The sequence below is a fragment of the Gymnoscopelus braueri genome (genome assembly GCF_963280865.1).
Source record: "Gymnoscopelus braueri genome assembly, chromosome: 5".
Classification (NCBI taxonomy): domain Eukaryota; kingdom Metazoa; phylum Chordata; class Actinopteri; order Myctophiformes; family Myctophidae; genus Gymnoscopelus; species Gymnoscopelus braueri.
Window position 1 is genome coordinate 7,742,370 of NC_137606.1, and position 72,089 is coordinate 7,814,458.

The window sequence follows — 72,089 nt, forward strand, 5'->3', positions numbered from 1 at the left end:
TGGTGGACCAAGGAAAATTTTGGCGTGACCCATTTAGCATGTGACGGTTTTGGCCCGCCACAAAGCCTTTGTTCTGTCCGGAGACCACCATGTACCCCTCCGTCGTGGTCGCCGGCTCATTTTCCTTTCGGCTGTTTTTTGTTGCAATTTTTTGTTGTTTTTTAATACACAAACACTTGGTAATAGTACAACATTGGCAACAGTAACAGCAGGAGACACAGTAGCATGCACATTCAGGTATTCTACTCTGACATGTGTGTGTGTGTGTGTGTGTGTGTGTGTGTGTGTGTGTGTGTGTGTGTGTGTGTGTGTGTGTGTGTGTGTCGCATCTTCTTTTCAGTGCTCGGGGAGCGATCCTCCGTCGCCTCCGCCAGCTCCTCCTCTTCCTCGGTGACCCGTAAATGAGGCCCGCGGCCTCTAGATTCAGGTGCGAATCCCCCGTCTGGGGGGAGAGGGAACCGGGGGAGAAAACTTCCCTGCTCTCCATGCAGGGAGTGACAGTGTCATTTACCCCGCCTGGCACCGCGACCCTTGTTGGAGCCTCTCTGGCTGGGCCTGTTTTGCGGGGGGCGTGGGCGGTCGTTCTCCCTCCGGTCTCGCTGTTCTCTGGCAGCAGGTGGAGCGGAGGAAGAGTGGGCCTGGCGAGCTGGGCCCTCCTGCCGGTTCAACGGCCTGCCTCTGTCTGGCTTTTGTGCAGGACGGGACTGGGGTCTGGGGGGAGGCGCCCTGGATGGAGCTTGGATGCAGGACAAGGCAGCCTCATCCTGAGCTTTCCGTGCCGCGTGGCTGTCCTGCAGGTATCCCATGGCGCCCTGGAAAAGGTTTCCTGGGGTGACATTGAGGTTTAACAGGTTCTTTTTATCGTCAGGGCCGCGAAAGGTGACGTGGTCGAGCCATCGTGCTCTCTCGTGGGTAACGCAGAGCCCCAGCACTCTGCCAGTCCACTCTGTGGAGTTTATTCAGGCTGATCATTTCCTGAGTAAGGCGCCGCATCTCGGCCAGCTGCTCGGGTGTGGCGGCGTCTCCCGCCTCGCTCAGAAGCACCTTCAGGGAGCCCTGCAGAAGAGCGGCGGCGTTGAGAGCCCTGGCGCCCGACGTCGATGCCTTGTAGACGGCTTTAGTGGCCGCGGAGCCGGCAATGTCCTTCTCGTTGATGAAGATAGGCGGGTCTTTCACCGTGGAGAAAGGTGGCCACGAGGCTGGCTGTGGAGAAGGGAGAGGGCCAAGGTACGATCCATGGGTGGGGGGGGGCGAGGCCCAGTTTGCCCGCACCTACACAGTCGATGTCGAACCATAGCCTTTTGGGATCAGCGTCGGGGGCTGTAGGAGCGTCCCATGACGAGGAGAGGGCCGCACCAAAACCCTTCGCCAGGGGAAGCTTGCTTTTCCTGGCGACTTTTTCCTCCACTGAGTCGAGTCCCTGAAACTCTGAGGTGTTAGCGGGGATCTCGTTGATCTCATCGTCCGGCCACTTGAGGCCACACCTGACGGTGGCTGTTTTATAAAGCTCCAGTAGGGAGAGCTCACCTCTTTCGGCCGGTGGGGGGGCACTGTTGTAGGCTGTAATCGCCTCAGCGTGAACAACGGCAATGTGGGGGGTCCCCGCTGGGGTTGGGCCGGGGGCCGGGGGGCCGCTGTTCGCGACATGGGCGTCATGCAGGACGACCTCCACGTCCCCTTCGACTTCGTCGACGACCAGGTAGTCCTGTTCGTCGTCGTGGTGCCGGTTTTTTTTTTAAGAAGGGCTGTGCTTTCCTCGTCCGGAAAAAACACAGCAGGGATAGGAGGGAGAGAAGGAGGTCTGGGGAACTCAGTGGACCGAGAATCCTACCCGTCGCTTTTGAGTTTTGATAACCCGCAGATCTCGTTCTTTGTTTGTTGATTTGTAGATTGCGTGAAGCTCCTTCACCGTAGGCAGGAGGAAGCCAAGAGAACGAACATCCGCTTTCCGGGTCCTTTTGTTACCTCTGGGGGAGGGACTCCGGAAATGCGTCAGATGGCCCACCGGACCAATGGGATTAGTCAGAGGGAGTTAATGAGGGCGCTGTTCCCATATGTGAACAACGAGAGAGCAATGTAGCAAAACTTTAGTTACTAGTTACTTTGCACTTTTGCAGATATAGATTATTACATTATAAAACATACATTAACCACCTTAGCCCTATTTTATAATTAGGCTACCGACGACGCTATTGCCATGGCTCTCCACACCGTCCTCTCGCACATGGACAACAAGCTGCTGAAGGACAAATATGTACGTATGCTGTTCGTGGACTACAGCTCAGCATTCAACACCATTGTCCCAGCAATACTTGACAAAAAGCTCAGAGACCTAGGGCTACACCCAAGCATGTGCGACTGGATACAGGACTTCTTGTCCAACCGACATCAGGTGGTGAGAATGGGCAGCATCACATCCGACCCCCTGACCCTCAACACCGGAGCACCCCAGGGATGCGTGCTGAGCCCTCTCCTCTACTCCCTGTACACGTATGACTGCATAGCCACACATGTCTCCAACACCATCATAAAGTACGCGGACGACACGACAGTGATAGGCCGAATCGTCAACAACGACGAGTCTGACTATAGAGAGGAGATCAACTCACTGGCACTCTGGTGCCGGGAGAACAACCTCTCTCTTAACGTCGACAAGACCAAAGAACTGATCGTGGACTTCAGGAGGCCGCGGAGAGACCATGCGCCCATCCTCATCGACGGTGCTGCAGTGGAAAGGGTCAGCGAGTTCAAGTTCCTCGGAGTACACATCGAGGAGGACCTCAAATGGGAGACGCACACCACACACGTGAGGAAAAAGGCTCAGCAGTGACTGTACTGGCTCCGCCGCCTGAAGAAGCTCGGAGTAGGACATCGCATCCTCAGGCTGTATTACAACAGTTCTGTTGAAGGCATCCTAACAGGCTGTGTCACGGCCTGGTACGGGAACTGCACTGCCCGAGAAAAGATCAGCCTACAGCGAGTAGTGCGATCGGCAGAGCGGATAATGGGAATCGAGCTCCCAGCGCTCCAGGAACTGTACAAAAAGCAGTGCGTGGTCAAAGCCAAGCGCATCATCAAGGACAAGCACCACCCAAGTCACAGACTGTTCAAACCCCTACAACGACCGCGACCGGGCAAGGGGCTCTACCGCAGTATCAAGAGTTCCACCACCAGGTACTGGTGCAGTTTTAATCCGGCTGCTGTCAGAATGCTGAATGGGGCATAAGCCTGAATGAGGCATAGGCCTTGTTCAGCAGCCTGACAACAGGCGGTGCAGACTTTTCTGGCTCCTCCTGAACACACCTGTGGATTATACCAGGGACAATGACTTGGACTTAGCTCCCCCTCGGACACACCTGTGGACTACACCAGGTACAAATGACTTTTTGTTGCACTCCCTCATGGAGCTACTTGCGGATTATACTAGGGTCAGTCCACCCTAGGTGGACACGCACTGACCTTTTGCACCTTAATCCCATGTATAACGCACTGACTTTTTTTGTCTTTTTTATTGTGCTCTTTTCCTCTAAGCACCTTAACGTCCATATGTATATCATGCACAGTATAAGTATAACATGCACAGTATACATACATTGCTGCTATGCTCAGGCACCTTAGTTTTTTTTTGTTTTTTATTATCTCAGGTACTTTGTAAATATGTAGATAACTTGTCTGGCCTTCTGTTGCTCTCTTGTTTTGATCTCCTTCCCACTTGACCCCCACCCCCTCTTCTTCTCCCCCCCCCCCCCTCTTCTTTCTATGGAAACTAACGTTGCGATGGGAACGATGTACAAAAACGAATTTCACCCACTTTTTTACCTTGTAAACCTGTGATGTGACAATAAAACTGATTCTGATTCTGATTCTGGCTATTTAAAAATAGCCGATCTACAAGCTCACAACGTGTTGCATCGCGACGCGTTGTGAGCTTGTAGATCAGCTATTTTCAAACATTTTAGTACTTTTACTTTTGGTACTTTAAGTACCTTTTGATACCAATACTTTTGCACTTTTACTCAAGTACATTTTGAATTCCGGACTTTTACTTGTAACGGAGTAGGCCTACTTCTGCATTGCAGTATTGATGCTTTTACTAAAATAAAAAATCACACCCTGTGTGAAGTGGGCGGTGTCTTGCTAGCTAATCACAATACTGAATGGAGTCGATCAATCATGTACAAAGGATAAATACATTTATTGAAACACTCTTTATGATGGACAAAACCATAACTTGAAAAAAACCAAATTTTGGTTTTTTTCAAGTTATGGTTGCTTATATAGGGCTATGCACATGTGTCATGTGACACTGGCCAATCACAGTCCTGAATAGGCTGTGATTGGCCAATCACAGCGCAGGATAATTCTACTAATTTCCTGGGCCCAGATCACAGCGCAGGAAAATGTACATTTTTCCAAATCTCACTTATAGGGGCGGTTTCACCGCCCAAAAATCACACCCAGTGTGAAGTGGGCGGTGTGGTCACAGTGGTCATCACAGTGATGGAAGAAGTGATGGAAGAAGTGATGGAAGAAACCATAACTTAAAAAAAACTAAATTATGTTTTTTTTTTAGTTATGGTCCTATTTATAGGGCTATGCACATGTGTCATGTTTCCCTAGCCAATCACAGTCCTGAATAGACTGTGATTGGCCAATCACAGTGCAGGGTTAGGGGGGTACATTTGTGGCCAATCACAGCGCAGGATTTGGTGCGCAAATATCCAAACCTCACATATAGGGGCGGTTTCACCGCCCAAAAACATTTGAGTACTTTTTCCACCACGGGCCGTGGCACCCTAGGGTGCCGTGACACAAGTCCAGGGGTGCCACAGCAGGATGCTTCATCAATAGCACTTCAGTTTAACCACTTATAATTCTTTGATAATAAATGTATGTTTAGATTTTTTGTTTTTACCTTAAAGTGTCTGAACAGACAGGCTGTTTCTTTTTTTTTATTATCTGTCTGTCTGTCGGTTGATCTACATCATACATGGGCAACTGGTGGCCCGGGGGCCATATGCGGCCCCCAACTTCGCTTGATGCGGCCCGCAGGTTAATATCAGAATACTGATATATTATTGATTCCCTCTGTTCCAATTCCAAACATGCAAACATGACCCGCTTTAATTACTTCAGTCTATATTATAACTTAATGACTAGTATAAAAATTCTATTGTCTTTTTTACATCCAATGTATTTGTATTTAAGTTCATAAAGTTAACATAAGTATAACTAAATGCATTTGAAATTTAATCAAAATTAAAAAATAAATTAAAAAAAAGCTCAAAACGCGTCGCACTGGGACGCGTTTTGAGCTTGTAGATCGGCTACTTTTGCTACTTTAGTGTGACATAGAATGGCGAAGTACGGCATTAATTTAAGAAAAAAGTTAAATTACGGAGATAAGAGGTGTCTGCCCGACAGTATATGCAATGTGGCTCTCTGGAGTGAGTGTGGAAATATAGTGGCCCTCTCCATCATCAAAGTCGCCCACCCCTGATCTACATGTATCTATTTACGTACCTGTCTGTCTGTCTGTCAACCCGTCTGTCTGTATGACTTGCTGGGCTTTATAAGCAGCTGTAAGAGCTGAGAGCTGTGTTACTCCTGCCAGCTTCTGGATCATGATGAGACACACAGACACACACACACACACACACACACACACACACACACACACACACACACACACACACACACACACACACACACACACACACACACACACACTGCATTTGTTCTAGATGGGGCTCGACTGTTTGCTGTGTAAGGGTTCTTTGTAATTTCTCTCTAAATGCATTTAATTAACATTTGTATGTGTTTGTACGATCAAGTGTTCAAAGTTCAAAGTTAGATTTCTAATATTTTGAATTATACTTTTTAATACAATGTTTCTGTGACTGCAGTGTACATAGCATATAAAACAGATATGGTAAAGATAAAGAACGCTAATTTATGCCTTTATGTCATTTTATTTAATTAACATTTGTACGATTTTTTTGGTTCAAGGTTTTATTTCTACAGACATACTTATACGTTTTAATACAATGTGCAGTGACATGCTCCTGTGGCTGCAGCGTGCATAGCATTAAAAAACATAAGATAAAGTTCAAGAAATTGAAGTATGAGCAATAAATAGAAGTTATTTTTAGATGTGAACATTATAAGTGGTTGATGTTCATATTTGTGTTGGTTGTTTAGTGATGATCAGGCTGAGGTCTCCTGTATGACCTGTGTCCTCTGTACTAGTGTTCATGTAATCAAAAATACTTTCTATTCTTATTCTGTGGTTATTCTTCTGAGCCTCTGAGAAAAGAGTTGTTTTCTGTCCTCTGCACACACAGCACTGTGGGCAGCAGAGAGCTGTGGACATACAGTAACATGATTCTATTAATGAAGTAAATATAAATTTTTATTATATAGCAAAGTACAGTTCAGCACTTGAAATGCCTTCCACTTGAGCTATTGAAAGAATCCCTAGTTATAAATACAGTAACTGGTCATATGGATCAATGATTAATTGACTTTTAAGTTATTGGAAACTTGTCTTTCTGTATAGAAACAGAATGCTGTGCTATGTTTAGAAGGTACATTTGTAGAATGTATAACAGTGAAAATGGTCTTCATTCTGTGGTGTACTATGATGATAATCTATATTAATCTGCGTTACAGACAGGCAGCTGCTGCCATCCTTTGACCTTGGCTACTATATTCAATTCTTCTCTTAGTTTTATTACTGGTTAGTAATAATTGTACTCTTGAGTATGGAAACAGTGGATGACCTTTCTGACGACATGTATTTTGATTTGTGAAGCACTTCTTTCAGAGCTGCAGATTCACTTCCCATTTTCTGCCACAGTTTCAAAACCCATCTCTTCAGATGTCACCTCACAGCCTAACACTTCTCTCTCCTTATATCCTTTCTTGTCACTTTTTGTTATATACTTGCTAGTTATACTGAGCAGATATACTCTATGTTGGTTACTTATGTTCCTATTTAGATTTGTTGTTGCCTGCCCACAAAATGTTAAATGTTATTTACATTATACTTTTTAATACAATGTGCAGTGAAATGCTTCTGTGACTACAGTGTACATAGCATATAAAACAGATATGGTAAAGATAAAGAATGCTAATTTATGACTTTATGTCTAATTTTATTGAATTAATATTTGTATGATTTTTTGGGTTCAAGGTTTTATTTCTACAGACATACTTTTACGTTTGAATACAATGTGCAGTGACATGCTCCTGTGGCTGCAGTGTACATAGCATAAAAAACATAAGATAAAGTTAAAGAAATTGAAGTATGAGCAATAAATAGAACTTATATTTAGATGTGAACATTTTAAGTGGTTGATGTTCATATTTTTGTTGGTTGTTTAGTGATGATCAGGCTGAGGTCAAAAATACTTTCTATTCTTATTCTGTGGTTATTCTTCTGAGCCTCTGAGAAAATAGTTGTTTTCTGTTCTCTGCACAGCACTGTGGGCAGCAGAGAGCTGTGGACATACAGTAACATGATTCTATTAATGAAGTAAATATTCATTTTTATTATATAGCAAAGTACAGTTCAGCACTTGAAATGCCTTCCACTTGAGCTATTGAAAGAATCCCTAGTTATAAATACAGTAACTGGTCATATGGATCGATGATACATTGACTTTTAAGTTATTGGAAACGTGTCTTTCTGTATAGAAACAGAATGCTGTGCTATGTTTAGAAGGTACATTTGTAGAATGTATAACAGTGAAAATGGTCTTCATTCCGTGGTGTACTATGATGATAATCTATATTAATCTGCGTTACAGACAGGCAGCTGCTGCCATCCTTTGACCTTGGATACTGTATTCAATTCTGCTCTTAGTTTTATTACTGGTTAGTAATAATTGTACTCTTGATTATGGAAACAGTGGATGACTTTTCTGACAACGTGTATTTTGATTTGTGAAGCACTTCTTTCAGAGCTGCAGATTCACTTCCCATTTTCTGCCACAGTTTGAAAACTCATCTCTTCAGATGTCACCTCACAGCCTAACACTTCTCTCTCCTTATATCCCTTCTTTTAACTTTTTGTTATATACATGCTAGTTATACTAAGCAGATATACTCTATGTTGGTTACTTATTTTCCTATTTAGATTTGTTGTTGCCTGCCCACAAAAGGTTAAATGTTATTCAGAAAGCATGTTGTTTAAAACAATGCTAGGTTTGATGTTTACCCTGGTATCCTAGGCACTTTCTCTTTTCGCTCTATTTATGTGACTATTTCTCCTGTTATTTGTTGGCCAGTGTTCATGCTTAACTCTGCTTTACTCTGATCAGGAATCACAAATCAAATGTATTGTCACATCACTGGTTTGCAGGTGTAAAGAAGTGGTTGAAATTCGTTTTTTTTGCGCAAGCTCCATCATTTTGTTGTTTTTCATGAAGATAGAAGAAGAAAAAGGAGTGGGGACAGGGAGAGGTAGAGCAGGGAGAAAAATCTAACATCAAAGAAGCATATCAAAGAGGTCAAAGAGAACAAAGAAATCAAGATATCTACGTATCGTTGTTGTCAGGCAGAAACCTCATATCTCCATATTTATATTTTGCTCACGCTCTACTGTTCCTCTTTTCTTCATGCTTTTGGATTGTATACCCCTATACATGGAGTAAGTTACACATTTAGAATCGCCCCCAGGCCTGAAAATGAACAACAACACGGACATTGTGTTTGTTCTTCAGGGACTTAACGAAACACAGACGAACAGACAAATATACTTTGTGTTCGCTCTTGTCTCGTATCTCTTCACCATCTTCGCCAATCTCACCCTCATCATCACCATTTTTCTGGAGAAAATGTTCCACGAGCCCATGTACCTGTTTCTGTGTACCCTGTGTGTAAACGGTCTCTACGGAGCATCCAGCTTCTACCCAAAGCTCCTCCACGACCTCCTGTCTGACGTTCAAGTCATCTCCTACAGCGGCTGCATCACTCAGATTTTTGTTGTCTACTCCTACATCTTCTATGAGTTCAGCACCTTGACAGTCATGGCATACGACCGCTACGTAGCCATCTGCAAGCCTCTGCATTACCACTCCATCATGACACATCGGACCGCCACACGGCTGCTGATGCTGGCCTGGGGCCTCATTCTGATGGAGACGTTAGTGGGAGTATTGCTCACTACCCGGCTGCCGCTCTGTGGCACCCACCTCCAGGCGCTCTACTGCACCAACTGGGAGGTGGTCAAACTGTCGTGCATCGACACCACGATTAACAACTCATATGGCTTCATTCTTATCGTGTCTCATGTCAGCCAGGTGCTGCTCATCATTGTGTCCTACGTGCGCATTGTGCGCGCCGCTCTGCGCTCGCGTGACGACCGCAGGAAGTTCACGCAGACCTGTCTCCCTCACCTGGTGACGCTGGTGTACTTTATCTTGTCCTTGTTGTTTGATGTGTTGAACAGTCGCTTCGGGAGCAAGGCCCAAAGCCTGAGGCCGCTCAGGAACATCATGGCAGCCGAGTTCCTGGTGGTTCCTCCTCTCATCAACCCCATTATTTACGGGATGAACCTCCAGCAGATCAGACGCAGGGTGGCGCACATGTTTACACGCAAGATCCACATGCTAGTGAGTGAGTGAATGAGTGAGTGTGCGTGCATGCGTGCATGCGTGTGCATGCGCACGAGTATGTGCGTGAGTGTGTGTGTGTGTGTGTGTGTGTGTGTGTGTGTGTCAGTGTTAATTTCGACTTAAAACGATGATGAAAAATCGTTCGTTCTTCGGCTATAGCCTACCTTTTTCACTGAAGAAATCTAAATAAAAACTAAATAGAACTAAGCTATGATGACTGAAACTATGACTAAATATATTGACGATATTAAAACTAACTGCAGTTGATCAAGATCTTTTGGCCTTTGATTCTGTTCCTGCTCAGATGTTCTGATTTACAGAGGTGGTAAATTTACTTGAGTACTGTATTTAAGTATTAGATTTATTTGATACTTATTACTCTTACTCGAGTACATTTCCAAGACGTTAGATGTAAATTTCAAAGAAGGCTAAAAAGTACTGAGTACTTTTAGGTTCGCTGGTTGTTGTTTTTTTCCCCTAAAATGCAATTGGCCACACGTTGTATTCGTCAAAGAAGGAACCCTATCCAATGTTCCCTGTAGCGTGCGCCCGTGCATCCACGCGCACACGGCCGAACGTTGACGCGCACACGGCCGAACAATGAAAAAAAAACCCAGCTGAAATCTGTCGCGCACAGAAAAAAACATGTGCTCCACTCTGTGTCAGTCCAGGCTACAGGCAGGACGGCTGCCTGCAGCCTGTGTGTGTGTGTGTAATATATATTTATCTCTGATTGCATTTAATTAACATTTGTCTGATTTGTTTGTATGTCAAGTGTTCAACGTTTTATTCTTAACATACTGTACATACTCATATGTTTAATATACTGTAACATACAGATATACTACTGGGTCTGCCTAACCAATCTAAAGGGTAAGCCAGGGGGGAAACACATAGGGAAGTTTAAATAACGATGCAAACTGTACATAAATATAGTTTATAAGTGGTTGGTGTTCATATTCCTGATGATCATGGTGAGATCTCCTGTATAGTGTGTCCTCTGTACTTATGACTGTTGGTTGATTGTAATATTCATGTAATCAAAAATACTTTCTATTCTTATTCTCTGCTTGTTCTCCTGAAGCTCTGTATGAGAGCTTCTGACTACAGAGGGGTGTTTTTTTTCTGTTCTCTGCACAGCACTGAGGACAGCAGAGAGCTGTGAACATGAACACACAGCACCATAGGGATACAAATTCTATAATATGCTGACTAAACTAAATATATTTGGTCACAAGCTGAGAAAATTGATAATAGCACCGTACAGATCGGCACTTTAAGTGGTACGGTTATTGAAAGAGTCCCTCTTATAAATATTTTGTCATATTGGTTGTTGATGAATACACCTTTTAAAGTGAATCTGGTTGAAAATATATAAGTGTATAAAATATTTTCTGTTTGGAAATGGGACTGCTGTCCCATGTTTAGATGGGAAAGTAAATCATTGAACATGTTCTGCATTCTGTAGTGTACTTTTATGATAATCTACGTTATACTCTGTATTATATAGACAGGCAGCTTCTGTACCCTTCTAGTCCTTGGATACTGTATTTCATTCTGTTTATAGATGTATCACTGGTGATTGTATTCTCTATGAAAACAGTGGCTGGCTTTACTGGTAAAACTATATGTGTAACAGGGTTGTTATTGTGTTTGAAGTCCGTAAAAGTGCATGTGTATTTTGGCTTTATCTATGCAGGGCTCCCTTTTATTAGGGGTTACATGTGTTGATTTTCAAAGCACTGCTAAAGAAATTGTATCGGGACTCTAGGTGCTGGCTCACACACCTTGTTTGTTCCTAAGGTTACATGTGAATTAGGCATGACAGCTGTACAGGTTGTAATCATCCAGGATAATTGCATGTGTCTTATCACTCGCTTGGTACATTTTGTTCCATAGTTGTGTTCACTTACCCATATGAACACCAACCTACTTCAGAAACTGAATGGACATAATAAAAAAAAGTTCTCAAAACAAAAGGGCAATAATTACAAAAAAGTCACTGTTACTTACATTGTTCACTTGTCTGTCAGCACTTGTTAATTTGCTTGACATGCAGTGGCTATGTGGTACTTTTCTTAAAGCATTAAGAGCACCCCATTACTAATGCTAGTAAATGGAATTAACCGCTATTCCATAAATTTACAAATGATTTGTCCTCTTAATATAACGTTTTATTTCCATTGTTTATCTTTTTAATGATTTCAATATCAAGTTAACTGTCCAATTCTTTTTTTAATATTTATTATTAAAGATGTTTAATATCTTTGATAATGTTTACATCATAGCTGTGTTTTGGCCTCCACAATAATTGCCTTTGGATTGTGTGCCCCTATACATGGAGTAATAGTGCACATCACATGCCATGGGGCTATTGAAATACTGTGTTTTAGGATAAGTGTTTGAATTGCTTGCCTGCTTTTTGTAACCGAGCGCTGTTAGAAATTAGTTTTACCCCTCAAATGTGCATGGGACTGAGAATTAAATGAAGTAAAGTAAATGCTTGTTTGTAAACGAATGCTAAAATGAGGAGTTTGGCAGACATTTAGCACAGGCCTGAAGATGAACAACAACACAGACATTGTGTTTGTTCTTCAGGGACTTAACGAAACACAGACGAACAGACAAATCTACTTTGTGTTCGCTCTCGTCTCGTATCCAGGGGCGTCGTTACGTGGGGGCTTCGGTGTCTATAGCCACCTATGTTTTATCCAAATACCACCAATAAAAATGTAAAAGAAATAAAAATAGTTTTTAATTTTAATTTTAATTTTATTATATATCTATAACCCTAACTTAACCCTACCCCTAACCCTAAAACCGAAATAAAGTAACAAAAAACGGGGGGGAAAGTACCCAAATCCGCCGAAATCCGCGACCTAGACACACCTAGAGACCTAGCTAGCAACGCGTCTGCTCGTATCTCTTCACCGTCTTCGTCAATCTCACCCTCATCATCACCATTTTCCTGGAGAAAATGTTCCATGAGCCCATGTAACTGTTTCTGTGTAACCTGTGTGTAAACGGTCTCTACGGAGCATCCAGCTTCTACCCAAAGCTCCTCCACGACCTCCTATCTGACGTTCCAGTCATCTCCTACAACGGCTGCATCACTCAGCTCTTCGTTGTCTACGTTTTCTATGCGTTCAGCACCTTGACGGTCATGGCATACGACCGCTACGTAGCCATCTGCAAGCCTCTGCATTACCACTCCATCATGACGCATCGGACCGCCACACGGCTGCTGATGCTTGCCTGGGGCCTCACTCTATTGGAGACAGCCATCGGGACACTGTTCACAACCCGGTTACCGCTCTGTGGCACCCACCCTCAGAAGCTCTACTGCACCAACTGGGAGGTGGTCAAACTGTCGTGGCTCTGGTGTTTGACGCGTTGAACACTCGGTTCGGGAGCAAGGCCCAAAGCCTGAGGCCGCTCAGGAACATCATGGCAGCCGAGTTCCTGGTGGTTACTCCTCTCATCAACCCCATTATCTACGGCATGAACCTCCACCAGATCAGACGCAGGGTGGCGCACATGTTTTCATGCAAGATCCATGCGCTAAACTGAGTGAGTGAGTGAATGAGGGAGAGGGGGAGATCGAGAGAGAGAGATCAGCTAACACAGGGACGATGTCAGAACCTTCCCTAAAACATCCGCTCCACATGTCTCAGGCTCTTCTCCCTTCTAGCTCCCAAACTGTAGAACGAACTCCCCTTTGCAGTTAGAACTGCAGTGCAGACTCACTCCCAATTTTATGCCTTAATCTGAAGACTCACCTCTTCAGACTCCACCTTAGCCCGTAGCACTTGCCCTAGCCTTGACAACCTTGCAGTCTTATGAAAAGGTCAAAATGTAATTTAGATAGCATGTTATTTAGACAGATGGTTAATTTATTGCCCTGGCATCCTATAGTTTGTATAGTGTCAATGCAGATTATTTATTTTTTGATATTATAATGTTTAGACTGATGATAAGTTCTTGGTTACCTACAGATTACTGAGGCACTACACTGTCTATATGCATTTGATGTATTACCTTGTGTTTACCTTGCTTACTTTTAAGTAGCTCTGGATTAAGAGCATCTGCTAAATGCCTAAATTGGAGAGGGAGAGAGAGAGAGAGATTGAAAGAGAGAGAGGGAGATAGAGGGGGGGGTAGGGATATAGCCGGCAATGTCACAGAGAATGTCTTTGTCATGAAATCTGACAGTAACATGGTAACTTTTGTGTTTTGTCTCTTTAGTAATGTGTGTGTGGTCAGGAATTACTTTTGTTGCAGGAATGACCCAAATCTTTAAATGAAGGACATTTGAAAAGGGGAAAAGGAGAAACAGATATATTTGTTAAAAAATCTATAAACATCTATGCATTGTGTGCATTATGTTTGTGTCAGTGCTGCTCATTTTAAACCTAAATGTGCAGTTGCTGATCAGCATTTTCTTTTTGTTCCTGTTCTGATGACCAAATAACTTCATCTTTACATATAAAGTCATTTGATCACATTTGATCTTTCTTAACTTGCTTTCCTTCCATATAATTGTTTGAGCCATAAGTAGCCTACACATTTAATTGTGCGGTGTATAATATACTGTAGGCCTATACTGTGGTGGAAAAAGTACATTTCTTTACTTAAGTAAAAGTATCAATACTGCAATGTACAAACACTCTGTTATAAGTAAAAGTTCCGGTAATCAAAATTGACTTGAGTAAAAGTACAAAAGTATTGGCATCAAAATATACTTAAAGTACCAAAAGTAAAATTACTCATTATGTTTCACAAGGTAGCCTATCGTATCAAATGTATTCAAATCTTTTGAAAATAGCCCAAGTTCAAATAGGGCTGAAGTGGTTCATGTATGTTTTGTAATAATAATTCAAACCTACAAAGTAGGCTAACTACAGTAGTAACTTAAGTTTTCAAATAATTGTAATGGAGTAAAAATGACAATATTTGCCTCTGAGATGTAATGGAGTAGAAGTAAAAGTATTGAAAATTGGAAATACTCAAGTAAAGTACCTCAAAATTGTACTTCAGTACAGTACTTGAGTAAATGTAATTAGTTACTTTCCACCACTGCTGTCAACTTTATTTGATTAATACAACTGCTAGACATTGAATGGATCCTGGCTGGTTCGGCCTGACCTGTACAGACACAGGGAGTCGACTTGAAAGTAGTTCTGGTCCAATACGTTAGAATGAGTTCTCTCCTTATAGTCCATGAGCCATGATTATCAAATAGGTGGGCAAAACCGTACCTGTATATAATTGTTTATAGGGTCAATATATATATTTTTCATATTTATCACACATTTTGTAATTTTCACCATACGTACATGACAGGTGAAAAAATTACAACATTTAAAAAATAGTTATCATAATGAAACTTCCCCAGTTGAATACTTACATGAAGACAATGATTTATCGTATTACAAGTTTTATGAAATTGTATATTTAAATATGCAAATTAGGCATTATATAGGAAAATATGCCCGATTTTGCATAACTTTCCAGAATCAACATTGGAACATTGGACAAAGCCAGAGTCAACATTCTTGTTTCATTTTGTTAAGATGTTAGAGTCAAAGGTTTTTAACGAGGGAATATTCAATATCTATATGTATCACTCCATAAATAAGAAAATACTGTGAGCAGGCATAAAAAAGAACATGTTTTGGTGGCCAAATTCTAGTTTTTTGTTTGTTTCTTTTACCTTCATATACATCAAGTCAAAATTAACTAATGAGTTTGTTTCATATGACACAGAGAGTTTGAAGGACCAAATGATCACTTTATCAAGTAAGATGAGTTAGTTATGTGGAAATATATACGGAGAGTGGGGACCCAGAAGGCAGACGGAGGCTGTTGTATGGTGAACATATCAGTTTTACTTTTAAAAAATATATAGAGATACAAAGGAGGATTGTATGACAAGGCCAAGGGAGGGATATGGCAGGGAGAAGGTTCAGGGGTTCTGGTACACATCAGGGGCAAGGCACAGTCAGGTCCTCTTTTTTTATAGACATTAGGAACATTGGTTCTCAGCACATACTTTCAAATTGGGGATATTTACAAGACTTATTTTCAAATTATCCGATTTGTGTGCAAAATCTTGCATTAAAAAGCCATGTAAGCATATATGGAAGTTTTGAAGAAGTAAAATAACCTTTCCAATCAATTCCCTATACTTGAATTATGCAGGAAAGTGGGTTCGTCTCTACACAAAATAAGGTTCAAAAGTTGTTCATACAATTTGCATGTGACAATATAGGGGTCCACATATTCAACGCATGATAACTACCACTAAGCTACTAGTCTGCAATGGTTATCATGCCAAATTGTAAACTAGAGATGAACAGCTAGTCAAAAAATCAAACCTGGATTTGCCCACCCATTTGATAATCATGGCTCAATTTTGGGGCTCATGGTCTAAATGCCTAATTTGCATATTTAAATATACAATTTCAGAAAACTTGTAATACGATAAATCATTGTCTTCATGTAAGTAATCAACTGGGGAAGTTTCATTATGATAACTATTTTTGTAATTTTGTAATTTTTTTCACCTGTCATGTTTGTATGGTGAAAATAACAAAAAGTGTGATAAATATGAAAAAGCTGCTCCTGTGGAAAGGTTATCATATATTTATTTACTTATATTGACCCTATAAACAATTTAATACAGGTACGGTTTTGCCCACTCATTTGATAATCAAATCTTGTCTGGCTCATGGACAATTAACGCTGTTACTTTTCAGCCGTTGCCCGGACACCCCGGCAGCGCTCTCGTCTGTAGTGAAAATAAAGAACACACTTCTGCTTCTCACCACAACAAAGACTGTTTTAATGTGTTGATTGTTGAAAGCCTACTTTCCTTAGTGGGAACATTCTGAGCCCCCCATCTTCTCACGTCTAAAATACACGTTTTGACCAGAAAAAAATATATTTCACCGGATGGAAAAATCTGGTCAATAGAAATATTCCATTGACCAGATCTGTAGGGGGCGCAGTCACAGGAGTTGGCCTAACTACAGCATACATTTTTTCCTTCAGGTGAAATATTTTCTTTTCTGTCCAAAAAGTGTATTTTAGAGGTGAGGTGGAGGGCTCCTGTTGCCACTAAGGAAAGTAGGCTTTCACCATCTTAAACCCGTCTTTGTTTTGGTGAGTATATCAAAAGTGTGTTCTTATTTTTTTTACTACAGACGAGAGGATGCGTTACTGGGGGTGTTCGGGCAACGGCTGGAAAGTAATAAGATGAAAGCGTTAGAACACTTTCAAATATGACAAGCATACACTGCCACCTGGTGTACCCTTCATCACACCAACAAAACCTATTGTTGAAACGTGATCAAATCACGCTTCAATGAGTCCTACCTTACAATGTATGTTAATAGGCTACTTGTAAACTCATAGGAAATTGATAGTAAGAAAGTACTACATGATTGTCTACTACAGTGGTTCTCAACCTGTGGGTTGGGAGCCCCAGGGGGTCCCCACATGATTTTGGGGGGGTGTCCCCAGATGACAGTGAAGGGACAATGTAAGGACTTATAAGACAAACTATACTATAAAAACTGGTCAAACATTGGCAAAATTGTGTAGATCTGCTATTTTCACAATATTTATCTGGGGGGTCCCCAGTTCAAATATGATTATTTTGGGGGGTCACGGCCTGAAAAGTAAGTACTAAGTACATGGAAATACTGTTAAAAACCACCAAGCACAGAAACCTACAAGGAACTAGTTGGACAATATTAGGATCTATTAAAAAAATCCATAGTAATAGTGTGGTATGGTAGGCTATATATTCTCTTAGGAAGTTTTTTTTTGTTGCCAAACTGTCAGAAAATTACAGGGTTCAAAATTTCAGACCCTTCCCTCACTTTCTGGGGGGTCACTTCAGTTTTGACCCTCTCAACTATTCTTGCAACTATATTTCTGCGATTTGAATTCAGTGAGTGACTCAAGCATTCAACCAAGCCGTGTAATAAGACTGAATAATAATGAACAGAACAAATGATAATTAATAAAGGACCACAATGATTTTTATTGTTTTATAAATATGAATTATGTCAATCAATCAATCAATCAATCAAAATCAAAGTAATTCATATTTTTGGGGTATTCTCTCCATAGAGTACAAGTCATTCAGCACTGCTCTATAGTGCAGGGGCAGAAGTACTTTGACCGCACTAAATTATGCAGTCTGAATAGAATAAATAGAATCAGGAACATATAATATACAAAAATAAGAATAAGCTAAACCTGTATTGGTCCCGTGGCAAAATTCAGGTGTCATAACAGCAAATGACAGCAGTGAGAATGAAACATACAGAAGTGCAGGTAAGAGTCGAGAACCAAACCAAGTTGAATTCAAAAAATTGTGATATCGCTCACACACACACACACACACACACACACACACACACACACACACACACACACACACACACACACACACACACACACACACACACACACACACACACACACACACACACACACACACACACACACACACACACACACACACACACACACACACACAAATTCACAAAACAAGAAGGAAAAAAACATTTGAGATGGTGGTATGATGACAACAAGCTGTAGTTTATAATGTGAGCTTGTAGAATGAGCAGAAGGATTCTGCTTTGTTGTATCTTTGTTTGTCTCATCTTTCAGTTGGACTTTGTAATACTTTGAGGACTTTCATCATAAATACAACAGATCATCATAATTGTATTAAACCTCTCTTCTCCCTCCAACATTTATGTCAGTAAAACCCTGAACAGTAACAGTTGAATAATGAACTGAATAAGAGACTTGAGTAGAGTAGTGGAGCTTGTAGCCTCCATGCTAGTTTTGAAACACATTTTTGAAAGTGTGTTTTCTCCCCAATTTTAGTCATTGTGCCAATTGATTCCTCCCCACACACACACATTTCTGTGTTGTCACTGCTGTTGCACCCTACTGACTCACCTGCCAGTGAGGAGCCCCCACCGGGAGGATGTAGAACCTTCATCCTACTCCTCCCGCCAAACACTCCCTGCTGACAGATGCCGCCCCCAGCCCGTAGGAGTATACACGCAGTGACCAGTATCACTCTCCCCGCCCGGCTCCCCCTCCCCCCCCCCCCCCGAACACGTGCCAATTGTGTACGACGTGTAGACGCTCGTCAAAGCGGGATGCACCACGGTGGATTCGAACCCGCAACCTCCGTGGTGGTGGACAGGCACTTTACCACTGCGCCACCCGAGCGCCTGTGTTTGAGAATGTTTGAACATTTTTAGTTTTTCAACACAAATCTTCTCTTCTGGGGGTCCCTGGCACAAAACATTTTCAGATGGAGGGTCCACGGGAAAATATATATCATTTTAGGGGTGTCCTCCTTGGCACGACAAAGTTTGAGAACCACTGATTTAGAAGGCATTTGTGGAATCGGCCTGAGGTCTTAATGGGTTAACCCATTCAATCCGGTCATTTTAGATTTGATCTATAACCATTATTTTATACTTTGGGCAATTCAAAAATAGCAGATCTACAAGCTCATAGCATGGGACAGAGTGTCGCGCTACGAGCTTGTAGATCTGCTATTTTTGAAAATTTGCGCAAATCTTTGAATATATATATTTTTAGAGCGAACATCTGTAACTGAAATCTTTGCTTCTGAGAGGTCCCTGGAACAAAACATTTTACAAATGTTCGCTTTAAATATATATATTCAAAGATTTGCACACATTTTCATGATTTTTCAAAAATAGCAGATCTACATGCTCATAGCGCGGCACAGAGTGCCGTGCTATGAGCTTGTAGATCTGCTAGTTTTGAACAGCGAAAGAAATAAAAGAATGACACAGATGCGTTCCCAGATTGAATGGGGCTAAACGTACAGATCAGGAGCTGCTCTGTAGAAGACGTGGTGGTGGGTGGTGTTGTACGTTGCTGGGGGTCTCGTTGCTGGGGGTCTCGTTGCTGGGGGTCTCGGAGGGTCACAGCAACAACACAGCATGGACACACACAGCAGGGAGCCACCCAGGATGGCCAGAGCAGAGGCTGCCCATCCTACATACAAACCTGATCCCAAGTTAAACCTACAAAATATACACAAAATATACTTTATTAGTCTTTATTAGTATTCTTAGGGTTGAATTTGCTGCGGGGGGGGTCCTGTTTTTGATATCCTTCGACTTCACCCATTTTCAACCTATTGTCATATAATTGGTCCTCACTAATGCTCATGATAAAATGTTTTTTTTAATATATTTATATATAGCTTGCAGTTTCTATTGGCTTGGATTCACCATCGATGATGTCACTGGTAGGCGGGTTTCTGAACTGTCTGAGATACAGACACGGTAAATGGTGCCATATTATAATGAGCATTAGTGAGGACCAATTATATGAAGATATGGCTGAAGTTGTCCTTTAAATATGCATTTCAAGTTTGATATTTATGTTGTGATAAGTTTTTTTTTTTTATATTTGTTTTATAAATGGAATCCTGAGTATTATTATATAAAGTAGATTGAGCTGAATATTATCCAAATACTTACTTCACTCCTCCATAGAAGGGATCGTGGAACTCCTGGACAACTCTAGAGGCATACCAGGACACAGCTATCAAGGTGCACACACCTGTTGTAAAAAAACAACTGTCAGTAAAAATTAAGGAACAACGTAAGACAGCTTTAAAAATATATATAATTCTGAGATAGGTGACTGTACAAAATATTAAAGGACCATTTTCAACCTATCTTCATATAATTGGTCCACTCCTCACTACTGCTCATTCATATTATGGTAGGCCTGCAATTATTTTCTACCCTGTCTGTGTCTCAGAAGAGGGCTGTGGACAGTTCAGAAACCCCCCTACCAGTGACATCATCGATGGGGAATCCAAGCTATTAGAAACGGCAGGCTTTCTATTCATGGATAGTTAGCATGATATAATGGAAGCCATTGTTCTCACGTTAATACAATTCCAAATAAAAAAGGTGAAATCTTGTTTTTAAAAAAAGAAACCTGCCTAAAGATGATGTCACTGGTGGGTGGGTTTCTGAAGTGTCCACAGCATCCTAGACACAGACCGAGTAGAATAGTTTTTTTTACCATTTAGATTTTTTTCAGTGAGGACCAATTATATGAAGATTGGGTGGAAAATGGGTGAAGTCGTCCTTTAACAGTTATAAAATAAAGTGCAAAACTAGCCTGGCTCCAGACCATAGACTCCGCCCCCTCCACTGTGCTTCAGTCTGAGAAATCAGGCTAATAAGGTTCTGTATTTGTTTCCATAATTATGCTATGGCTCTGTTTTCAGATAAAGTTCTGAATTTGTTTCCATACGATTTAAAGTAGCAATACCACAATGCAGAAATACTCTGTTGTTACAAAGTAAAAGGCCTGTATTTAAAATTGTACACTGTCAAAGTGCTTAAGGATTGGAGAGACAGCGGGATCCCTGGAGGATTGGCATCAAAATATACTTTAGTCAAACTTTTTTTAAACTATACCAGAAAGAGTCGAGCAATTTTCGAACATCCAAAGTATAAAATAGGGATCCATAATGGAAACAAGCCCCTGGGGCTTTTAGCATAACCTGTGCCTGTAGCCTACTACCTGTAGGCCTACTGTAAATAGTCTTTTTAATCCATTCAATCCGCCATTTTAGATTTCTTTGGATATTCAAAAATAGCAGATATACAAGCTCATAGCTTGTAGATCTGATATTTTGGAATAATCTTGAAAATATTTGCAATTCTTTGAATTTATATTTTTTAAAGCGAACATATGTCAAATATTTTGTTCCAGGAACCCCCCAGAAGCAAAGATTTGAGTTACAATGTTCACTTTAAAAATATATATATTCAAAGATTTATAAATATATTCATAGCACGGATTTAGAATTTTATTCATAGCTCAGTGCTATGAGCTTGTAGATCTGCTATTTTTGAATAGCCAAAGTTGAAAGTATGAAATTATGGTTACAGCTCAAATCTAAAATGACACAGATACGTTTCCGGGTTAATAAAGTATTCAATCAATCAATCAAAGTCTTTACCGGAGAGGATGAACAGACCACCTCCAGTGACAGCTATCTTGACCTTGTGTTCCGACATCCTGCCAATCTTGAGTCCAAGAGCCAGCACCCCGATGGAAGCCACGCCCCCCAGCAGGATAGCCACAACCATCAGAGTTCGGCAGACATGGATGTAAGCTGTCCAACAAAAAATATTAAACAGGGAGTGAGTTATTGACAAAATTCTAAATGGCCACCTAAATTCATTAGAATGGGCTCAGTGAAAAGAAAAGTAAAAACAAATACAAACAGCTGATTAGTACAGCTGAATAATAAAAAATTATAATAATATGCTTGCTAGCTGGTGTTGGCAATAGTCTAAATCTGCTGTCTCTCTGTCTGTCTGTCTGTCTGTCTGTCTGTCTCTCTGTCTGTCTGTCTGTCTGTCTATGTTGCCTCTTTCTATATACTGTAGTTTCTCTATGTTCAATTGCTGAGTGTTGTAGTAATAATTCAAGATCACTCTAGGATATTCACAGATTTTTGTATTACAAAGTCTAGCTGTCCCAATCTTATATCTAATATAATGTGAAATCACCCTGGTATTGGGGGGGGGGGCATAAAAGGCTATAGCCCTTGTTTGATTACTTATTTAATGCATGGACTTTTGAACAGGACAATGAAAGGAAAATAACCCCAGAAGTGTTTTAAGGTGAAATGACCCTTTAATGAGTGCCGGAATCCCTCCCTTTGGAACAGAGCTCTTTCATATGAGCCCAAGGTCTCTTAGATATGAAACTGCTTGTCATTCACTCTCGACGTCGACGTAGATTCTATATTTGGACATTATAGGCAAAATGTGGGCAACGTGAGTTGGGACAGATATTTTAAATTAGTTAATTATGTAATAATTACATTAGAAAGTGGTTCTAATGTAGGCTATATACATACAATACATTAGATTAGACTTCTATAAATACAAATACAGAAGAATTGTTAACTACGGCCACAGGTGCACTGTTATTCTGTTAGGAATAACAGTGTGCCACTGTTATTCCTATCTGCACCAAATGTAGCACAAACACTGTTCAGGGGTCTGCCATGACAATAGTCATACCAGGGGCCACTTGTGGGCCCCGTTAGGACCCCCGGGGCATGTGTGGCCCCAGGACCACACATGGCCACGTACATGTTATGTAATTTCCATATACTTATATAACAATTCAACTAATATTGTTGTATAGAACTTCTGAAGTTGTCCCTCATCTGTTTCCCTGAACTATTTCTCTCCCATTAAGTCACATATAGCCTACCTGGTAAGCTCAGAAGGGTTCCAATGGTGAGACATTGCTTTACATTGTAGTGCTCGACACAGACGCTCCAAAGGTTCTCGTGCTTTTCCATGAAAGAGGAGGATATTTTCCAGTTGTGAAACAGAGTCACCCACGTTAAGACCCAGCCAGCGACGCCAAACAGAAACCATGTTACATCCAGCGTGGCTCTCATGGTTACAGCACAGATGGTTTTAGGTCTCCTACTGTACTAAACTAAAGTGTCGGTCTAACTTCCATCCGGCCTGCTAAGACACACCCTGCCTGGCTCGCTCTGATTGGCCAGTCTACTCGTTGCCTTGACAACGAAGATAACGGAGTGGAGGAAAGTAGCGAGTGCATGCTTAAGCTACTTTTGTATTTCTTTTCCTTTGGCTGCTGGCTTTGCTGTTGGTACACCACTTAACCCTCTATTCTTAGATAAATTGGCTTAAGTTACAACTGTACTTGGATCGCTTTTTCAGTCTCTTTTTTGATAAGAGACTGTCCCTTTTTATTTAGGTATTTAGAAGGGTATAAACGATGCTTCCTTGTTCATACTTATAGCTTATTTGCACCGAAAATAGCCAATCTACAAGCTTACAATGTATAGAGTGCCCAGTCTTCCCGAATAAGTTGTCCAGTCTTCCAGAAGACTTGGTATTTATATGGAAATAGAAGCCCCCCCACCCCCTGGATTCCTTCGACCATGACCCAACTCCCAATATGTGCCATGCCCATTTTCACCTGACTAGATTTTTCACAATTTTCTTCAAAAACACTTATTGCTAATACTCCTACAGATTGAGTCCAAAACTCACAAATCGCTACACATAATCTCTGGAGTTATGCGATAAAATCCTGTGTGTGTGTGTGTGTGTGTGTGTGTGTGTGTGTGAGTGTGAGTGTGAGTGTGTGTGTGTGTGTGTGTGTCCATTGATTTGATACAAAACTGTTCACATGCAGACAGTGACTAAGTTGTGAAGCTTAGGGCTGTGCTCAAGTATACTTTGCCTGCAACAGGAATTTAAGCTGCAACCTTTCTGCTACCTTCTGACCTTGGTTCCTAAAACTCCAAATCCCAGGTGTGTGTTTTATTCACTGCCTGTTAGTTGTGACTACAACCAGTGGTGAGCTGTGGATTTTTGAACTATGGGGGCTATATTTTATGACGTCACGTGCGCGGGCACGTGCACACACACGCGTGCGGGCACATGCGTGCGCACTGGCACGCATGTGCACATAGCCACTCAGCTCAGTGCTAGTTGAAATACTGTATTCAACATGTGATTATTAATGTATTTCTTATTATTTTGTTGCATTGTTAATTTGTTGTTTTTATTTTTGTTTCAATTAATTAATTATTTTATTTTCCTTTTAGTTTTATATAAAAGCCCTTTACATAGATTCACCCACACATAAGTACTTAAAATAATCAGTCAACTTGTCTTTACTTGAATTACTTTTTTTTAAAGACTTACATTGCTTTCAAAACAGTGGTTTTGAAAGCAAATTAAAAAAATACCCTTTTGCTACTCACCAAAACAAAGACGGTTTTGTGGAGTTGAAAGCCTACTTTACTAAATGGGAACACTGTGAGCCCCCACCTCACGTCTAAAATACACTTTTTGGCCAGAAAATAAAATATTTCACCAGAATTAAAACCTGTTTTTGATTACTCCACAGTGCCCTCTACAGATCTGGTCAATGGAATGTTCCTATTGACCAGATTCTTCCTTCCGGTGAAATATTTTATTTTCTGGCCAAAAGGTGTATTTTAGACGTGAGGTGGGGGCTCAGAGTGTTCCCACTTAGTAGAATAGGCTTTCAACTCCATTAAACCGTCTTTGTTTTGGTGAGTACCAAAAGTGACATTTTTTATTTTACTACAGACGAGAGGCTGCGCTACCGCGGTGCGAGGGGAAAGAATGGAAAGTACCATAACGTTAAGGAGAACTCCTTCTAACGCCATGGACCAGAGCTAGACAGGGATAACTTTGCAGCCAGGTTGAGGCCATTGTTTAAGGTGTTAAAGACGGCTCGCCCCTAACGGTGCGTTGTTGTGCTAATGATTGACGGCTCGCGGGCGGCTGACGGTGTGTGCTCGCGCGTGCATGTGGAGCACGCGCGAGCCCCCAGCCCCCATAGTGTCAGAAGAACTAAGGGGTCGCCCCCTTCAGCTCACCCCTGACTACAACCAACTGTAATCTTAATAACAATAATAAAGACTCACAAACAGAAGGACAGAACCAGAAGTGTTTATTCCCTCCTTCAGAATACTTGACAGGAAGCAGAATGTCTACATTAAATACAGTGCTGTACTGTTTTGATTCTTTTCGACGACAGTAACTAAGCCAAACCGTGCTGTGCCGTGAAACGTATAATTTCACAGGTTCTGGTAATGTTTCCAATCGCAATGGTTCAGGTTTCAGATAAAAGGTTCTCAGAACCTAATTTGGGCCGTGCTCAGGAGGTTCAGTACTAAACCCCTGAGTACTGGGAACCCAGAACTGAGATCTTATACTTTCAACGTTCGAAAATATCAGATCTACAAGCTCAAAACGCGCCACGTTGTGACGCGTTTTGAGCTTGTAGATCGGCTATTTTCAGTTTTTTTTTACGAGTTTTCTTTTGTATAACGTACTTCCCCTTCAGGGGTGGTTGAGGTTATAATGGAAACGTAAAGCAAAAGAGCTCATCACAGAACTTCAGGGGTTCTTGAAAGGTTCTGGTTCTGGAAGGTTCGGGGGTTAACCCTTCATAGTTGAAAAGAGACATGTTTATGTCAACTTTATCCTTTCACCCCTAACCAACCAACATTATCAAAAACGAGCAAAGGAAGGACGGGAAAAAGGAGAGGATATTTCAGTCATTAATCAGAACGGTGAGTCAGTGCGTTGCTTTCTCAGGGGCACTTTGACAGGACAGATGGTTATTGGGGCAGACAACCCTGTGCGTTTGACAACCGTTTCGCTTTCAAACTCCCAACATGTAGAGCTGAATCACACCTTTTTTTAAAGGATCAATATCGGCTGATCAATCACCAATCCAGTCATTTATACGTACAGTACGTGTCCCTGTCCCACTTTATTCACACAACTTTTTGACTTAAAGCAAACATTGAGCAACGTGAGCTAATGTTGTGAGGTGCTGGTCATCACGTCCACACAGTGACAGCACAGCAGAGCGGGTGTGATGGATAAATACCATAATTATTATAAAAGGCGGGCAGCAACACTACATGACGCGGCGGATAAGGTTGTTTTTGTCGGGCTCAAGGAAGTCCTCCACCAGAGTCTCTGTTACTCGGACGAGTTCCTCCTGTAGGCTGGATATGTCACTGCAACACACAAAACAACAACAGTATAAAAAAACACAAAAACACTTGACATCACAGACCGCACATGAAAGGGGACCCCCAACCCTGGCGGCGTTTAGTGCCTGGCTCTCCTACCTTTGTCCCGGTGCGGCGCAGTATTCTGTGTAGTATTTGATCTTGGGTTCCGTGCCGCTCGTCCTCAGCGTGGCCACGATGCCGTTTTGCAGGGTGAAGGTGATCATCTGACTGCTCTTAATCACTGGGAGAACCTTGAGAAAACACAACAGCACTCACTGAAAAAACGTCACAACCAAACAGAAGAACCTTCACAAACACAACTCCAGTGGCGTAAAGTAACGAAGTACATTTACTCAAGTACTGTACTTAAGTTCAATTTTGAGGTATTTCTACTTCTAATCTTCAATACTTTTACCTCTACTCCACTACATCTCAGAGGCAAATATTGTACTTTTACTCTACTACAATTATTATTTTAGTTACTAGTTACTTTGTAGATTTTGATTATTATTACAAAACATACATTAAACCCTCTATACATTTCGGCCATTTGAAAATAGCCGATCTACAAGCTCACAATGCGTCGCAGATCTGCTATTTTCAAAAGATTTTTATACAATTCATACATTTGAAAACGTGTGAAAATGAGTACTTTCTACTTTTGGTACTTTAAGTACATTTTGATACCAATACTTTTGTACTTTTACTCAAATACATTTTTAATTCCCAACTTTTACTTGTAATAGAGTATTTCTACATTGCAGTATTGATACTTTTACTAAAGTAAAGCATTTGAGTACTTTTTCCACCACTGCACAACTCCACTGTGTGAGAGGCTTCGTCATGCATGTTTTCACAGTGTCTTACCGAGCGCTGGTCTGGCTGGCTGCTGTCGTATCCTGTAGTAACATCTCTGACATGGCTGATACTGTAGCCAGCACAGCTCTGCGGATACGAGCCCTGCTCATTGTAGTTACGGATGCGGCCGAAGATGGCTTTAACTTTGGTAGGGTCATGGCATCCCACGTACGACGTCCTGGAGATATGGTAACCATACCTGAAAACATGAAAACACATTTTCAGTTTTAAACCTGAGGCCAGTGACGTCTTTATTTCAATACACTTCTTATCTGTCCCCATGACTAAGTATAAATACCAAGTATTTCAGGTTTTGTGATGCGGCTGTTGTGTACATGTGTTGCCAGAGTTACGTTACTTTTGCTGAATGTACACATAAATAAAACTGTATATGTTTAGGAATCAAGCGCTCTGACAGAATGTGTTTGCCATGACACCTACAGAGCTGAGGTTCTTTAATATTGTCTCAGCGAAATGACAGTCAAGGACGTTGTACTAACACTGAACAAAGCATTTGAAAGCAAATACTCAGTTCCCGAACTTCGCCACGTTTACTGCAACGTTTGTCATACCTACTTGCTATAAAGCTTGTTAATATAACAAGCTTGTTCTATTACTATGGCAGCCACTCAGATAGTTGGTTTACATTATATGTAAATAAAACATATAATGTAAACCAACTATCTAGGGGTGTGCCGATATATCGTCCCGCAATATATCGCGATACGTTTTCGTGACGATATGTATCTTTTTTTTTGTTTTTACAATAATAGTAATCAGGCATGCAAACAGCCCCGAGCTGAAAAGGGTGACAACATGTTGTTTTTTTTCGGGTCAGGTGTCACACTATTGCCCTATTTGGATTCAAAACGGCTATTGTAGCTGAAAAGCTACAAGTTTGCATGTCTGAATAATGCAAAAACAGAAGTATTTGTTTGCATTTGCTTTTTTTCCACCCCATATATTTTCATAATAAAAAAGTGCCATATATCGTATCGATGTCGTGAGCCCAATATCGTATCGTATCGTTTCATGAAATTAGTGTATCGGCACACCCCTACAACTATCTACTACTATAAAAGGAAGAAATCAAGCTACTTTACTGTAGGTTGGTAGGAATGGATCTTTTTTGGTACACATTGTGGTGTTTATTATATTGATATATTGATTTATCATTAATTAATTATTAATTTAATTAGTAGATGTAGTGTTTATTATGCTAGTAGAAGATGTAGATTTTATTATGCGAGTATAGAATATGATGAAGTTTTTAGGTTGGATGATGATGTAGTGTTTGTTATTATAGATTATGTAGTTTTTGACTGGGAGACCAGCCCAGTCCTACATCTACACATCGGTATGTGGGCGTTTCGCGATGGTTCGAATGGTTGAAGGACAGCCAATGACATGACAGTGTCATAGGCGTTTTGTCCCCGTTTTGTCCCATGGCTGGGAGGGCAAGCGTCACATATCCCACAATCCAGTAGATGGCAGTATAATGCTGCTACAAAGTATTGCTACAACAAAGGGTTCATGCATTATATAATACACAGGTCTCCCAGTATAGACATAATGAATTATGTCAATCTTGTTTTCTATTATGTTGGTAGATGTTGAGGTGTTGGTTCTTACGTTTGGTAGATGTTGTGCAGCTGTTGAGACAGACTGAGGTTGTTCTTGTGGAGGTAGGCGGACATCTCAGCAACGACCACAGCTGCACTGACGCCATCTTTATCAGGAACTATATCACCACACAGAAAACCTGCACAAACACACATGCAAAATATATATTCAATGCCGTTTGTGATTGTTGACATGAAAGGTCAAAACCCTAGTCATGAACTGTGACCTTCAACACAAACATTAAACCGTATTTTAAATGAAACTACTAACCACACAAAAACAAGACTAGCGTCTAAAAGCCCAGCTAGCCTCCACTAAGGTCTGTGTGTTTCCTTAAAGCCAGCTTGCAGAAAATAGGCGATCTACAAGCTCAACAAGTGTTGAGCTTGTAGATCTGCTATTTTTGGCAGAGTGTGGTCATTTACTCATAGCTGACTTGCTCACATTGCATTATCACGTTACACCACAGCTAGTCTCATGAGCCAGGCTGTTGCCTCCCACAATGTTCAAATGCTCCCGTCATACAGTCTGGAGCAACGGAAGCTCTGAAAATGATCAAGCGATAAAGCGGATGTGACGCCTCCTCCCCGCTCCCGTTTTGTCTTTACAGTTGCGCAAATTTATCAGAATATAAATCGAAATCCTCTAAGCATATATAGCTTGCTGCTTAGCAGAAATGGAAGTAAAATTTTTTTATGTAAAGATATTTTAAGATATATTTTCGTGAGCGGAAATCACAAACAGATGACAGCTTCCTGTCTCGGCTTACGGGAGGTGTAGTTCCAGACTCTATATAGCATTCGGAGATTGTAGAATAGTTGTCTGGCTACGCGAGACTACGCGGCAACTCTCCTACCGGATCAAGTCCGCCAGGAGAAGGCGCGCTCAACTCAAGGGGATTCTTGAGGTGTAGTCTCTTACAATTTACCTGGGTGCAGTTCAGCGCGTCGGCCTTCCTCAGCATGAAGGCCGACGTGCTGAAAGTGAAACGCGTCTGTTTCTCTAGGTAGAACTGCTGCTGCTGTGCAAACCTCCAATAAAAAGAACATAAGAAACTACTCAAGAGAGTGCGGATAATCCTTCCACTGTACGCGAGACTACACCACAGCTAACTGCAAAGTAACTCTTCAATAATTTCCACTATTGTGTCACTGACCAATGGACTCCTCGAAGGCGAAGAGGACGTGTTTCCCGGTCTTGGCCAGCTCATGCATTCTCTTTCCGATCCATTTGAACCCGGGCAGAGTTTCCTGTTCACAGACAATGTGATGACACACTTCGTCACCGTCAGTGACTTTGTTCAAGGACACTACAGCTGGGGAAAAAGTACTCACATTTTTTACTTAAAGGAGTAGTTCACCCCCAAAATGACTTTTTTTCTATTGATTACTCACCCCATGGAGCCTTGAATTCATGGATTTATTTTTGTTTTTGTCGCATTCCTTCCTTTATTATTTGATTATAATAAATTTAGCCCCATTGATTCCGGTAGGAGACACAAATGCATTTGTGTCTCCTACCGGAATCAATGGGGACAAATTTATTATAATCAAATTATTGTCTTAGGAATGCCACAAAAACAAAAATAAATCCATGAAATCAAGGCTTCATGGGGTGTGTAATTGATAGAAAATAAGTCATTTTTTGGGTGAACTCCTCCTTTAAGTAAAATTATCAATACTGCAATGTAGAAATACTCTGATACAAGTACAAGTCCGTAATTAAATTTTTACTTGCGTAAAAGTACAAAAGTATTGGCATCAAAATGTATTTAAAGTGCCAAAAGTAGAAAGTACTCATTACGCAGAATGTCCCGTTTCACAAGTTTTCAAATGTAAAAATTGTATAAAAATCTTTCGAAATTAGCAGATCTACAAGCTCACAATGCGTCGCATTGTGAGCTTGTAGATAGTCTATTTTCAAATGGCCGAAATATATATGGGGCTGAAGTGGTTAATGTATGTTTTGTAATAATAATCAAAATCTACAAAATAACTAGTAACTAAAGTTTTCAAATAATTGTAGTGGAGTAATAATACAATATTTGCCTCTGGGATGTAGTGGAGTAGAAGTAAAAGTACTGAAAACTGGAAATACTCCAGTAAAGTAAAAAATACCTCAAAATTGTACTTAAGTACAGTACTTGAGTAAATGTACTTATAACTGTACATCACTGATGACACTACTAAAGCTGGTAGAGCAATGTCTCTCTGTACCTCCACCAAGTGTGGCTATTTCATTGTATAGTTTGTGAAGTCTTCATAATTGCCTACAATTTTAAACGTCACTTTAGAAAAAACTATTTTTCATTCACTCAATGTGGATGCAGTGTGGCACTTTTGTCACCAGGTGTCACTACTTACTTACCGTGACTATGTCCTTGAATTATAAGTGCATTGTACAGTATGGTGCATGGAACAAATTGTGTGTTTCATTCGAGCTTGTTGGCGATGTTATAGAGGATTCATATACAACCCCCCCCCCTTGTCACGCATCTCCAGTTGCTGAATTTGCAGATAAAAATGTTCACACTTTTAACATGTTGTCAAGCCTCTGTTTTGTTCCCATGTTCCTCTATAAATGTCTAATGTATTCCTCTCTACACCATGCTACTCTAATCTACTCTATTGTAGACAGAGTCCGACCGATATATCTGTTTGGCCTTTTATACAATGTTAATTTTGATTTCATTGATTGTCATAGTCTTTTGAATAACATTCCATTTAGTCATATATTAGTCATCTGAAATGTTTTACTTTTAGTCGAATAAATCTACAGTTGTATAAAAAAAAGAATGGGAGATCCAGGCACTCGAGGTTAAAGAGGGAACAGCCTTTATTTAATACAACCCCAACATGTTTCTTCATCAGGGCTAAATGAAGGCCGCTTCAGGTCGAAACATGTTGGCATTGTGAGGTTATTCTTCTGTACCTACTGTACTGTAACTTCTATGCCCTGTATCTGTAACCTTTACTGCTGTGCCGTCTCTGGCGCCGCGGGATCAATAAAGGCATCTTATCGGTCAGGCTCTAGAAACAACCACTCTACATTGTTCCATGCTAACTCTACTCTGTCGTACACCATCTCATCATCCAAGGTACCTCGAAGTGGAAGCCCTCTATGCGAGCGAAGGCTTGCAATATCTTGGAGGAGACGGTGGTGGCCATCATGTAGACGTCCTGGGTGTCACTGGGGTCTGGGTGTCTCTCCTTCCAGTTGAACAGCATCCACCAGCCCAGTAGAGCCGCTAACTCGTTACCGGTAAACACCTTCCAAACACACCTAAAAACACACACAATGATTAAAGCAAAAATTCAATCTCACGACTGAAATTTTTTTGCATGACCAAGTTCTAATGTGCGATTTGTAAAACCGTTTGAAGGGACACTAGTGCTGATTGCTAAACAACCAACACAATACAGTATGTAAAATTATGATGTCGCTGGGTTGCAATGGACAAGGAAAAGTATTCAACATGCATCCACGTGTAACATCACAGGTTGCAATCATGTTTATATATAGGATGAATTAACATTCATTTGAATGAATTTTAAAAAGGTGAAAATGGCAGAGTATATCTACACTGATCGTTTGTAAGTGAACTGATATGATAGTGCTGACGTCAAAACCAGAGCTCTCTCTGAAATTGGATCCTCAGAGCAATCTCAGATTGTATTTCCGAACGCACCCTTAATGCATCAGTACAATCAACTCTATCCCTGTAACTGTTACATCTGAGTAGTAAGTGAAATACGATGTGTACAGAACAGATTCTGTAAGGGACAGGTCGATTTTTAAAGAAGGGTACCCCTGGAGAAAATGTATGTGCCCTGATCTAAAATACCATGACCCTCCCCAAGTGATTAAAAAAAAAAAACTCCCTGCCTATAGGATTGTCACAATATATTGTCCCACAATATAGCCTATCGTGGTATTAAAATGTGACGATAGGTATTGTCAAGATGTCATACTGTATCGTAATATTTTTTTAATTATTATTTTTTGCCGGTGAAAGTTATAGGAGTTCTTACTGTATGGTGCTTGCACAAATGTATTTATTTGTGTGTACAAAGCACTTTGTAATTGTTTTTTTAAAGTGCTTTATAATTGTTATTTTAAAACTAAAGATGATGGCCAATGTTGATGATACATGAGAAAAGAACATTAATAATGCATCATATCGATATCATATGCCCAACATCATGTATGTATCGTGAAATTAGTGTTATCTTGACACCCCTAACCCTCCCCATCAAATACAACAACATGACATTTCAAACTGATAATATGTACGAGATGTTTTGTTTTCCACATTGATTAGAACATTACTGTAGTCAGTCTTGCTAAATGCACAGTGTAGTGTCTGTAGTGGTAGCAGAATGGACAATGTTCTAAACTTACATGTGGGAAACCCATTGAATCCCATAATTATTAACTACAGTGACGACACTGTAGCCTACATCATGGGTTTTCAACTAGTGGTCCGTGGAGGTATTGCATGTGGTCCCTGACCATGCATTTAGTAATGTAGGAAAGTGAAGATTTGTATTATAATAATGAATTTAATTGCATTTTATAGCGCTTTTCCAAGTGCTCAAAGCGCTTTACAATGGTTCATTCATTCATACAGGTGGGGGACATTGGGAGGTGGAGCGGCGAACAGTCGACGCCAGCGTCCCCACTTTTCCCACACCAATGGTGGCAAGCGAGCGCCGACCGAACCATTGGAGGCAATGTAGGGTTCAGTGTCTTGCCCAGGGACACTTCGACATGTGGTCAGGAGGAGCCGGGATTCGAACCGCAGACCCCCGGATCATTGGACGACCTGCTCTACCTCCTGAGCCATTATATTACCTTATCGATGGTGGATACTGTTAATGTGCATGACAACAGAAATGAAATTCAACTCAAGGATGACAGTTTTACACACGCACACAGTGCAAAGTATTTAAGGGAGGTTTTAGTTCATCAAGGTAAATACAGGCTTTTATTTGATGTATGATGATGACGCATCAATGTTGTCAGTTACTTGGAAGTCGGATGTCAAGAACTTCCACAGAAATGGGAGTTAGAATTTCAAGGGAAACTGAACCGGTTTACCTGGTTGAGTCATCATTAGTAGGAAATGTGCCCATATCAATCGCATTGCAAAAAAAAATCTGATCTACAGTACAAGATCACAATGCATCATGGCATGTTGTGGGCTTTTAGATTAGCTATTCTCGCTATGAATACCCATTGGTGAACAAAATGTTTGCAAACCACTGCTGTATAAAACACTTTGTGACGTGAACCCTGGCTCAGTTAGTGCCTTGCACTACGCACTGAGCTCCACAGGGAATGGAACACCTAACCCCAGGGAGAGTTACTGAGCTACAGAGGACCGTTGTGCCTTTGAGCAATGACAGCTGTTACCCGTTTGATTGTTCAGCGACAGCCAGGCGGTCCGCATCGGGATCTGTTGCCAAGACGACCCTGGCTTTCTCTTTCTCTGCCAGCCGAAGAGAGAGTTCCTGAAAAACACAATACAAAGTCATGACGTAAACACTAACCTATCAATACAGACAAACTGATCTTCTAGAATCAGCAGTATAACTGTCATACACACTTTCATAATGTAAACACCTACCTGTCAATACAGACAAACTGATCTAGAATCAGCAGTATAACTGTCATACACACTTTCATAATGTAAACACCTACCTGTCAATACAGACAAACTGATATGGGATCAGCAGTATCGCCATGCACACTAACTTGCTCTGAAAGACGCGTCAATACTTTACGCCTGCAACGTGACTACAGCCATTAAAAACAATGGGTGCATTTCTTGACACAAGCCTTTGACGCTGTCTGTGTGTCAGGGCCTTCAGGCTTGGTGCACACTAGAGGAATTTAGTAATCATAAGGGATATTGAAGGTTAGAGGAGCGAGTTTGTAACCGAAGGTTCCCGGTTCTATTCCCCGGACAGGCAGAAAAACATCTGGGTGGGGAAGTGAATGGCCACCACTTATCCCTCCCTCAACACCGCAGTGTCCTTGAGCAAGGCACTGAACCCCCAGAAAGCTCCAGTGGAGCTACTCAGTGACCAGCAGTATAAGACTGTGGTTACTGGTCAGCTCCCAGGTTTTAATGTGTGTATGTGTGTGTGTGTGTGTGTGTGTGTGTGTGTGTGTGTGTGTGTGTGTGTGTGTGTGTGTGTGTGTGTGTGTGAAGCTGGGCATTGATGAAAAAGAAAAAAAAATGAAACAGAAGTAGTAGTAGTAATAACAGTAGTAGTAGTAGTACAACAGAAGTTGACCCAAAGTGCTTTCCATTCAAAATAACATCATAAAACATAAAAAACCAATACCTGAGGCTCATACAAATACAGCATAATTAAAAGTTAAAATACATTCAATGATCAAAGTAGACCAGACTGAGCTAAAAGCAATGGAGAAGAGGTGAGTAGTAGTACTAGTAGTACTAGTACTAGTAGTAGTAGTAGTTACCAGAACAGACTCTCCTTCCTCTGGGTTGGGACAGCTGACAGAAGAGAAGTGGGGGTCTGGGTCTCTCTGTTCAGGCACAGCGATGGGAGGAGGAAATCCAAACGCACCGAACGCCTGCTGAACGTACGGGTGTCCGACACCATGGAAAGACGAATGGACGAATCTCAGAGGAGATTTGCTGTTCAGATCGCTGTATGACACAAACGAGATATATATACACTCAAATATATATAATATTGGCCAAACGCTGTATATGGTCATATGTATTGAAAAACAGTTTTGAACCCGGAAACATATTTTTTGGCACCATTTCTGTCTACTTGCTTTGTATGAGAGCTGGGCTGTGGACAGTTCAATTCAAACGTAATTTTTTTTATTGATTGACTATTTCAGCGTGCTAACTTTCCAGGACGAGAAAGGCTGTAGTTTCCATTAGCTAGGAATCCCCATCGATGATGTCACTGATAGGCGGGTTTCTGAACTGTCCACATCCCACCTCTCAGATGCAGAGTGAGAAATGGTAACAATGAGCATTAGTGAGGACCATTTATATGAAGATGAGGTGGAAAATGGGTGAAGTGCTCCTTTAACCCATTCAAGCCGGGAATGCATTGGTGTCATTTTAGATTTCTTTTGGCTATTCAAATATAGCAGATCTACAAGCTCATAGCGCGGCACCGAGCTTGAGCGCTATGAGCTTGTAGATCTGCTATTTTTTGAAAATCTTGTAAATTTGTGCAAATCTTTGAATATATATTTTAAAGCGAACATCTGTAACTCAAATCTACAAGCTTTCCCGGTCTGAATGGATTAAATTCATTGATTGATTTACTGACTGACTGACTGACACCAACTCGGGACTCCTGAATCGCTGCCCTCCACACCCTCCTGTCTAGCATCAGGGTCTTGAGCTAACAACACGCAGAGCTCAAGACCCTCATTCTTGACAGGAGGCAGCGATTCAGGAGGGTTTTTTTTGTCGGCTAGTCTGCACTCTCGCATCGTATCGATTGATTGACTGAATAATTAATACACAATGCTGCTCTATCTTGGTGCAATCACTGATTTTTAATTAATTCCTGTAAATGCAAATTAGAGAATAAATAAATATTACACCCATACCCACACTAAAATGTAGTTACTACGGGCAGGGTTTGGATGACAATATGGCCTTTGCAACAAACATATTATTTTTTAAATTAATATATATATATTAAATATATATATATCCTAAAAAGTATTATTCAAATATTCGATTATTCTGACCCATCCCTAAAATGAAGTGCTGGTGAACCTGTGAAAGCAGAGCGTCTTCAGGTCCTCCATGTAGGAGCTGGTGACCTCCTCCAGGGGGTCTCTGCTCAGGGAGGAGGTGTCAGCCAGCTCCTCCTTCCAGCAGGAGTCACTCCACGGCTCCAGGCTCTCCTCGATGCACCTCAGGATCTCCTTGTCGTGAGGGCTGGAGATCTGAGCACCGTTACACCAGTACACCTGCACAGGGAACCAAGACATTATGGGTAGTGTGTAACTAACGTGTTCCCACATGTGTCATACGTGTAAAAATGCATTTTGGTCATTTAACGACTGAACTAGAAACCTGGGAATGCCAGATTACAGGTTTAATCCATTAGGACCGGGAACATCTTTTTTTTTTCTATGAGCTATTCAAAAATTGCAGATATACAAGCTCATAGTGCAGCACTGAGTGCGCGCTATGAGCTTGTAGATCTGCTATTTTAGAAAAATCGTGAAAATGTGTTCAAATCTTTGAATATGTAAAGCAACATTTGTAACTCAAATCTGGGGGGTCCCTGGAAGAAAATATTTTCAGATGGGGGTCCGCGGCCAAATACATATCATTTTGGGAGGTCCATGTCATGAAAGAGTTTGAGCACCACTGATATATAGCAACATACATTTTTTTCAAGACATTTGTAGAATCCCCAGAAGCAATAAGATTTGAGTTACAAATGTTCGCTTTAAAAATATATATATATTCAAAGATTTGCATATATATATAGATCTGCTATTTTTTGAACAGCCAAAAAAAAAAGAAAAATGATGCTTTCCCCGGTCTTAATGTGTTATATATACAGTGTTGTCTGTACCTTGAATCCGTTGTCCTCTTTGCGGTTGTGTGATGCTGTCACCATGATACCTGCAGCTGCACCAAACTTCTTGACAGCGTACGGCTGGAAAACACAAACAGACATGTGACTGATGTTCTGCACGCAATGACACAAACGTACATGATTGCACAGGCAGGCAGGAAGCACATGTACCGTACACACATTAGGGCTGTGAATCTTCTGCTATCTCACGATTCGACGCAATTCTGAGTCTTGGGATCACGATTTGATTAAAAACAGATTCTCATTTAAAAATGATTCCCAATCGGTTTGATCTATTTTAATTCACAACAGTCATATTGTTTTCATCTGGACTTTAACAACCAAGTGAAGCGTAGATTTCCAACAGCTCAAACAAAATGTTATATAATACCAGAGGGGGTCGCTTGTAAAAATTCTTGTCTTTGATGGTATCTTAGATTAGGTGTAGTTCTATCTGGCTCCGGTTACATGGACAGTTTTATTCGGAATGAATACACTTCTATTCGGAATGAATGAATGGATGAATTCATTCAGAATAGAAATGCTCATGTAAACACCTCAATTGGAATAGAATATTCCATTCCAGTCTGATCCGAATGAATTTTCATTCGGGTTTGGAGGGGTGGTATATACCGTTTGAATCGGTATATACCAATCGGAATTTACCATATAAACACTTTATTCCGAAGGCTCCTGTCTGTTTGGAATACATGCATTCCTTTGCGCATGTCCGTGCTTAGTAGTGCTGTCAGAACTGTCCAAAAATGACCTATCAAATCTTTAATTTGGCCACGGTTGGTGCTGAGAAGTGCTGGCTCCTGCGGGATAAAATGAATGATTCTATTCTATAGCGTCATTTAATAAGCCTGTAATGGTTAAACCCAGACTTGTCCAGGAGAACGGACGCTCCGAGGATTTCTGGCCTAGGCTACACTTATATGGATCTTTTTCTAAACGGATATTTTAGTCCTCCGTTTTTAAAAAGAATCCCTGGCCACATGACAAAGATAAAAAAAATCCCTGTCTACACATAAACGCTGCAAGTTTCAATTTTAAATCAGATTTTACATTTATTTTATATATGAGGGGCCAAATACATATACATTTTTAATCACATGTTAAGGCCCAATCCTGCAATAGCTGCATTATTTTAATAGCATACGTGAACAAAGATAAACGAAAACAACATTATTAGGGCGCAGCTGCAGCGCAAACAGATGAGTTTTACTTCCATCAATTCATTCCATGGGCAGCCGGAACGGTCGTCCCAAAACACCCCGCCCCACGCACCTTTTGAGCGGGCCATCCGCGGCCGCTCCATGGTCGCTGGATTTTGACCCGGGGCGATTGTGTTTTAGGACGACAGACCCCGCATTCAACCCGTGTGCGCACCGTGCGCTACTCGGCGCAGAAAGAGGGTTTTCGTCACAGTGAATGAGTTACAGCATGTTTCAAAGCTTTTTCATAATAATACAAGAAAAACGTGACATTCGGCATAATGAGTAGCCTATACTTTCCTATATAGCCTATATACTTAAGTATATTTTGATGCCAATACTTTTGTACTTTTGCCATAAATGAGCGTGCCTTGTTTCATAGACTGTAAGTGTTGCTCTCTCTCTCCATTTATTATTATAATGACCATGAGCGGTCCGGTGTTTATGTATTATTATTTATTATTATAATGACCATGTGCGAATGCGCGATGACATCATCGTACCTACATGAGAAATGTGACAAGTACCGTACTTGTCACATTTGACACATTGACACAGACACGGTAAAACTTAGGCTAGCCTATACTGTATAGGCTAGCCTAAGTTTTACCGTGTCTGGTACCAATACAAAAAAATAAACTGGTCTGAACTTGTAGATCTGCTACTTTCGCATTAAAACGGCGATAACAAAGGAACACAGGCTTGCACCGCATACAGCGCTGCCTGGCCAGGAGTCGGTGAGTTGCTTCCCGGCCTGCCTACGACCGACAGACCTCCGCCGCGGAGGAGGATTGCCTCCTCCCATGCCCACCAGGGGAAGCTCTGCCCCGGGTAGTGGAGCCGGGTGGCCCCTGGTCCATGCACAGGCGTAGGCGAGAACCACTTTGCGCATGTCAAAAGTTATATTCCGAATGAATGTTTTGGGTCATGTAAACGAGGAATACTTGTATTCAGGTCCCATGTAAACAGGTGAGTGGAACAGATTCGTCTATTCGGAATGAGTTCATTCTGAATTAGTTCATTCTGAATGAATACATGATGTCCATGTAACCGCAGCCACTGATGCAGAAACACAATATAATTGCCTTGATGTAAGTAACAGTAACGAGCGCCAAAGAGCGTCAGCTGGACCTCCCCTCTGCTGTGCTGAACTGAAAGTGACTGGAGTTGGTTTAATTTTTCCCGTAAAAGTCCTTGAAAACATGATACTGTTTACTGTGATAATGGTAACATTTCATATCACACACACACACACACCATAGAGTAAGAACTCCTGTAACTTTCACCATCGCTTTTAGGAAATTGTGCATCGATTTTGAATCGTTGATAATAAGAATTGCGATTTTTACATGAATCGATTTTTTTCAACACCCTTAAAGGTAGGGTAAGTGATTTGCAATTATTCAAATAATTGCAAAATGGGTCTATGTTCTGATAGTGCTCGTTACTATAGAGTGTCCTGTCCATATAAGGAGTCTCCATGTCTCTCCAGCTCTTTATAAAACAGAAAATGCATTTTCGTTTCAGTTTCAGTTTCATTTCCAATTTTATCCAATCAGGATAGAGAACTCAATCAGGATATAGATTAAACAAGTGAAATTGGAAGTGATGACACTAAGAAATGAGCAGGCAAAATTTGAACAGGAACACTATAAAAATGAAGCTTAAAAATGGGTACTTTCTCCTGATTGGCTGAGATTTTGACACCTACCAGAAAATGTATTTTCTGTTTATTAAAGAGCTGGAGAGACGGGGAGACTCCTGTTACTGAACAAACACTCTATAGCAATGATTACTATCAGAATATAGTGCTTTAACCTTTTAACAAAATACTTTTTGTTTTAACCCAAAAATATCACTTACCCTACCTTTAATACACACACACAAGCCGATACACAAGCATACACGCACAGATGTTTGTGTGTGTTTTGATGGGTTCTTACTCACCACAAAGGGCGTGGGGACGTATTTGGAGAACAGGTAGACAGGAATGTCTTTACTGAGCATCACAGCAGCAGTCAGTCTGGCCAGTCTGAACAACAAACACAACTGCACCGTTAGCTGAGTGCACTGGTTTTTACGTAAAATTCTAATAACGCTAACATTGACAAAGAAACAATTACTCCAAAATGTACTCATTGCTTGTGGAATTAGCCATTTCATTCATTCAAAATGCATGGATTAAACTAAAGCAAAATAAAATCTCACGCCTGAAAATGTTTGTATGGCCAAGTGTGAAAGGAGCATTTATTCCACATACTGTATGGAAGATGCTTGAACATACTGCTAGTTTGACCACTTTAAATGCTCTAATCTTAAAATAATGAAAATAGCCTATTCCACAAGCTCTCAATGCATCGCAGACGCATTGACAGCTTGTAGATCGTCTATTTTCGCAGCTCGACATGCTTCCATAGCAGACGTGCTGGCATCTACAGTATGGAATCCAAATGACATCCTTAATCCATGAGAATTCTTATAACGGCAAATTGACAAGGAAGCAATTAATCCCCAATGTACTCATCATGCTTGTGGAATTAACCCTTTCATTTATTCAAAATCCATACATTTAGGGGTGTCACAACAATTGAAATGTATAGAAATCGGGAAAAAAAATCTGCTATCAATCAAAATTAAATCAAATCAAATCCATCACCGTAAAAATCGAAAATCAAATTGTCATCAACAGTTTGAACGGCACCTGTTGTTTGATGTGAATAGTGCCGTTATGTAATAGAAGAGCCACTACATGGCAGAAGGTACTTTACAACAGCTTGAGGTTCCTAACCTGCAAAAGCCACATGGATTACAATTGTCAATGGTTGTTTTTTTTTTACGTGCGATTGACTTACTGTACATTTATTTTTATTGAAAATCAAATAAATTGAATCGTAGATCTGGAGCATCCTGATACCTCTAATAAACACCACTAGTGATTACAGATACGGCTGTATTCTATGCATGTATTGGTGCATATAAACAATGTTTACTACACATCATATCATCATATTAATTGCCGTTATGCCAATTGATTCCTCCCCACACACATTTCTGTGTGTTGTCACGGCTGTTGCATCCTACTAGCTTACCTACCAGTAAGGAACCCCCACTGGGAGGACGTAGCACCTCCGTCCTACTCCTCCCGCCCAACACTCCCTGCTGACAGGTGCTGCTCCAGCCCGTAGGACTACATGTAGTGACAAATATGCCCCTCCCTGCCTCGGCTTCCCTCCCCCGAACACGGGCCAATAGTGTTCGTATAGACGCTCAACAAAGCCGAATATGGATTCCCGCGTGGATTCAAACCCCTAAGCTGAATTACAATACTCAAATTTCTGCCTCCTCGCTTCCTCCGTCATCTGTCCTCCAGCATGACGGCGTTACGGTGAAATTGGTGACCTGCCGAAATATGTGACCATCTTGTGGACTTCACATAACTTACATGGAGGTCTTTAAATACCTAAAATACCTAAATACTGGCCTAAATACTGCTAGGTTGAACTCTGACGTTCGTAAAACTGACGTTACGTGATGTCTACACGATTGTCACATATTTCGGCAGGTCGCCAATTTCACCGTAACGCTGCCGTGCTGGAGGACAGATGACGGAGGAAGCGAGGAAACAGAAATGTGAGTATTGGAATTCAATTCTAGACCCTGCGGTAGACACCATTGAATGTTTAATTAACTGTTATACTAAATGATTATCGTTTGTACAGTAAGTACCTGAGGCTGGTACATCCACTCTGCTCCTGTCCTCTGGTGTCGTATCCCACAACCACTCCTCTGCTGGACAAGTCTGGGAAACACTTGGACAGGTATCTGTAGATCCCCTGAAGACACAGACACAACTAGACGATAGGATAAGGTCTGACCGACACAACTAGTCTATAATATCAGGAAGGCACAACCAGACGATAAGATCTGACAGACGCGACTAGATGATAAGGTCTGACAGACACAGAGACAAGACAGACATTTTGTGACGTTAAGGTGACTTTTTAAAAATGTCAGGTGATTGGTTCATTGAATCTAAAAGGTGCATTAGTTGGAGAACGAGGGCCACGCTAAGTATATTTTGTAAGTATTCCTTATTTGTATTTCCATGTTAGATAATTGTCTGTTTAGGACAGGTAAGAGTAGGGTAGTTAGGCTAGAATATTAGGTTGTGTTAATTGTTGTTTTCTGGTTAGACTATCAACAATCAAGAAGGGTTTATGTGTCACTTACTCATAAAGGTACAAGCAGCGACATGTTGGTGGGACATGTTCCATAGAGACTGTACTAACACAACAATACAAGATAACAATTATAATAACAATGCTTTTTTTTAAATGTAGTAAACAGAGAAAAGGCATATTTACTCAACCCACTGTTTGGGAAAGGGTTGTCTAGATTGGTAAAGCACTTAAAATCTGTGTTAATACAGTATAACTAACACAACTGCAGTGCTTGGAGGTGTAGTGGTCTCCCTGCTCTTCCATTGAGACATTTAATCCATTAAGACCGGGAACGCATCTGTGTCATTTTAAGATTTCTTTGGCTATTAAAAAATAGCAGATATACAAGCAAGCTCATAGTACGGCAATGAGCGTGTAGATCTGCTATTTTTCGTGGATATTTTTTGCAAATCTTTGAATATGTTTGAATATCTTTTACTCAAATATTTTCTTCTGAGGATTGTACAAAATGTGTAGAATCCCCAGAAGAAAGACATTTAATGTCTTCTAAATCCTAACAGTAAAAAAAAACAAAAAAAATTATGTTGCTATATCAGTGGTTCTCAAACTTTTTCATGTCAAGGACCACCCAAAATGATACAGTATGTATTTGGCCACAGACCCCCATCTCAAAATATTTTGTTCCAGGGATCCCAGAAGCAAAGATTTGAGTTTAAAAAATATATACCGGTATATATATATATATATATATATATATATATACAGTATATATATTCAAAGATTTGCACAGATTTTCACGATTTAAAAAAAAAAGAAAACAAAATGCGTTCCCGGATTGAATGGGTTCAAACCTATGGTCAGGTAGGACCAAAAGGTACTGCATTAAACTCAAATGGGAAACAACTCGCCTTCCCACACATACTTATGTATTCAAGACTAGAGTAAACTGAAAACACACCTTTTAGCATCATCTAGTCTGAACCAAGCACTAAATTACAGCCATCCGGTTAATTGTCAGTTATCTTCAACTGACTACCTTGTTTTTATGTGTGTGTGTGTGTGTGTGTGTGTGTGTGTGTCTGTGTCTGTGTCTGTGTCTGTGTCTGTCTGTGTGTGTGTGTGTGTGTGTGTGTGATTTGTACCCACGTGTATGTACAGTATGTAGTATATTCATTGCACTACGTTGTTTCATTATTGCTTTGTTTTTATGTATAGCCCTTTGGGATGCTATGTTTTGTGATATTGGACTATAATTAAATTTGACTTGTCTTGACTTGACCTGGGTTCGAATCCCGGGTTTAAGACAGTGACTGCAGCCATTATAATGCAGTAGCATTGTACTGACCTGTGTGGACTGTATGATAGTGAGGTCGTTGATGCGGGAGAAGCCAGCTCCCATGGCAGCACGGAGTCCTGCCGTACCGAAGCTGAGCCTGGGCGCCATCCTCTTCCTCAGCTCCTCCCACCCGCCCTGCTCCACCAGCACCTCCACCTGACCTCGGGTCAGCGGGTTCTGAGGATGACACACAGACAGAGGTTTGTTAGAGCATTTTGTTCTCAACCGTTTTTAATTTCAAGGACCCCCAGTTTGATACGCATTCATTCACGGGTACATTTGGTTCCATCTGTACACTCTCAAGAGTTATAGACCCGTAAGGGCCTTTTTGGACGTCTGGTGGTCCCCGGACTGGACATTGCACTGAAAATAGCTGAGCTACAAGCTCACAACATGTCGTGGTGCGACACGTTGTGAGCTTGTAAATCAGCCATTTTCAGTGCATGCCACGTTGTGCAACTAAGTATACAGTAAGTCAGACATAAGTCTCTCTGGGTGAGAGTGTCTATATAAAAATACAAATAAACAAAAATCTATGCAAACATCTGCAGTCATGAAAAGGAAACCAGCCGTTCTGCATGTAGCGGAGGGACGATTTTCATTGTGTTTTGGTGAATCGTGAGAGATTATCTAGGAACAATTATCAATCAATGGGATGTTTTTTGTTGATGGGTCAATTAAGAATTCACTGCAACATTGCCATAGGTCTTAAATTGGTGGATGCTGTTCCAGAACAGATAAGAATACTTTCTTGCCCAGTATTTACATGAACAGTTACACGAACATTTATGACCAAGTCAGAAAAAAAGAAAAAAAAAGGCCTCAGACACGCTAATACGCCCGTGAAATACAAATTTGTCTTTGATCAACGTTATTTAGCCTGCATCTGGCATGTGGGCATCGCTGTGTGTCTGGACATCTGTGACCATGATGCTGCAGGCGTTTGATCCTGGACACCAGTCATGCACGTCCAGTCACCTCTCCTCCTCCAGTGGCAGCCTGGGACACCTGATCCACCTGTTGGCCAGGCCTCCCTTTAGACCACTTTATCATTCCTTCCGCCTTCCAAGTTCCACCGTGCATTGCTCCAAAGCAATGCTTTATAATAAATATATTTATAGACTTAGATTTGGAAATTAAAAAAATGCTGTAGAAGTAAGTCAGCTGCTCTATTTATGCATAGGCTACCACTGTATTATTTTTAACTCAACAGACTAAATATAATCGTACAGCACTGACTATGTTATACATACAGTATGAAAGGTTCTATAAATGAAGTTTCTTACGAATATTATTGTAAAACAGCTGGTATAGTGTGTGTTAAAGGAGATGAGGTGACATTTAGAGTGGAGGTCAGACACACATGACATTTGAGCGACCTGCTAAGTAAGTTGCTGCCATCGGGCAGCATGTCAGATAGTCAGTCTCCTCTTGGATAGACCACTCTCTTCGATATAATAAGTAAATAGCCTTGGGGTTCCCGAGCCATGTGGCCCATAGGCATATCCATACTAGCGTGAGGCATCTTGATGTACAAGTACACCCAGTGGACATGACACTACACAGTGACTTACCCCCATTTGTACCCAATCTAAGCAGGGAGGCATTTATGGGTGCCATTTTTTTAGTATTTGGCATGACTCCCACCTCCCAGTCTAGGAGGGTGGACACTCTCTAACCATAATTTCTTCAATAGTTACCTACAATTATTTAAATTAATGTTGGTTCTCATGTATATTCTACTGTCTGAAGCATACATGGGCAACTGGCGGCCCGGGAGCCACATGCGGCCCCCCACCTTCACTTAATGCGGCCCGCAGGTTAATATCGGAATACTGATATATTATTGCAAACATGACCCGCTTTAATTACTTCAGTCTATATTAGTAGCTTAATGACTAGTATTAAAGTATTTAAATTCTATTGACTTTTTTATGTCCAATGTATTTGTATTTAAGTTCATAAAGTTAAATAAGTATAACTAAATGCATTTGAAATTAAATGAAAATGTTACTTTTCAGGATTCCAATTCAAAAATAGCAAAAATGAATCTGAATTCCAATAAAGAAATAGCAGATCTACAAGCTCAAAATGCGTCGCACTGCGACCCGTTTTGAGATTGTAGATCCGCTATTTTTGCAACTTTTGTGTGACATATAATGGCCCGACAGTATATGCAATGTGGAGTGAGTGTGGAAATATAGTGGCCCTCTCCATCATCAAAGTTGCCCACCCCACTCTGAAGTGATGATGTGTCTAATGTATAGTCTACTGTCTGAAGTGATGTTGTGTCTAATGTATAGTCTACTGTCTGAATGGATGTTGTGTCTAATGTAGTCTACTGTCTGAATGGATGTTGTGTCTAATGTAGTCTACTGTCTGAATGGATGTTGTGTCTAATGTATAGTCTACTGTCTGAATGGATGTTGTGTCTAATGTAGTCTACTGTCTGAATGGATGTTGTGTCTAATGTATAGTCTACTGTCTGAATGGATGTTGTGTCTAATGTAGTCTACTGTCTGAATGGATGTTGTGTCTAATGTAGTCTACTGTCTGAATGGATGTTGTGTCTAATGTATAGTCTACTGTCTGAATGGATGTTGTGTCTAATGTAGTCTACTGTCTGAATGGATGTTGTGTCTAATGTATAGTCTACTGTCTGAATGGATGTTGTGTCTAATGTATAGTCTACTGTCTGAATGGATGTTGTGTCTAATGTAGTCTACTGTCTGAATGGATGTTGTGTCTAATGTAGTCTACTGTCTGAATGGATGTTGTGTCTAATGTATAGTCTACTGTCTGAATGGATGTTGTGTCTAATGTAGTCTACTGTCTGAATGGATGTTGTGTCTAATGTAGTCTACTGTCTGAATGGATGTTGTGTCTAATGTAGTCTACTGTCTGAATGGATGTTGTGTCTAATGTAGTCTACTGTCTGAATGGATGTTGTGTCTAATGTATAGTCTACTGTCTGAATGGATGTTGTGTCTAATGTAGTCTACTGTCTGAATGGATGTTGTGTCTAATGTAGTCTACTGTCTGAATGGATGTTGTGTCTAATGTAGTCTACTGTCTGAATGGATGTTGTGTCTAATGTAGTCTACTGTCTGAATGGATGTTGTGTCTAATGTATAGTCTACTGTCTGAATGGATGTTGTGTCTAATGTATAGTCTACTGCAGTGTATATCAACCCTGGCAAACGTCCCAATTTTGGGCCGGGGCTACTGCTGAGGTGTGCCGCGCCGTTTGAAGAAGGTTTGAAAAAATATAATTTTGAAAAAAAAAAAAAAAAAAAAAAAAAGTTTTTTTTTTTTTTTTTTTTACAATAATAATAATCAGGCATAGAAACAGCCCCGAGGTGAAAAGGGTGACAACATGCTGTTTTAAAACAGAAATATTTGTTAGCATTTGCTTTTGTATCGTTTCATGAAATGAAAAAACACCCTTAGTGTGTGTGTATATATATATACCGTATATATATATATATAATTATATATATATATATATATATATATATATATATATATATATATATATATATATATATATATACCGTATATCTAGGTGTGCCCTGGGATCTTTTGGCTATGCCAGGTGTGCCTTGGCACAAAAAAGGTTGATATACACTGGTCTACTGTCTGAATGGATGTTGTGTCTAATGTAGTCTACTGTCTGAATGGATGTTGTGTCTAATGTAGTCTACTGTCTGAATGGATGTTGTGTCTAATGTAGTCTACTGTCTGAATGGATGTTGTGTCTAATGTATAGTCTACTGTCTGAATGGATGTTGTGTCTAATGTAGTCTACTGTCTGAATGGATGTTGTGTCTAATGTAGTCTACTGTCTGAATGGATGGTGTGTCTCTAATGTAGTCTACTGTCTGAATGGATGTTGTGTCTAATGTAGTCTACTGTCTGAATGGATATTAGCTTAATGTGTAGAGAGAGAGGCCACCTAGTAATCAGAAGGTCACCGGTTCGCCTCCTGGCCCGCCCAGTAATACGTATCTAAAGTGTCCCTGAGCAAGACACTAGTTAAGACCCCTACATGCCCCAATTCTAGTAATCCACCCACCCGTGGATTAATACAAAATGACGTCACTGAGCCGCGGTGGTAATCGGCAGTGAAGTGGTCTCCTCAGCACACCTAGCTGTTTTTACTCTCAGGGTCGACCCTCAAAGGAGTATGATGGTGTCTCATCAATAAAGAGCTTTAGGTGGATAAGTGATAGGAAGGAAGGGTCGGGGGGTGGATGGCTAAAATCGGAGCATGCAGGGGCCTTTAACCCTTAATTGCCCCCTTCCCTCCAGGTCTACAAATCAAACAAATCCAAAAACATTTGCAAATGTAACATCTGCAAACCCAGCAGGCTAAACGCCAGAATTATACACTTTGCATCATGTCTCACTCTGAAAATAGCAGATTTACAAGCTCACAAACGTGTCAAAAACTGTCTGGGGTGCTCACAAAAGCCAGGGTAAAACATTACAATGACCCCAAACATGTTTGAAAGTGAAATATCCCTTTAATGGGTTAAATCAGGCGTAATCTCTATGCAGACAGCCAACAAGTGTGGATTTAATTACACAGAGAGCCTGCCATCACAGGCCAGCAGGGCCAGACAGGAGAGCCAGCTCACGGGGGAGCTGGGAGGGAGATACCCAAACTCAACCTGAGGTTTGAGGACCGCCAAGGGGTCCTTGAGGGGGTGCCAGGGGGTCCCCAGCTAAATGATTGATAGTTAATGATTACATGTACAAGTGAATACAACTAGAGAAGATAAGTAATGACTATACAATCTATTGAAATGTAATTGAAAATGTCTGGCACAGGATGCCATCCTCTACACCAGACAAAATACAGATATTTAAAATGTTAAATTACAATAGTTCTAGTCACAAATAAAAATAAATACACAAACATACCACCTTGCAACACACACACACACTCACTCACACCCCACCCCACAGACACACCGTACATACAATACATTCCTAAATAATATGTATAATTCCACATAATTAAATTAAAATCCCTTGATTTACCAAGAGCGCAATCTATTAGTAGTAGTAGGTCGGAGAGGCTAATTGTCGGTCAGTCAGAGCGCCGGAGTCCATCCCCGTTTGGCAGTGCGCTAGACCCCTGGGAGATGGAATGCTGAGGTGGAGCGCAACACTCAGCTCCCAGTGCTTACCGCACGACTTGCCACACCCAAGCCACGCTACTCATTCGCCGAGTTGGCGGTGCCCGGGATCGAATCCATGACCTTGTGGTCAAGAGGCGAGTGCTCTACCGACTGAGCTATACCCGGACACACATCTGTGCAATCTATAATTAAGTCACAACCCAGCCCTGTAATTGTACAATACAATATATATTTTTGACCAGAATTGATCTAATCTGTTCTCAACGACTTAAACCTCTTAAACTTAGTTAACTGGACCTGAGTTCGCTCTGTACTTGGACCGTCTACACCCAAATCTCTTCAGCAAAAATACAAGCTCACAACGTGTTGTGAGCTTGCAGATCTGCTATTTTTGGCCCCAGTATCCTCCAGAATATGGATACTGGGATACAAATGGTTTACGTGGACCCCGATGGAAACAAGCCATAGTGTTTTCTTGGGTTTTAATCCTTTTAGCAGACCTTGTATAGAACTGTACTTTCTATGCTTTTTTTGGCAAACTGTTAATAAAGTATTCAATCAATCAATCAAAGGAGTTGATAGAAGGAGCCTGCACAACTTCCGCTGGAAGTTTGTTCCACGCTCTTTTACATGCTTTTCTCTTTTCAAAGTGAACATTTAGTAGGATTATTTTTTTCTCTGAACTCTTACCTGTTAGTTACCCCAATTATTGCAGACAGTAAAGGAATTATGGGAACTACACTTGGTTATCATCATACATTGGTTCCACATCCATTTCTCATCAGTTCACAGCTTTGTAGTGGTCAAGAGTGGGAAGAGTGCAGGGTCCAAATCATGTCCACATTTAAATTGTGTTCTTAGATTGGGGTCCCAGAGATTACAATAAAACATATATGTTATATAATGGGGGTCCTCGAAATTAACCTACAGTATTTCAACCTGGTGTTGCTATTTTGGGCATGCCATTACAATATGAAAAAGTTTCCAAATTTAACAATGTTCTTTTCTTATATTCAAAAAGTTGTTTTCAAAAAATTACATTTTCTAAACCATTAAAAGAATCACAGTCTTTCATTAAAACCTTCACCTTTTTTTCTAAGATTTTCAAAATATAGCAGACCTACAAGTTGAAATAACATAGAAATGTATTAAATGGGTTTCAGAGGTTTAAAAAGAATCAGACATACAGTTACAGACCTAAGTACCAAGTCAGTACAATGAATGGTGCTGCAGTGCAGATAACAACACTACATGGTCCATAGACTATCCTCACCTTGTCCCAATGTCCCATGTCAGCCACTGATCAGATAACAGATAACACATGGTGGTCCATAGTCTCCTCACTTTGTCCCATGTCAGATAACACTACATGGTCCATAGTAACCTCACCTTGTCCCATGTCAGATAACACTACATGGTCCATAGTAACCTCACCTTGTCCCATGTCAGATAACACTACATGGTCCACAGTCTCCTCACCTTGTCCCATGTCAGATAACACTACATGGTCCATAGTAATCTCACCTTGTCCCATGTCAGATAACACTACATGGTCCATAGTCTCCTCACCTTGTCCCATGTCAGATAACACTACATGGTGCACAGTCTCCTCACCTTGTCCCATGTCAGATAACACTACATGGTCCATAGTAACCTCACCTTGTCCCATGCATATCAGATAACACTACTACACTACATGGTCCATATAACCTCACCTTGTCCCATGCATATCAGAGATAACACTACTACACTACATGGTCCATATAACCTCACCTTGTCCCATGCATATCAGATAACACTACTACACTACATGGTCCATAGTAACCTCACCTTGTCCCATGCATATCAGATAACACTACTACACTACATGGTCCATATATCCTCACCTTGTCCTATGCAGATCAGATAACACTACACTACATGGTCCATAGTCTCCTCACCTTGTCCCATGTCATGGTGCATACAGTAGATAATCCTCACCTTGTCCCATGTCAGCCACTGCTGGACGCTCCTGTCGAGCTGCTGGTCGCCAGTCAGCTGGTGGTTGGCGTTCAGGTCCCCGTTCTTCAGGTCCCCCATGTCTGTCTGTCTGTCTGTCTGTCTGTCTGTCTGCCTGTCTGCCTGTCTGCAGACCTACACACACATAACCTACCGCTGGTTAACTGGTTAGCTGATTAGTGACCTGGTTACACGGGTTAGTTCAGTGTGCTAACCCATGCAGTAGAGCCGTACATCACTACTAACTAATTAATAACCGATTAACCGTTACATAACCAGAGCCTGGTAACGGTGTCAAGCACAGCCAGCTGCTATACGTTACAACAACCAGACCTACCAGAATAATAATAACAATTACTATTTACACTGTTTTAATCCGGTTAAATACAGCTCAACGTGAGAGATGTGAAGTTGATGAGTTAGTTAGTGAATTAGTTAGTAGTTAAACGCCTGACTAGTAGCACTAAGACGGACTGATGCACGAGATGTGTCAAGTTAACTCAATTAAGTGACACGAAGCACCGGAACTGGATGGAGGGGGATTTCTACCTTCAAAATAAGAGCTCATACATATCTTTTTTATTTATTTCACCACTTTTCAACCTGCCAGTGGTGTTAAGTAACTAAGTACATTTACTCAAGTATTGAACTTAAGTACAATGTTGAGGTATTTTTAATTTACCGGAGTATTTCCAATTTTCGGTATTTTTACCTCTACATCTCAGAGGGAAATATACTTTTACTCCACTACAATTATTAGACAGGTTTAGTTACTCGTTACTTTTAGATTTCTATTATTACAAAACATACATTAATCACTTCAGCCCCACCCTATATATACATTGCGGTAATTTGAAAATAGCAGATCCACAAGCTCACAATGCATCACAAAGCGACGCATTGTGAACTTGTAGATCTGCTATTTCAAAGGATTCGTATACACATTATATGAAAACTTGTTAAATGGGACATTCTGCATAACGAGTACTTTCTACTTTGGGTAGGCTACTTTAAGTACATTTTGACACCAATACTTTTGTGCTTTTTACTAAATGTGAATACTTTTTCCACCACTGCAACCCGGCGTCTCTATTTTAGACTTTGTCGTTACAGGCCATAATAAAAATAAAAATGTAGGTTAACATGAATAGTGTTGCGTTTATCTTTACAACACGTCCCTTTTAACATACATAAAGACTACTACGGTTGTCAAAGTGGGTTTTATTTTGTAAAGCATGACCGGAAATTCTGTGTTTTTTCTTAGTAGTTGACGTGACACTAACCACTAACCCAAACAATCCACAAGGGGGCATTGTTTAGTGGGGCTAAACGCACACAAAAAGAAAAGCATCATATTCTGCCTAGTTTCTCCATTAAGATCATTTCAGCTTTCCAGAAAGATACATAAACACAATAAACACACTAGTATGTGAGTGCTCTGAATGGCAGCTGTTATTATTAGGGCTTGAATATAATGCAAAGAAACAAAAATCTCCTCAGTGGTGGAAAAAGTACTCAAATGTTTTACTTAAGTAAAAGTATCAATACTGCAATGTAGAAACTAGAAACACTCTTGTGACAAGTAGAAGTCCGGAATAAAAAATTTACTTGAGTATAAGTACAAAGGTATCGGCAATTAAAAAGTATTCATTCTGCAGAATGTCCCATTTCACAAGTTTTTAAATGTATAAAAATCCTTTGAAAATAGCAAGTAAATGTACCTAGTAGATACTACAGGATTTAGGATCAGAAGGGCCTGATCATCATGGTCTGCTGATGGTTTCCATCATCACTGATCAAAGCTGTGTAACTGACAGTTCATTCAATCTCTCCAACATCCCTTCTATCTGCCGGCTGACATGTTCACTTATTACATTTTAATATATTTAAACATAATAAGTGATGCTCCACTTAAGTGTGTCATGATTGTTCATGCAGTCAGTGGTTCTTAAAACGTTTCAATTTCCCAGTTTTGTACGCTGTATGCCACTCACCCCCATAACTCTGAGTGTGTACAATCAACTGTACACTCAAGAGTTACAGACCCGTTGGTTCATAACCGGTTCCTAAATATCAATAACACACTATTTAGCCTGTCGCACTTGACGACCTTACAGGCATATGCAAAGGTTAAAATGTCATTTAGATAGCATGTTATGTAGACAGATGCCAGGTCATTTGTTGACCAGGCATCTTATAGTGTGTATAGTATCAATGTACAGATTATTTATTTTTTGATATTATACTGTTTAGACTGATGACTGCATTTTCATGTATTACCTCGTCCTTGTGTTTACCTTTCTTACTGTAAATCGCTCTGGATTACAAGCGTCTGCTAAATGCTTAAATTGTAATACCTTTGAACTTGTAAGTCTAATTGGCTAAGTGTGTTTCTGCTAAATACCAAAATTGTTCTAAATGGTAAATTATATTGGTTCATTCATATTCTACATACATTTCAGTTCATATTATGCATATAAATTATACATAAACATTACCTTACCATCCAGACATTCGTCAAAGGCCCGGCGTATATGAGTTCAGGCTGGTGGTTGGATATCGAACATAACATAACGTATACAACATAGACAAGAAAACAGCATTTGATCAAGACTTTAATTGAATAAATAAACATTAACTGTCTTTACATCACCCCCTCACCCTGGATAAAGAAAGTCTGGGGATGAGACAAATGTATATCTTATATACATTTATAAGAGGAAAAGACAAAGATTGTAATGATATTACAAGCTGCTTTCATGAACACAAAACACATTTCAAGACATCTGTTTGGCAGCGAAAACACTTTGTTACATCACACTTCACATCCAAAACAACACAAACAACCCACTGACCACTTCCTGAAACAAAATATTATGACACATTCAGAGGTAGGCTGGTTGTTTGACACGCTCTCTTATCCAGAGAGACTGGGAAATACAGGGAAATACACATAGTGATCAAAACATTCTTACATTCATCAACACTGGTTTTATTTCCACGATTGGAAATTCCGTTTTTCTTAGTTGTTGACTTGACATTAACCCGACATTAACGCTCCACAGTAGAGATGTTCAGTAGAACCAAACAAAATTACCTCAAAAATGTCTATAAAAGGGCTGAACGATATAGGAAATAACTGACATGTATTGCAATAAAAAAAAGCAGGATTTATATTAGTTTAATCAGATGTATGCAGATATGCATATATTTAAACTTCAATAGCTCCATTTGGAAATAATTTCTCATTCTCGCAATGATCAGGGTTATTTTAGATGGGGAAATAAAACAGTAGATAATACAGAGTTAATACTCTGGTGGTTGACTCAGTGTGACACCTGTTTGAACGAAGGATGTGTGTACAACACCAGTTAATATACTGTTTTACAAATTTTTTTGTCATGAAAAATGCAAACCTTGCTAGTTTTCATTTTCGATCAAGAAGTGAAAGTGACGACTGGCCCAGTTTGCCTTAGCTACATTGTATCTTTTGCAATGTCAATGCTGCAACGACATACTGTGCATGCCAGAGAGAGAGAGAGACCGTAGCGCCTTGCTAAAGGACATCTCGACAGTGGTATCTCTCTAACCCTGTGTTAGTGTGTTAGGGAGTGTCGCTGACTCGCCGTTCTAAAATTCAGAGCGCTGTGCTCTGGGAGCGCTCAGAGAACACTCTGACCACTCTGACTGAAAAGCTGGGTTGTACCAGCATCTGAACATTGCTAGCAACAGCAAGTCATTGTAAAATGTGATGGTTGTGGCTTCTTTGGTACTCTAGAGTATTCAACAGAATACAGAACAGTATCTGGCTACAGCAGAGTCAGTACTGCTGTACAGGGCCGAGACATGGACGCTCACAGTACAGCAGGAAAAGGCCCTGGATGGCGTCTACACAAGAATGCTACGAATGGCACTTGATGTCTCATCATGGGAGGACCACATCAGAAACATGGGCCTCTACGGAGGCCTCCTGCAGGTCACGGACAAGGTCAGAAGGATTAGGCTGGCTGGGCACTGTGTCAGGCACCCAGAACTGGTGGAGAACGAACTGACACTGTGGGAGCCAACCAGAGGCACAGCTAGGAGGGGAAGGAGGTGCACCACCTACGTAGACACACTGCGACATGACCGGGGACCCAGCAACACTGCAGAGCTCCAGACGCTGATGCTGGATGGGAGGGAGTGGAGGAGTTGGTGTTGTCTAGTCCACACCCTCACATCACATCAAATAACGCATCTACCTGTAACACAGGTTATTATCATTTATACATGGGATGAATAAACCTTCATTTGGATTCATTTTAAAAGATGAAAATGGCTACAGTAATGAACACTATTATTAAACATATTAAAAAGGTATTTGAAGGCATGGGCAACTCGGTTCCTAAACTAGAAATAGGCAGATGCACAATTAATCACTCCAGTCAATGAATGACAAGTGTGGTTTGTATTTACTTTAAAGTGAGACAGAAGTGTAATGTTGAAGGTATTTTTGATGTGGAGTTTTAAATGGAAACACACTTTGTGAACTTACTGTCCATTATGGTGTTCCTTCTCTTGCTCCAGTACCTCACAGTCAAATTGTTCTCCGAAGGCCTCCAGCAGGTAGGGAGCGCCCTCAGCGGGAGTCACGGTCCTTCCCAGCTCAGTGCTCAGAGACGTCACTCCTTTGCCCTCGATCCCACAGGGCACAATGTGCTGGAACCAGGTCAGGTCAGTGCTACAGTTCAGAGCTATGCCATGAGACGTGATGTACCGCCCACAATGGATCCCTGTAACACACAACACAATACATGCAATTCAATACATACAATATGATTTTAAACTGGTGTTGACTGGCTGTGGTTGGGGACTGGAAAGGAGGGAGTCCACTTTCTGTTGCGCTTTAGGTTTCCCCTAGGCCAGGGCGTTAACAAGCACATAGATATTAAATTAACCTTTGTTTAGACAGTACCTATAGCACATAGATATTAAAGGAACCGTCAGTAGCTACCTATAGCACATAGATATAAAAGGAACCTTCAGTACCTATAGCACATATCTTGTTGTCTCCGACCCAGACTCCGGTGTGTGGGGACGTTGAGGCCTGGATGCCGAGCTTTCTGCAGAGTCGTATGACCGTCCTCTCCAGTTCACACACGTACCAGCGCACGCTCTTCTTAAAACAGGCCAGGTGCAGGATGGGGTAGCACACCAACTGGCCCGGCCCGTGGAAGGTTATGAGACCGCCACGGCTGGTACGCACAAACTCTGCACCGAGTTGTTTGAGCCTCTGTTCCTCTTGGGGAGGGTATGGAGCCTGTCTCAGACCTAGGATAATAATAAGGAACTTTATTTGTTATAGCACCTTTCATGCAAATCATGCAGCTCAAAATGCTTACATTAAATCTGAAATCCATGACTTTTATCATGACCTAACCAGGATTAGAGCCCAGGTCCCCTGCGCAAGCACCGAAATGTTTACTGTTGAGCTATAACAGAGTTTCATGCAATACCTCTTGTCAACCAGTAGGTGTCCTACCTGACCACAAAATCCAAATGTCTCACTATAGGAGAAGGGAGACCACCTCCAACACTGCAGTTGTAGTGATAATACAGATTGTTTAAAATAATGCTTTAATCACTTAGGAAGTTGTGGATTGCAGCTTTAAGAGATACATTGTAGCAGCAATAATAAACAACATAGACATAATAAAGAATAGCAGCAATAGAGAGAGTAAGAAAGAAAAGAAAAGAACGTACCGTAGTTGTACGTACCGTAGTTATAGCACAATGAGGTCCTTGAGTGTGCTGTGTGTGCTGTGTGTGTGCTGTGTGTGTGTGTGTGTGTGTGTGTGTGTGTGTGTGTGTGTGTGTGTGTGTGTGTGTGTGTGTGTGTGTGTGTGTGTGCGTGCGTGTGTGCGTGCGTGCGTGTGTGCGTGTGCAAGGTTCCTACTTCTAAATGTTATCAACATGTATGTGGGTGCTGCATGCACAGTACTGTATGTGTAGTAGTAGGTACAGTACATGTACAGTGTTTGTGTGCAGTCTTGACTCAGACTCTAAACTAACACTTGACTTGTTTACTTGTAGTTTGATGAGTTTACCTGTGGTGTAAACCGGAGGATGTTCACATAACAGCAAAACGTTCTTCCCTCCTCCATCCAGATGCTGTCTAATGTAGGACTGTTGGACCTGCAGAATACATGTAGGGGTACAAAGGATCATCGAACTCATCAATGACGATCATGACAAATAATCTGTTTGAATAAAATAATACATTTTTAAAAATACAGCAAATAGCCAATAAAAATATTGTGAGCTTGTTTTGTCGATCGGCTATGTTCTGTATTTGTATACATGTGTAAAGGTAGCTCCATAAAGAACCTCTCACTCCGCTATACAGCTCCGAGATGAGGTTCTATGTCGTTACCTTCCAGAATCGGGTATACGTCCGCCAAGGCTCCGCTGTTTACCCTTTTGTATACGTCGTATCCCAAAACTAATGGTAGATTCCAAGCCGCACGGATGTTTAAAGTTTGGAACGGAATGGAAAATTTTAGGAACGGAGCGAAACTACCCATTTAAATCGCTTATTTAGTCAGCCTGTGGCCATGTTTCCCATTGTAGCCAAACCGGGAGCAGTACTGGCAGCGGACGTAGGGGGGTTTTCCGGGTTGAATGGGAAACATGGCCACAGGCTGACTAAATAAGCGATTTAAATGGGTAGTTTCGCTCCGTTCCTAAAATTTTCCATTCCGTTCCAAACTTTAAAAATCCGTGCGGCTTGGAATCTACCATTAGTTTTTGGATACGACGTATACAAAAGGGTAAACAGCGGAGCCTTGGCGGACGTATACCCGATTCTGGAAGGTAACGACATAGAACCTCATCTCGGAGCTGTATAGCGGAGTGAGGTTCTTTATGGAGCTATAGTGTAAAGGATGTATGGCGTGGTATACAAATACAATAGGGCTGAAGTGGTTACTCAGACTAATCGATTTGTATATATATACCTTTTTTTTAAATGTGCTTCTTGATTATTCAGTTTATCAAAAAAGTAATCAATAATCAAGAAAATGATCAATAGTTGCAGGGAGGCAGCCCTACCTGCAGAGCACTGGAGTAGGACTTCAGACCCAGGTTGACCACCTCCACCACCGCCCTGCCTTTCAGCATGCTCACTACTGGTTGTAACCACTGCTTTACTACTGGTTATAACCACTGCTTTACTACTGGTTATAACCACTGCTTTACTACTGGTTACTAGCCTACTGGTTATTAGACTACCACTGATAACTCTCTCCAGACAGAATGTTGTGCTCACTGCTCACGATTTTCAAATGCTTCACCAACACCAGAAATTGTTTTTAAATGAATATGTCTAATAGGTTTAATGTTTTACATACACACACTCGTGTGTCAACACAGAAGGTTTAAATGAATGCAACTTGAATTGTTATTCAACTGCACAACTTTTCAGCTCGTCCGTTGAGGTGAGTCTAAATCCCATGGTCCAGAGGGGCGGATGTAGCGTCATGAGCACAGACTCCAAGCAGAGTGGTCGAGAGTGGTCCTCTGTTTCCGTGACTACTGCCAACTAGCCAATCACAGCGCGGCATTGTCCCTCCGGGTGATGGGATCTTCGTGTACCGTGCCGGGGTTGTTGACATTTTCTTCTTCGATGATTAAAAGAAAGAGTTCAGTTTATTGTTTACTGCCATCCAGTGGTGAAAAATACAAATAAAAGTCCTGTATTAATTTAACATCTTACTCGAGTAACAATACAAAAGTGTTGCATCAAAATATACTTACAGTTAATATTAAAGTATCCATCATGCAAAATGAGCAATTTTATGTGGTATGACTATGTAAAATATATTATATTAAGTGCATTATTATGTTTGTTTGCTTCTTGCAGATTTATTATATTTATTTGACCTTTATTTCACCATTATTTGACCAGGTAGTCGCTTGAAAACAAACATATTTTTTTCAAGCAAGATCTGGCCAAACTATCAGCATTACGTCTCTGTCGGGTGGAAACCTCATACCGGTATGTCCAAAACTGTTTTCAATATTCAAATAAAAAAATAGCAAAAGTAGCAGATCGACAAGCTTCGCGCCACGTTTCGAGCTTGTGGATCTGCTACTTTTGCTGCTTTTGTGTGACGCTGTAGTATGATGAAGTAGGGCGTTAATTTACAAAAGAAAACACAAAAAGTTAGAACATGGAGATAAGAGGTTTCTGCCCGACAGCAACGATTAGTTAGGCTTACTGGTTCTGTTGACCACTGTGTGTACTTGTGTAAACACACTTGTGTATACACACATACTTGTGTATACAGTGTGTTCTTATCAGTTAGACATTCAAAGCAACATGTGACACTTCACAGAATTGAAGTCACAGTATGAGTAATGTTACACCCTGTTTCACTTTATATACCGTGAAATACTTGCATACTTGCTGTGTATGTATGTATGTATGTATGTATGTATGTATGTATGTATGTATGTATGTATGTATGTATGTATGTATGTATGTATGTATGTATGTATGTATGTATGTATGACCTATTAGAAAAGTGCTACTTTGCTGCTCCTATTTCACACAAGAGAGTTGTAGTTGTACTGGTCAAGAGATGACCAGTACAACTACAGAATTCTATTTTTCGTAGTTGGTTTACGAGGAGCTAACTACTGTAGTACAACCACAGTCTTACTGTCGGTCACTGGGAGCTGACCAGTACAACCACAGTCTTCTACTGTCAGTCACTGGGAGCTGACCAGTACAACCACAGTCTTCTACTGTCAGTCACTGGGAGCTGACCAGTACAACCACAGTCTTCTACTGTCAGTCACTGGGAGCAGGTGGGTGTTTTGTCATTGAGCGGACAGAGATCAAATTATGATCCATGAACCGTAAAAGAACAGTGGATAATTAGATAACGCCCCCCTCCAGGCCTCTCTGTGGGTCTTCTGTCTCTTGTAACTTTGATTTGAATCACAAGCTCTGTCTTTAACGCTCATGACTTCTTTATTGAGTTAAAGTGTTGCTGCGTTTTAGTCACTACTCCATGAGACTGTGTTCCACAAAGAGCTGACTGACTTCCAACAGCTACAGTAGAACTCATCATGAAATATCAAACCTTTGTCTGGATGCTGTTGGCTGGCTTGGCCATCACCTGTAAGTTAATTCAATCAACTTGTCAGTTCCCCTTTTCTTCTTTGTCTTGTTTTTTTGTCTTTGTAGATTATAGCAGTTCATAACAGTAACTTGGTTGCAGGTACAGTATGTCTTTCTGTCAGACAAATGATTTACCTGTAGGATTTTCACCATGAGACTGAGTGTGAATTCCACATTTCATTTTAGTTTTGCTGTTAGTTCGGAGAGAGTTTGTGTGACTTTAAGTGTATTCTGCTGCTTGTGTTTTCATTTGTCCTCTTTTTTTATAACACTACATCTCTCTTTAACCACTTTCACCCTGGCGTCCCAATATTTTACCATTTTCACTATTTTTACAGATTCTGTTTTTGTTTTTTTTTACATATTTATATCTCACAATGATAAAAAGAACATATATATATTTTTTACATTTTCAAAATCTTTAAAATGTCTTCAAAATGTTCAAAAATTTTCACAATAGCAGATCTACAAGCTTGTAGATCTGATATTTCTATACAATAGCAAAAGTATAAAACAGGGCTGTTGGTTAAGTGGTTAAGATATATTTAACTCGTTTCAGGATATATACCCTATATACATGAAATACATTTTAAACACATTTCCTCATTTTAGTGTGTGTGTGTGTGTGTGTGTGTGTGTGTGTGTGTGTGTGTGTGTGTGCGTGTGTGTGTGCGTGTGCGTGTGCGTGTGCGTGTGCGTGTGCGTGTGCGTGTGTGTGTGTGTGTGCGTGTGTGTGTGTGCGTGCATGCGTGTGTGTGTGTGTGTGTGTGTGTGTGTGTGTGTGTGTGTGTGTGTGTGTGTATGTATGTGTGTGTGTGTGTGTGTGTGCGTGTGTTTCTCTGTGTGTGCAGGTGATGTGGGAATGGCGGCTGTCCTCACACCGTTTCCATGGGGATGTGGCAACTACAACGGTGTGTGTCGAGATGTGTGCCTCCCCCTTGAGCTGCCGTTCGGACCCTTTGGCTGCCTCAAATCATATGTGTACGTTTGTATCATTTATAGATATATTCTCAACCTTTTCTTATTTCAAGGACCCCCAGTTTGATACCACCTGATGGAACAGAAAAACATTCAAATCAATTACAGCCAGAAATAAAAACATGACAATTCAGTCACTTGTGACCATAAGGCACATCTGAGTTGGGCCATATGGGAGTTTTCTACTTTTTGTTTGGCTATTTATTGTGAATATAATAATAATAATAATAATAATGATAATAATAATTGTAGAAGCCATTTCACAGTTTTTGTTTATTCTGATATTATTATTATTATTATTATTATTATTATTATTATTATTATTATTATTATTATTATTATTATTACCCTTATTATTATTATTATTATTATTATTATTATCATCATGATTGTAGTTGTTATTATTTAGCATTATTAGTTTGATTGATTATTGGTTTATTTAGATGATTTGTGGGCACCAAGGGCATGCCTCTCCAGGCCTAACTGATTGATTGACAGGAAAGCATGTGCAAGGCCTGGGTGATTGGGAAAGGGCATGCACCTGGGTGGGCAGTCGTTTTTTTTTACCAGCACAGCACAGTGCCATAGCCACAGGCCAGAGAACAATGCCAATATACCATGCCATGGAATAATCTGCTTGTATGCACTTTTCTGGGATAAGTAAACCTGCAAGCTAAAACTTCAAGTTTACTGTGTGGACAATGTCTTCTTTATGCCTGCGTAAAACTATAAGTCTGGGTGCATCAGTGGGTTTAGTTTGGAACGACAAAATTGCCATTACAAAAGTAAAAACCTAGTCCTATTGAACTTTGGATGGAGGACAAAGGACTCAAGAAAAGAACAATTGGAAATTGGTTTGGATTGGATTTGTTGGGTTCTGGAAGGATTTAATCACAACCCTTCTATTAAAGTACTGGGATTGGACTGACTTGCAAACAAAAGGATATCGCTTTGCAACACAAAGACACAACAAAGGAGATTGCGTAACGGACACCGACTGTAAAGCTGTATAGGAAAGCTGCATAACTACTGGATTTATTTATTTTCGTGTTTGTCACACCTGGACTTTTATTGGTGACACGTTTTCTGCATTGCCATCCATTTTTATTCAAGTTTGTCACTGCTGGACTTTTATCTGTGACACGCCTGTTGCTTTGCCACTGCCGTTTTTGATCACACAACATGTCTGACGTCACGAAGTCAGTGGTCGATGGTGCTCTGCAACCTGGATTAAGAAATCCAATGTTTACGCTGAGAAGGGTTTTGCTTTGCACATGGCAAATTTTCAGACAACAAGACAATAAAAATGCAAGCAAGCTACCCAATGTATGGAAAAGATCAAAGTGCCTATGAACCGTATTGAAAATGCCACTGAAGTGAAATCTGAACTGACCAATTTCATTCAGTGCTTAAATGAAGTTAGTAAGCTGCATGATGCCTTTATGAGCTTTCTTCTGCCTGAAGATGAGTGTGTGAAACAAGGACAATGGTTTAGCAGAAAACACAACTTTTACTGGGGTTTTGCAGACAATGTGAAAAGTTGGCTTTCTTATGCTGGGCAACCATATGAACTGTGTCTGTACTACAACCGAGTACCATAGAACCCCCTGCTAGCCTGAATGTGGCAGTATCTGATGACATCAGACCTGATGATAGTATATCTAATGTTGTTGTGGCTAAGACCCGCACCAAGTCTCAAACATCACATGTCTCTACAACATCTTCTGCACTTGTTATAGCTCAGGCTGAGAAGGCAGCAACATGCTGCTGCTTTAAAGAAACAACATGAGCTGCAGGCACAAGAGGAGCAATTGAGGAGACAAAAGGAACAACTAGCATTGGACACAGAGTTGGCAGCATTCAATGCTAAAAATCAATGTTTTGGAGGATAATGCATCAAGGAGCGGCTCCAGAGTATCAAATGGAATGCAGTCTTATCCAGAGTATCAAATGGAATGCAGTCTTATGTTGACAAGAATGCTCAAACCACAATGCTCAATCCCAATGCAGCTGTTTACAATCCAGAAAAGGTGAACAACAACATGACAGGAATTGGTTGTGTCCAGCCACCTGGACAGAACCAGGATGTTCGTCCAAAGGAAAGGACTAACATACAAATTACACGTTCACAAAAGGTTCCAACCCAACCACAAATACATGCAGAGTGTCCAGTGCGGTGTCCACTGTCCAGTGCTTTATTAGTTCAACAGCATCTTTCATCTGCTCTTCCAGTTAGACATATTCCTGTGTTTGATGGAGAGCCTCTTGAATATCATGCTTTTACGCAAGTCTTTGAAAATGTTGAGTTGAGACTAACAACTTTGGTGATTGCTTGCACTTCCTTGAACAATACACCAGGGGCCAGCCAAGGGAGATACATACCTCAACAGGGATATCAAAGAGCAAAACATCTTCTTAAAGAACACTTTGGAAATGCTGCTGCCTATATGGAGAAAGCTTTCGGTTGGATGCCTATTAAAGGTGAAGATGTCAAGGCATTACAGGAATTCTCTCTCTTTCTTTGTGGGTGCTGCAATGCTACAGAGCATTTCGTTGATTTGTTTGGAACTGATGAAACTGCCATTACAATAATAATAAACAACATGTATTTGTATTATGACGTGTTACATCAGCAAATAATATTTTCAAATCCAGTTGATTTTCCCAGTTAATATTCAGTTAATACCCGTATGTCTTTTCTCTTCTGCAGATGCTGTGTCCCTCACATTCTGTGAGACTGTGTCGTCAAGTTGATCCATCTCTTCCTCTCTTATGTCTGTCTGTCTGTCTGTCTACACACACTGTTGGTCTGAAGATAAACTGATACACAATAAACAACTGTTACAACTGATGTGTTGTTCTGTGTTGATAGATAGATACGTAGACAGACAGACTACAGACAGACAGTGTATACTTTGTTGCACGACGGTTTCGCACAAAAATAATGTGTCATATATATGTATGTGTATGTGTATGTGTATGTGTGTGTGTGTATGTGTGTGTGTGTGTATATATACAGTATGTATTACACACACACACACACACACACACACACACACACACACACACACACACATACATACATACATTGATACATACATACATACATGTGTATAACACAAAAGAACAGAGCTCAATGTGCTTCAAGGTTCAAGGTGTTCTTTATTGTCATGTCTTTGTGTACAGAACAGGTACATTAAGAGTAAACATTATTATGTAGCATATATTTATTATCTTCAGTTCTCGGACACCCGAGCAGCATTAGTAATATCAATAAAAGACAAACAATAATAATAATCGGAGGGGAAAAGCTGATAGGGTTGAAGTGGTTAAAACTGATATCGATTCTATCCTCCTATAATTTGACAAACCTCTGTAGTGTGTGGTGTAGTGCGTGGTGAAGCTAAAATTTGTTCTGCCCGGTTCTCCTCAGTGGCTGGAGCAATTGATCTGAATTTGCACACAGCCATTGACCATTACCATGTGCACCTAACAGCGAAGCCCGTTTTTCGATATCACCAAATGTCAGCTGTTTATTAGCGTTTTTGTGTCGCCATGGTTATGGGGCTGCCCAGCTATGGGACGAACTGCCTCCGGGTTGCCAGATCATGTGCGCATTCCCCCCACGGAGAGGTGGAACGGGTATGGACTACTTTTAACTAATTTAGCTGAGGGGAGCCCCTGGAACCTCCTCCTCAAGGACACCTTGAGAACCACTAAACGTACTGCATTTATATTGAGACCTCATCTCTTATATATCTATATGAATACACATTCACATTATATACTCATGAATCTATACTTACTATATATTAATTACAAATTAATATATACTCAACTCATGCACCTATATATTTATTACTTACTTATATAACAACAATCTGGGAACCCATTCGGTTAAAAAAAAGGTTAAAAAAGAAGATCAGAATATGTCTTGAGAGATTAATATAACAATAACCTATAGTTATATACCACTCATTATTACTACTCACATATTCATTTATGTAGTTATAAACTCATATAGTTTACATACTCGATTTTATGTGCAGCCAAAACTGACTGAAACTGGATTTATTTCTCTTTTGAGGGTTTAATACAGAGCTATTGGGTTTAAAAAACAACAAGAAAAAGTGCTCGTTAATTGGAGCACAGGTCACTGCCAGGTCAGGTAGGTTATGGTGGGCCAGCAATGTTTGGAATTCACCAATCAGGATGGAATTTGAAAAATAGGACGGATCCATCTTGATCACTTGATGAGATAATGTGTAGGCTACCGATTTGTGTGATGGTTGGACAAAATCTTTAGGAGTCGAGTTTTGCAAAAATCGGCCACATGGTGGTGGCACTATAATAGGGCAATGTTAAAATGGTGGCATTTGTTCCTCAACATAGTGCAAATGTGTGTGCAAAGTTTCACCGCAATCGGACGCTGCGTTCGTGATTTGCAGCAATTTGTTCAAAACGGGCCACTCCTGCAAACTTTAGATGTCAATTTTAGCCAATCAGGATGGAATATGAAAAACCAAAAAGATCCGTCTTGATCACATGACTATAGAGATCATGTGCACCGATTTGCGTGACATTTGGATAAATTAGATTAGCTGCTCACAGACGGACGGACAGGGTGCAAAACATAGTCTTTCGGCCATGCCTTCGGCGTCGGCCTGGCGGAGACAACAAACATCATCATGTTATTGACCCATAAAGCATTTCGTAGCGGTAGTGTGAATTAGCACCGCCCAGTCCAGAGGTGAGCTTCTTAACCGAGCGCACCTCATCACTTTCTATCCAAACAATGGAACCGACCTAGGTGCGCTGGGTTCGCCTCCACCGGGCCTCCCGACACACCGCAGCGGGGCGGGAGCGGCCATGGAAGCCGCTGCATTTACCGGGCGGGGCTTGATGTTTTCAAATATCACAGAGTAGAGAGAAAAGATGGCGACGGGCGGCGGGTTCATCATCTGACTGGTAAACAGACTAGAGAACCGAGAAGCACAACAACAACAACAACAACAACAACAACACGCCATGTCCGCACCAGAGCCACTCAGACCCGGGTCCACCCCGCCGGAGGAGGCCCGGAGGATCAGAACCACCAGGGCCGAGGAGCGGAGCGCAGGGTCCGGGTCCGGGTCGGTCTGCGACCGCTGCTCCTCCTCCTGTCCGCGGTGTCTCCAGCGGGCCGTCGGCCCCGGCGGGGCCCCGCCGGACAGCGCCGGGCCCCGGTGTGGTTGTTGTTGCTGCTGTCCCCTGTCCCTGTCCCGGCTGCGGGGCTCGGCGTCGGGCTGGGCCCCCCTGGCCCCGGGTCCGGGTCCTACAGGTCCGGCCGGCGGGGACACCGAGCGGCGGAGGAGAAGTTACCCCGAGAGGAGAGAGCCAGACACCGGCAGAGGTTTGCTTTGATTTCCGTTGCTGTGCGCTTTGCGGATGTTTGCATGATGTTATCATTATAATTATGTAATAATTATTATTATAAGATTATTTATATCAAGACGGAGATGAAAAAAATGTTGTATTCTTATAGATATTAATGTATCTATGTACTTATTTGTATTATTACAAACTGACTTCAAGTCTTGAGATAAACATGCAGGCCTGTTTATTCTGGATTGTTTATGAGCCAATAAGTTACAAAACCTGCTTTGAAATAGTTATGATGACATATTTATAAAAGTTACAATACGTGTGTGTGTGTGTGTGTGTGTAAGTGGTATCGTGATTGGGGGGGGGGGGTCCATAACAAACTGTGTGACAGTCTGTCTGTCTTCAGAGAAATGTCCAACGTTGACTTTGTGCCACTAGGTGGCGCTCTGGCACCACAATATTGTCACTTGTTGACATCACACATGACTACTGTTTTCTTGTTTAAACCTGACATGTTCAGACATGTTCTCTGTGTGTGTGTGTGTGTGTGTGTGTGTGTGTGTGTGTGTGTGTGTGTGTGTGTGTGTGTGTGTGTGTGTGTGTGTGTGTGTGTGTGTGTGTGTGTGTGTGTGTGTGTGTGTGTGAGGTCATCATCACTGAGGAAACCTTCATCTTTTGCACTTTTTTTTGCTGCATAGTTTATTTATGTAGGCCTATGTACTTGTAACTAAGTGTGTATCTTAGTCTTTTAAGTTGCAATAGGAGATGTTGAGATGAATGGATGCAGCTGTCTTGATGACAGATGACAGCTGACTTTGAATGTGTCATATAAACTCAGGTTTAGTTATAATTGTGTGTGGTTGGTGCTCTCTCATTTGAAACTATCTTGTAGCTATCCACCTCTATGTCAGACAGTGTTTATCCCTATAAGACAGACAGACAGAGACAGTGTTTGTCTCTGTAGGACGGGCAGGCAGACAGACAGACAGACAGATCTGAGAGCATAGTATTTAGATGGATAGATGGCTGTGTAACATTGTCTGGTGTTCTGTTCAGACATGTTCCTGTGGCCATCTCAGATCTCCAAGCCCACTGAGCTTCAGTGTGAACAACACAAGGTGAGAAACACTCCATCTTGACATGCATGAAGGTTCTACATCCCACATCCCATCTGCAACAAACCACTTAATACAGGACATACAACATCTTTAATGAGACATTTGTGTGTGTGTGTGTGTGTGTGTGTGTGTGTGTGTGTGTGTGTGTGTGTGTGTGTGTGTGTGTGTGTGTGTGTGTGTGTGTGTGTGTGTGTGTGTGTGTGTGTGTGTGTGTGTGTGTGTGTGTGTGTGTGTGTGTGTGTGTGTGTGTGTGTGTGTGTGTGTGTGTGTTGCAGAGTGGTGGTGTGTTGTCGGATTCTGAAAATGAAGAGCCCGTGGGGAAGAAGACGAGGATGGTTTCTGCCTTCATCAGAAGAAACGGAAAATCGACCAAAGAGTATGTCTCCTACTCCTCTCCTGTGTTATCCTTTTAGCATGACCTTTGACTGTACTACAGGATACTGTGAATAATAAACTTGTTTCAATCAAAACTCATCTCCTCTCCTCTCAGTTGTAGTATTACATATAGTTTCTAGGCAATTTTCCATTTTATGTACAAGTGCCTGTAGCACTTGCCGTAGCATCGGCAACATTGCAGGCTTATGCAAAGGTTATGCAAATTGTAATTTAGATAGCATGTTATGTAGACTGACGCCAAGTTCATTTGTTGACCAGGCATCCTATAGTTTGTATAGTTTCAATGTACAGATTATTTATTTTTGGATATTATACTGTTTAAGACTGATGATAGGTTCTTGGTTTGCTTATGATCCTCATCCTAGATGACTATTTCTATGCATTTGATGTATTACCTGGTGTTTATCTTGCTTACTGTAAGTCGCTCTGGAAGGATTAAGCGTGTCTGCTAAATGCCTACATTGTGAATTGTAATGGATAATAGAGTCTTCTTTATCTTTATGTGTGACCTTTGGGTTGTGGTGTGTTTGTTTTCCTCTCAGTGCGTCCCAGAGGACAGTCCAGAGGAGTCAGAGCTGTACAGACTCGGTGGAAGGCAAAGGGAAAGTGCGTCTGGTCTCTCATCCGTCCAGCCTGGATAAGGTAAGAAGTTACACATGTTCCATCCTGCTTGTTTATAAAGCCTTATATACTACAGCGTGTTACTATATATATATAATATAGCCTGTTTCATACTACAGCGTCACACAAAAGTATCAAAAATAGCAGATCTGCAAGCTCAAAAGACGGTGCGAAGCGATGCGCTTTGAGCTTGTCGATATTGCTATTTTTGAATTTGAATCCTGAAAAGTAACAGTTTTGGACACCAGAATATATAGCTAAAATCCAAAATGACACAGATGCTTTCCTGGTTTTAATGGGTTAAAATGTCAGTAATTTAAAAAACTTTTCAATGTAAGCGTTCCTGGGACACACTCTCTCTGTATCTCTGTCTGTCTCTGTCTTTATTATCTCTCGCTCTCGCTCTCTCTCTCTGTCCATGTGTGTGTGTCTCTGTATGCCTCTCTTTCTCTGTGTCATCGCAGTGTCATGTTTTATTGACAATTGACATGATGAAATACAACACTACTCATCATCACACAAGCAAAGTAGTGAACACTACTTTGCTTGTGGGGGCTAGTGTGTGGGGTCATCATCACTGAGGATTGAAGTGTATATCTTAATGTCTTTTAAGTTGCAGTAAGAGATGATTAGATGTTGAGATGAATGGATCCAGCTGTCTTGATGACAGATGATTTTGAATGTGTCATAAACTAAGGTTTTTAGTTATATTTTTGTGTGGTACTACTCATCACTCAAGCAAAGTAGTAAACCACAAAGTAACAGTAAACGACAATGAATCTACAGTAATGTAACTCATAAGTGTGTGTGTGTGCCTTTAGGTGTGCGTCAGTCACAGTGACACGGCCGGCATCCTGCTGTCGTCTGAGAACAGCCTGGCTCGCCGTTCTCTCTCCGCGCCCGTCGCTGCCGACAGGAGACCCGTCGGCTGGCGCGCACTGATGACATCACCATCGTCGTCGTGCCCCGCTGTGTCCTCCCAGCAGCCCCGGGGTTCGACCGCCACCGTGCAGCCGCAGCAGCAGCGCGAGCGCTCGGCCAGTCCGGAGAGCAGCAGCGACAGCATCTCGGAGGAGCTGAACCACTTCAAGCCCATCGTGTCGTCTCCGTGCACGCCCCCCAAGCGCCTGCCCGACGGCCGCCTGCTGCAGCCCGCCATCGTCAAGTCCACGCCCCGGAACCTGACCCGCGGCCTCCAGAGTGCCAACACGGCCACCAGTTATGAGGTAACGTAGCACGGATTCCAGTTCTCAGTCACCACGACTAATTTCAGTCAACATGTCCTTCTCTTGGCTAACTCTTGACTTTCTCCAAAAGGATGATTTATACTACAAGCTAGGCCTGGGCAATTAACCAAAAACATATTGAAACCGATATTTAGAACCAATAACCTTAATCTTGCTCATGTATGTTAATCGAGGATAATCATATTTTTTATTTCTTATATATCAATGAATCAACATGAAACTATTCTAATAGATTTTTTTTAATCAACCAAATTGATTTGTCTGATTAACCACCAGCCAGCCAGCGGTATTCAACTAGATTAGGCAGGGGGCCACAGTTGTAAAATTACTTGAAGCCGGGGGCCATCAATTTGACCGTTTAACTGGAAAACGGACCACTTCACCCATTCAATATTATTTTTAATTAAATGTTATATTAATGTGAGAATAATGGCTGATATTATAGCATGCTAACTTTCCAGGAAGAGAAAGAATGCAGTTTCTATTAACTTGGATTCCCCATCAATGATGTCACTGGCAGGCACGTTTCTGAACTGTTCACAGCCCTCCTCTGAGACACAGAGTCAGTAGACAAAAAATGTACCGTATTATAGTGACCATTAGTGAGGACCAATTATATGAAGATAGGTTGAAAATGGTTGAAGTGGTCCTTTAAGACATTTATAACTGGTTGGTTAAACGGTTAATTTATTATGTTATTTGTTATTTTATTTATTTTGTGGTGCGAAGATACTTCCCACCCAAAAGTGGCGCCAGGAGGTAGCTATCCAGCCGCCATGTTACGAAGCTGCAACTGCTCCATGACTGCTGCCCAATTCTGCCTTACAAGTTATACGAGAAATAAACAATGATTATTTTAAAAGAACATAATGTCTTGCTTTAAATATATTTTTACTCTAGTAAAAGTTAAATTCACCCATGAAATCATTTCATTTAATTTAGAATTGTTAAATTAGGACACATTAAATATACTTATGAAAAGTATCTGGTGTTAAAACGTAGTTAAAGGTAAGGTAAGTGATATTTTTGGCTAATTCTTTTTTTGGTTAAAAAGGTTAAAGTACTATATTTTGATAATAATCATTGCTACAGAGCGTTTGTTCAGTCACAGGGGTCTCTCCAGCTCTTTAGTAAACAGAATATAGAACATTTTCAGGTAGGTGACAACATTTGAGCCAATCAGGAGAGAGCACTGACAATGTATTTTCTGTTTAATAAAGAGCTGGAGAGACATGGGAGACTCCTTATATGGACAGGGCACTCTATAGTAACGAGCACTATCAGAACATAGACCTATTTTGCAATTATTTGAATAATTGCAAAAAAGTATCAAGAGTTAAATATCAAGAATGTAAAGGAAAAACCTATGCCCTGCATTTTTCACATCTGCCTTTTATAGCGCCACCGGCTTTTGTAAAACACATGTTTTTATATTACTCCTTCAGATTTTGTCCGAAAATCACACAAATTGGTACATAGTATCTCCATAGTCATGTGATCAAGACTGATCTTCATATTAAATCCTGATTAGCTAACATTGTTTGAACAAAATGCCCCAAATCATGAACGCAACGTGCGATTTCCGTGAAACTTTGCATGTATATTCCTACTATAGGCCGAGGAAGAAATGCCACCCTTTTCACATTGGCCTGTTATAGCACCACGAGCAGGTCGATTTTTGCAAAACACATTTTTGGAACAAAATGCCTCAATGAAAGGCCTAGGAAGAAATGCCACCCTTTTCACATTGGCCTATTATAGCGCCACCAGGAGGCCACAATAACCTACCTGACCTGGCGGAGCCCTGTGCTCCAAGGAGCACTTTTTCTAGTTTCACCATGTAGCTTGACAAAAGTTACTTTGCTGCATTTTCAGTGACACATCAACATCAGAGAGCAAGGTTTGAGTGCAGTTCGTCCATTACTTCTGAGTTTTGAGTGGTTTTGGTCC

General features: G+C 41.0%; 6 protein-coding genes across 6 annotated transcripts in view; 3 read left to right on the forward strand and 3 right to left on the reverse strand.

Annotated features, from left to right (window-relative positions):
* Window positions 1–8,690: 8,690 nt before the first annotated feature.
* Window positions 8,691–9,629, forward strand: LOC308085249 (olfactory receptor 52J3-like; the record flags this gene model as incomplete). The annotated part of the gene is made up of 1 exon (XM_080428327.1): window positions 8,691–9,629. One exon carries the CDS (start codon window positions 8,691–8,693, stop codon window positions 9,627–9,629), a length of 939 nt encoding a protein of 312 aa, XP_080284453.1.
* A 2,553-nt stretch (window positions 9,630–12,182) lies between these two features.
* Window positions 12,183–13,190, forward strand: LOC308085250 (olfactory receptor 4C45-like; the record flags this gene model as incomplete). Its single annotated transcript, XM_080428328.1, is given in 4 exon segments — window positions 12,183–12,269; window positions 12,526–12,615; window positions 12,619–13,001; window positions 13,034–13,190. Coding segments are annotated over 4 exon segments (717 nt in total).
* Window positions 13,191–19,503: 6,313 nt separating this feature from the next.
* Window positions 19,504–23,145, reverse strand: LOC308085251 (claudin-15-like; the record flags this gene model as incomplete). Its single annotated transcript, XM_080428329.1, has 4 exons — window positions 19,504–19,714; window positions 20,177–20,258; window positions 21,682–21,837; window positions 22,953–23,145. The coding sequence occupies 4 exons, from the start codon at window positions 23,143–23,145 to the stop codon at window positions 19,504–19,506; spliced, it is 642 nt and encodes a 213-aa protein (XP_080284455.1).
* A 2,046-nt stretch (window positions 23,146–25,191) lies between these two features.
* pgm2l1 (phosphoglucomutase 2-like 1) lies at window positions 25,192–51,730 on the reverse strand. Its single transcript, XM_080428362.1, has 14 exons — window positions 51,232–51,730; window positions 44,114–44,281; window positions 42,314–42,420; window positions 40,535–40,619; window positions 37,368–37,451; window positions 36,554–36,750; window positions 35,260–35,449; window positions 34,183–34,280; window positions 31,869–32,049; window positions 29,924–30,017; window positions 28,777–28,906; window positions 27,154–27,343; window positions 26,404–26,537; window positions 25,192–26,289 (listed from the first exon to the last, which is right to left on the reverse strand). Exons 1-14 carry the CDS (start codon window positions 51,328–51,330, stop codon window positions 26,187–26,189), a joined length of 1,860 nt encoding a protein of 619 aa, XP_080284488.1. The 5' UTR covers window positions 51,331–51,730; the 3' UTR covers window positions 25,192–26,186.
* A 2,202-nt stretch (window positions 51,731–53,932) lies between these two features.
* Window positions 53,933–58,703, reverse strand: lipt2 (lipoyl(octanoyl) transferase 2). The gene is made up of 5 exons (XM_080427907.1): window positions 58,339–58,703; window positions 57,336–57,423; window positions 56,278–56,559; window positions 55,784–56,021; window positions 53,933–55,490 (listed from the first exon to the last, which is right to left on the reverse strand). The coding sequence occupies exons 1-5, from the start codon at window positions 58,405–58,407 to the stop codon at window positions 55,487–55,489; spliced, it is 681 nt and encodes a 226-aa protein (XP_080284033.1). The 5' UTR covers window positions 58,408–58,703; the 3' UTR covers window positions 53,933–55,486.
* Window positions 58,704–65,999: 7,296 nt separating this feature from the next.
* rnf169 (ring finger protein 169) overlaps window positions 66,000–72,089 on the forward strand; it is a 12,341-nt gene continuing 6,251 nt past the window's right edge. Inside the window, exons 1-5 of the mRNA XM_080428062.1 lie at window positions 66,000–66,785; window positions 67,814–67,875; window positions 68,151–68,251; window positions 68,814–68,913; window positions 69,714–70,118. Coding sequence (XP_080284188.1) covers window positions 66,422–66,785; window positions 67,814–67,875; window positions 68,151–68,251; window positions 68,814–68,913; window positions 69,714–70,118 — 1,032 coding nt within the window. The 5' untranslated portion in view covers window positions 66,000–66,421. The remainder of the gene's footprint in view (window positions 66,786–67,813; window positions 67,876–68,150; window positions 68,252–68,813; window positions 68,914–69,713; window positions 70,119–72,089) is intronic.

What these genes read in the sequence shown, in the direction of transcription:
- pgm2l1 (XM_080428362.1), bottom strand. Translation starts at nt 51,330, where the DNA reads ATGGGGGACCTGAAGAACGGGGACCTGAACGCCAACCACCAGCTGACT. An exon ending in AGTGGATGTACCAGCCTCAG is followed by an intron (nt 40,620 to 42,313) that starts GTACTTACTGTA and finishes TTTGTTGTTCAG; the next exon opens with ACTGGCCAGACTGACTGCTG. An exon ending in AAGACGCTCTGCTTTCACAG is followed by an intron (nt 35,450 to 36,553) that starts GTTCACCAGCAC and finishes TGTGTCATACAG; the next exon opens with CGATCTGAACAGCAAATCTC.
- lipt2 (XM_080427907.1), bottom strand. Translation starts at nt 58,407, where the DNA reads ATGCTGAAAGGCAGGGCGGTGGTGGAGGTGGTCAACCTGGGTCTGAAG. An exon ending in TCCTCCGGTTTACACCACAG is followed by an intron (nt 56,560 to 57,335) that starts GTAAACTCATCA and finishes TTATTATCCTAG; the next exon opens with GTCTGAGACAGGCTCCATAC. An exon ending in CAACAAGATATGTGCTATAG is followed by an intron (nt 56,022 to 56,277) that starts GTACTGAAGGTT and finishes TGTGTGTTACAG; the next exon opens with GGATCCATTGTGGGCGGTAC.